Genomic DNA, 70,939 nt, shown 5'->3' with positions numbered 1-70,939 from the left:
CGCGCCACCATTCCGAGTCCCCCAGATTTCTCAGTTCATTTCAGAGGAACCTGTTTTCCCTGCACTGCCTCGACTTTCTCGCCGAGGATCGACAGCCACAACGGTGGCACGTGAAGCAGCCCTGTGGGAAAGCCTAGTGGAAAGCCTCGTGGGAAAGCCTCGAGGGAAAGCCACAGATCCCTTGATCCACGGGACGGGAAGAGTGACACTGCAGCTACAGCTCTGGAGGAAAGCACATGTGCATGCACCCATTCGAGACGAGGACTTACTCCCCTGGGGAGACTCCAGAAGTACCCCACGATCCATGTCAGCACTGGAGAGGAAACCTCATGTTCCAGGCACGACTCCACACAAGGTCTTAGGCCCCGGCTTCGAAGGGAAAGTTATCCTGAGTGGCCCCCGTGCAACTCGCATAGGGACTGGCCTTTCCTGAGGCAACCAGAGCGGGTCCATGAGGTCCCCGTCGGAAGTTGAGAGCACCTGCCGCAACTCGACAGAATCCAAGAGGTTTTGCCCTCCAGGAGAGATGAGGCCCATTTCCACTGAGGCTTTCCGAAGCTAATCACACCTAACCTATGGAATTTCCAAAAGGTCTTTCGCACCCTTGCTGCAGCTCAAGAAGTTGCCTGACATACCCGTCTCACATCTAGAGGAAACACGAGGGTCCCGGCCACATCCAGAGGAGCCCCGTTTCCGCTACGTAGCTCGAGATGAGGAATCCTTTCGCTGCGTGTTTGGGAAAGAATTCTGTGCATTCCTGTCGCATCTCAATTAGGAGGTGCTCTCCACAGGAAAGGCTAGAACTCCAGCGTCGTGCCACCATTCCCAGAAAACCCCAGATGTTTCATTAAATTCTAGAGGAACCTTTTTTCCCTGCACTGCCTCGACTTTCACGCCGAGGATCGACTCCCACCACGGTGGCACGTGTGACAGCCTTGTGGGAAAGCCTCGTGGGAATGCCTCATGTTAAATCCTGGAGGGAAAGCCACAGATCCCATGACTCACGCGATGGGAAGCGTGAAACTGCTGCTACAGCTCAGGAGGAAAGCGCACGTGCATGCCCCTTCTTGAGACGAGGACTGACTTCCCTGGGGAGACTCAAGAATTACCCCAATATCCATTTCAGCACTGGAGAGGAAGCCTCAGGTTCCGGCCCCGACTCCACACAACCTCTTAGGCCCCGGCATCAACGGCAGTGTAATCCCAGGAGGCCACCGAACAAGTCGTATGGGGACTGGCCAGTCCTGAGGTCACCAGAGCGGGTTCCTTAGGTCACCGTCGTAAGACGAGACCACCTGCCAAAACTCGAGAAAATCCAGGAAGTTCTCCCATCCAGGCTCGATGAGGCCCATTTTCGCTGAGGCGTCTCGAGGTTAATCACATCTAACCTCTGGAACTTCCAAAGGGTCCTTCACACCATTGCTGCATCTCAAGAAGTTCCCCGACATACCCCTCTCCACTCGAGAGGTAGCACGTGGGTCCCGCCCACATCCAGAAGAGCTCCGTTCCCGCCTCGTAGGTAGAGATGAGGGATCCTTTCACTGCTTGTTCGGGAGAGAATCCTGGGCGTTCCCGTCGCATCACAAGAGGAGGTGCTCTCCACAGGAAAGGCGAGAGCAACTCCAGTGTCGTGCCACCATTCCAAGAGCCCCCAGATGTCTCAGTCCATTCCGGAGGAACCTGTTTTCCCTGCACTGCCTTGACTTTCACGCCGAGGATCGACTCCCACCACTGTCTCACGTGGGACAGCCCTGCAGGAAAGCCTCGTGGGAAAGCCTCATGGGAAAGCATCGAAGGAAAGCCACAGATCCCTTGATCCACGCGACGGGAAGCATGGCACTACTTCTACTGCTCTGGAGGAAAGCGCACGTGCATGCCCCCATTCGAGACGAGGACTTACTCCACTGGGAGACTCCAGAAGTACCCCAAGATCCATGTCAGCACTGGAGAGGAATCCTCAGGTCCCGGTCTCGACTCCACACAAGGTCTTAGGCCCCGGCATCGAAGGGAGAAGAATCCCGAGAGGGCCCTGAGCAACTCGCAAGGGAACTAGCCTTTCCTGAGGCCACCAGAGAGGGTCCCTGAGGTCCCCGTCATAAGTCGAGAGCACCTGCCCCAACTCGAGAAAATCCAGAAAGTTTTGCCCTCCAGGCGAGATGAGACCCATTTCCGCTGAGCCTTCTCAATGCTAATCACACCTAACTTCTCGAAATTCCAAAAGGTCCTTCACACACTTGCTTCAAATCAAGAAGTTTCCCGACATACAGGTCTCCATTCTAGAGGAAGAACGAGGGTCCCGCCCACATCCAGAGGAGCCCCGTTTCCGCCTCGTAGCTCAAGATGAGGGATCCTTTCCCTGCTTGGTCGGGAAAGCATTCCCAGCGTTCACGTCGCATCTGAAGAGGAGGCGCTCTCCACAGGAAAGGCGAGAGTAACTCCAGGGTCGTGTCCACATTCCAAGAGTCCCGCAGATGTCTCAGTCCATTCCAGAGGAAACTGTTTTGCTCCACTGCTTCGACTTTCATGCCGAGGATGGACTCCCACCACGGTGGCACGTGGGACAGCCCTGTGGGAAAGCCTCCTGGGAAAGCCTCGGGGGAAACCCTCGAGGGAAAGCCACAGATCCCATGATCGACCCGACCGGAAGCGTGACATTTCTGCTCCAGCGCGGGAGGAAAGCCCATTTGCATGTCCCCTCTAGAGACGAGGACTGACTCCCCTGGGGAGACTCCAGAAGTACCCAAAGTTCCATTTCCGCACTGGAGAGGAATCCTTAGGATCCGGCCCTGACTCCACACAAGGTCTTAGGCCCTGCATCGACGGGAGAGGAATCCCGAGAGGCTCCCGAGCCACTGGAATGGGGACTGGCCAGTCCTGAGGCCACCAGAGCCGGTCCCTTAGGTCACCGTCGTAAGACGAGAGCACCTGCCGCAACTCGAGTAAATCCAGGAGGTTTTTCCCTCCAGGCGAGATGAGGCCCATTTCCGCTGAGGCTTCTCCAGGCTAATCACTTCTAGCCTCTGGAACTTCCAAAAGGTCCTTCACACCCTTGCTGCAACTCAAGAAGTTGCCTGACATGCGCGTCTCCACTCTAGAGGAAGCACGAGTCTCCCATCCACATCCAGAGGAGCCCCGTTTCTGCCTCGTAGCTCGAGATGAGGGACATTTCGCTGCTTTGTCCGGAAAGAATTCCCGGCGTTCCCCTCTCACCACAAGAGGAGGCGCTCTCCACAGGAAAGGCGAGAGGAACTCCAGCGTCGTGCCACCATTCCAAGAGTCCCCGAGATGTCTCAGTCCATTCCAGAGGAACCTGTTTGCCCTGCACTGCCTCGGCTTTCACGCAGAGGATCGACTCCCACGCAGAGGATCGACTCCCACCACGCTGGCACGTGTGACAGCCCAGTGGGAAAGCCTCGTGGAAAAGCCTCGTGGGAAAGCCTCTAGGGAAAGCCACAGATATCTTGATCCAGGAGATGGGAAGCGTGACACTGCTGCTGCCGCTATGGAGGAAAGCGCACGTGCATGCCCCCATTTGAGACGAGGACTTACTCCCCTGGGGAGACTCCAGAAGTACCCCAAGATCCATGTCAGCACTGGAGAGGAATCTTCAGGTTCCAGCACCGCCTCCACACAAGGTCTTAGGCCCCGGCATCAAAGGGAGAGAAATCCCGAGGGGCCCCTGAGCAACTTGCATTGGGACTGGCCTTTCCTGAGGCCACAAGAGCGGGTCCCTGAGGTCCCCGTCGTAAGTCGAGAGTACGTGCCACAACTCGAGAAAATCCAGGAGGTTTTGCCCTCCAGGCGAGATTAGGCCCATTTCCGCTGAAGCTTCTCAAGGCTAATCACATCTAAGCCCTGGAACTTCCAAAAGGTCCTTCACACCCTTGCTGCAACTCAAGACGTTCCCCGACTTCTCTGTCTCCACTCTAGAGGAAGCATGAGGGTCCCGCCCACATCAAGAGGAGCCCTGTTTCTTCCTCGTAGCTCAAGATGAGGGACACTTTCCCTGCTTGGTCGGGAAAGAATTCTGGGCATTCCTGTCGCAATTCAAGAGGAGGCGCTCTCCACAGCAAAGGTGAGCGGATCTCCAGCATCGTGCCACCATTCCAAGAGTCCCCCAAATATCTCAGTCATTTCAGAGGAACCTGTTTTCCCTGCACTGCCTCGACTTTCACGCCGAGGATCGACTCAAACCAAGGTGGCACGTGGGACCCCTGTGGGGAAGCCTCGTGAGAAAGCCTCCTAGGAAAGCCTGGAGTGAAAGTCACAGATCCCTTGATCCAGGCGATGGAAAGCGTGACACTGCTGCTAGAGCTCTGGAGGAAAGCGCAGGTGCATGTCCCCATTCGAGATGAGGACTTACTCCCCTGAGGAGACTCCAGAAGTACCCCAAGATCCATGTCAGCATAGGAGAGGAATCCTCAGGTTCCGGCCCCGCCTCCACACAGGCCTTAGGCCCCGGCATCGAAGGGAGAGGAATCCCCAAAGGCACCCGAGGAACTCGAATGGGGACTGGCCTTTCCTGAGGCCACCAGAGCGGGTCCCTGAGGTCCCCGACATAAGTCGAGAGCACCTGCCGCAACTCGAGAAAATCCAGGAGGTTTTGCCCTCCAGGCGATATGGGGCCCATTTCCGCTGAGGCGTCTCAAGGCTAATCACACCTAACATCTGGGACTTTCAAAAGGTCCTTCACACCCTTGCTTCAACTCAAGAAGTTCCCCGACATACCTGTCTCCACTCGAGAGGAAGCACGAGGGTCCCGCCCACATCCAGAGGAGCCCCGTTTCCGCCTCCTAGCTCGACATGAGGGATCCTTTGGCTGCTTGATCGGGAAGGAATTCTGGGCATTCCCGTCCCATCTCAAGAGGATGCGTTTTACACAGGAAAGGCGAAAGGAACACCATCGTCGTGTCACCAAACCAAGAGTCCCCCATTGTCTCAGTCCATTTCAGAGGAACCTGTTTTCCATGCACTGCCTCTACTTTCACGCCGAGGATCGACTCCCACCACGGTGGCACATGGGACAGCCCTGTGGGAAAGCCTCGTGGGAAAGCCTGGTGGGAAAGCCTCCAGGGAAAGCCACAGATCCCTTGATAAACGCGACCGGAAGCGTGACACTGCTGCTACCGATCGGGAGGAAAGCGCACGTGCATGACCCCATTCGAGACGAGGACTTACACCCCTGGGGAGCCTCCAGAAGTACCCCAAGATCCATGTCAGCACTGGAGAGGAATCCGCAGGTTCAGGCCCCGACTCCACACAAGGTCTTAGGCCCCGGCATGGACTGGAGAGGAATCCCGAGAGGCCCCCGAGGAACTCGCATGCTGACTGGCCTTTCCTGAGGCCACCAGAGCCGGTCCCGGAGGACCCCGTTATAAGTCTTGAGCACCTGCCGAAACTCGAGAAAATCCAGGAGGTTTTGGCCTCCATGCGAGATGAGGACCATTTCCAGTGAGGCTTCTCGAGGCTAATCACACCTAACCTCTGGAACTTCCAAAAGGTCCTTCACACCTTGCTTCAACTCAAGAATTTCCCCGACATCCCCGTCTCCACTCTAGAGAAAGCACGAGGGTCCCGCCCACCTCCAGAGGAGCCCGTTTCCGCCTCGTAGCTCGAGATGAGGGATCCTTTCCCTGCTTGATCGGGAAAGAATTCCCGGCGTTCCCGTCGCATCTCAAGAGGAGGCGCTCTCCACAGGAAAGGCGAGAGGAACATCAGCGTCGTGCCACCATTCCAAGAGTCCCCCATATGTCTCCGCCCATTCCAGAGGAACCTGTTTTCCCTGCACTGACTCGACTTTCACGGCAAGGATCGACTCCAACCACGGGGGCACATGGGACAGACCTGTGGGAAAGCCTCTTGGGAAAGCCTCGTGGGAAAACCTCGAGGTATAGCCACAGATCCCTTGTCCACGCGACGGGAAGCGTGACGCTGCTGCTGCCGCTCTGGAGGAAAGCGCACGTGCATGCCCCCATTCGAGACGAGGACTTACTCCGCTGAGGAGACTCCAGAAGTACCCCAAGATCCGTGTCAGCACTGGAGAGGAATCCTCAGGTTCCGGCCCCGACTCCACACAAGGTCTTAGGATCCGGCATCCAACGGTGAGGAGTCCCCAGAGGCCCGCGAGCAACTCGCATGGGGACTGGCCTTTCCTGAGGCCACAAGAGCGGGTCCCTGAGGTCCCCGACTTAATTCGACAGCACCTGCCGCAACTCGAGAAAATCCAGGAGGTTTTGCCCTGCAGACGAGATGAGGCCCATTTTCGCTGAGGAGTCTGGAGGCTAATCACACCTAACCTCTGGAACTTCCAAAAGGTCCTTCACACCCTTGCTGCAACTCAAGTAGTTCCCTGACATACCCCTCTCCACTCTAGAGGAAGCACGAGGGTCCCGCCCACATCCAGAGAAGCCCCATTTCCGCCTCGCCCCTTGAGATGAGGGATCCTTTCCCTGCTTGGTCGGGAAAGAATTCTGGGCATTCCCGTCGCATCTCAAGAGGAGGTACTCTCCACAGGAAAGGCGAGAGGAACTCCAGCGTCGTGCCGCCATTCCAAGAGTCCCCCAAATATCTCAGTCCATTCTAGAGGAACCTGTTTTCCCTGCACTGCCTCGACTTTCTCGCCGAGGATCGACTACCACCACGGTGGCACGTGGGAGAGCCCTGTGGGAAAGCCTCGTGGGAAAGCTTTGAGGGAAAGCCACAGATCCCTTGATCCACGCGACGGTAGCGTGACACTGCTGCTACCACTCTGGAGGAAAGCGCACGTGCATGCCCCCATTGGAGACGAGGACTTACTCCCCTGGGAAGACTCCAGAAGTACCCCAAGATCCATGTCAGCACTGGAGAGGAATCCTCAGGTTCCGGCCCGGATTCCACACAAGGTTTTAGGCCCTGGCATCAAAGGGAGAGGAATCCTGAGAGGACCCCGAGAAACTCGCATGGGGACCGGCCTTTCCTGAGGCCACCAGAGCGGGTCCCTGAGGTCCCCGTCGTAAGTCGAGAGCACCTGCCGCAACTCGAGAAAATCCACGAGGTTTTGCCCTCCAGGTGAGATGAGGCCCATTTCCGCTGAGGCGTTTCGAGGCTAATCACACCTAACATCTGGGACTTTCAAAAGGTCCTTCACACCCTTGCTGCAACTGAAGAAGTTCCCCGACTTACCTGTCTCCACTCGAGAGGAAGCACGAAGTTCCCGCCCATATCCAGAGGAGCCCCGTTCCGCCTCCTAGCTTGACATGAGGGATCCTTTCCCTGCTTGGTCGGGAAAGAATTCTGGGCATTCCCGTCCCATCTCAAGAGGATGGGTTCTCCACAGGAAACGCGAAAGGAACACCAGGGTCGTGCCACCAAACCAAGAGTCCCCCATTGTCTCAGTCCATTCCAGAGGACCTGTTTTCCCTGTGCTGCCTCTACTTTCACGCCGAGGATCGACTCCGACCACGGTGGCACGTTGGACAGCTCTGTACGAAATCCTCGTGAGAAAGCTTCGAGGGAAATCCTCGAGGGAAAGCCACAGATCCCATGATCGACGCGATGGCAAGCGTCACACTGCTGCTACAGCTCGGGAGGAAAGCGCACGTGCATGTCCCTTAGAGCGGAGGGCTGACTTCCCTGGGGAGACTCCAGAATTACCCCAATATCCATTTCAGCACTGGAGAGGAATTCTCAGGTTCCGGCCCCGACTCCACACAACAACTTAGGCCCTGGCATCGACGGGAGTGTTATCCCAGGAGGCCACCGAACAAGTCGTATGGGGACTGGCCAGTCCTGAGGTCACCAGAGCGGGTTCCTTAGGTCACCGTCGTAAGACGAGACCACCTGCCAAAACTCGAGAAAATCCAGGAAGTTCTCCCATCCAGGCTCGATGAGGCCCATTTCCGCTGAGGCGTCTCGAGGCTAATCACATCTAACCTCTGGAACTTCCAAACGGTCCTTCACACCCTTGTTGCAACTCAAGAAGTTCCCCGACATACCCCTCTCCACTCGAGAGAAAGCACGTGGGTCCCGCCCACATCCAGAAGAGCTCCGTTTCCGCCTCGTAGATGAAGATGAGGGATCCTTTCGCTGATTGTTCGGGAGAGAATCCTGGGCGTTCCCGTCGCATCGCAAGAGGAGGTGCTCTCCACAGGAAAGGTGAGAGCAACTCCAGTGTCGTGCCACCATTCCAAGAGTCCCCCAGATGTCTCAGTCCATTCCGGAGGAACCTGTTTTCCCTGCACTGCCTCGACTTTCACGCCGAGGATCGACTCCCACCACAGTCTCACGTGGGACAGCCCTGTGGGAAAGCCTCGTGGGAAAGCCTCGAGGGAAAGCCACAGATCCCTTGATCCACGCGACGGGAAGCGTGACACTGCTGCTACAGGTCGGAAGGAAAGCGCACGTGCATGCCCCCTCTCGAGACGAGGACTCACTCCCCTGGGGAGACTCCAGAAGTGACCCAAGATCCATTTCAACACTGGAGAGGAATCCTCATGTTCCGGGCCCAACTCCACACAAGGTCTTAGGCCCCGGCATCAAAGTGAGAGGAATCCCAAGATGCCCACGAGAAACCTGCATGGGGACTGGCCTTTCCTGAGGCCACCAGATCGTGTCCCTGAGGTCCCCGTGGTAAGTCGAGAGCACCAGCCGCAACTCGAAAAAATCCAGGAGGTTTTGCCCTCCAGGCGAGAAGAGTCCCATTTCCACTGATGCTTCTCGAGGCTAATCACACCTAACCTCTGGAACTTCCAAAAGGTCCTTCACTCCCTTGCTGCCACTCGAGAAGTTCCCCGACTTACCCGTCTCCACTCTAGAGGAAGCACGAGGGTCCTGGGCACATCCAGAGGAGCCTCGTTTCCGCCTAGTGGCTCGAGATGAGGCATCCTTTCGCTTCTTGGTCGGGGAAGAATTCTCGGCGTTCCCGTTGCATTTCAAGAGGAGGCAGTCGCAATAGGAAAGGCGAGAGGAACTCCAGCGTCGTGCCACCATTCCGAGAGCCCCCAGATGTCTCAGTCCATTCCAGAGGAACCTATTTTCCATGCACTGCCTCGACTTTCACGCCGAGGATCGACTCCCACTACGGTGGCAGGTGGGACAGCCCTGTGTTAAAGCCTCGTGGGAAAGCCACGTGGGAAAGCCTCGTGGGAAAGCCACGTGGGAAAACCTCGTGGGAAAGCCTCGAGGGAAAGCCACAGATCCCTTGATCCACGCGATAGGAAGCGTGACACTGCTGCTACTGCTCTGGAGGAAAGCGCACGTGCATGCCCCCATTCGAGACGAGGACTTACTCTCCTGGGGAGACTCCAGAAGTACCCCAAGATCCATGTCAGCCCTGGAGAGGAATCCTCAGGTTCTGGCCCCGACTCCACACAAGGTCTTAGGCCCCGGCATCGAACGGAGAGGAATGCCGAGAGGCCCCCGAGCAACTCGCATGGGGACTGGCCTTTCCTAAGGCCACCGGAGAGTGTCCCTGAGGTCCCCGTCGTAAGTCGAGAGCACCTGCCGCAACTCGAGAAAATCCAGGAGGTTTTTCCCTCCAGGCGAGATGAGGCCCATTTCCGTTGAGGCTTCTCGAAGCTAATCAAACCTAAAGTCTGTAACTTCCAAAAGGTCCTTCACACCCTTGCTGCAACTCAAGAAGTTGCCTGACATACCTGTCTCCACTCGAGAGGAAGCACGAGGGTCCGGCCCACATCCAGAAGAGCCCCGTTTCTGCTCGTAGCTCGTGATGAGGGATCCTTTCGCTGGTGGCCGGGAAAGAATTCCCGGCGTTCCCGTCGCATCTCAAGAGGAGGCGCTCTCCACAGGAAAGGCGAGAGGTATGCCAGCGTCGTTCCACCATTCCAAGAGTCCCCCAGATGTCTCAGTCCATTCCAGAGGAACCTGTTTTCCCTGCACTGCCTCGACTTTCACGCCGAGGATCGACTGCCACCATGGTGGCACGTGAGACAGCCCTGTGCGAAAGCCTAGTGGGACAGCCCTGTGGGAAAGCCTCGTGGGAAAGCCTCGTGGAAAATCCTGGAGGGAAAGCCGCAGATCCCATGACTCACGAGATGGGAAGCGTGACACTGCTGCTACAGATCAGGAGGAAAGCGCACCTGCATGCCCCCTCTCGAGACGAGGACTGACTCCCCTGGGGAGACTCCATAATTACCCCATGATCCATGTCAGCATTGGTGAGGAATCCTCAGGTTCCGGCCCCGAATCCACACAACTTCTTAGGCCCCGGTTCCGACGGGAGAGGAATCACGAGAGGCCCCCTAGCAACACGCATGATGACTGGCCTTTCCTGAGGCCGCCAGAGCGGGTCCCTGAAGTCCCCGTGGTAACTTGAGAGCACCTGCTGAAACTGGGGAATATCCAGAAGCCTCTCCATTCCAGGCGCCATGAGGCCCATTTCTGCTGAGGCATCTCGAGACTAACCACACCTAACCTCTGGAATTCGAAAGGGTCCTTCACACCTTTGCTGCAACTCAAGAAGTTCCCCGACATACGCGTTCCTCTTCCCATTCTGCCATAATGGTGGTGACATCTGCATATCTAAGTTTATTGCTATTTCTTCCGGCAATCTTGATTCCAGCTCAGGTATCTTCCATCCCAGCATTTTTCATGATGTAGTCTGCATATAAGCTAAATAAACAGGGTGACAATATACAGCCTTGACATACTCCTTTTCCTTTTTGGAACCAGTATGTTGTTCCATGTCCTGCTCTAACTGTTGCTTCCTGACCTTCATACAGATTTCTCAAGAGGCAGGTTAGGTGGTCTAGTATTCCCTTCTCTTTCAGAATTGTGGCTAAAACAACAGTATAAGGACCTTTCCGATGTCAGGCCAAGGAATTGTGTTTCCAGTCATTGAGCCACACCTGATCACTGGGCACAAATTCATGAATCTGTTCCTCAAGGGGGAATGATATTTTTTTTTTACACAAACTTAGTTACCTGATTTATTACCTTACCTAATTGTTCCAGCTGCTGTGAAATCCCACCTCCTTACTTGTGGCAAATCTGCTAACACCTGCCTCATTTGGGGTGGGGGGTTCTCCCATAGAAAATTTCATAAGGACAACAACTATGGGAACGTGCAGTTACCCGTAATATGAGTAAGTCTGCCAGAAGTAAGCCCATCCATGTACAGTCAGTCTCTATGATCCATTTTGAAAGAGTCTCTTCAAGAGTTTGGTTGTTTCTTTCCACCATTCCAGAACACTGGGGCCTATATGCTGTATGTAATTTCCACTGATATTTAGAGCTTCACATACCTGTTAATTAACGCGGCTACAAAGACAGGGCCATTGTCGGATTCTATACTGGTTGGAAACCCAAGTCTGGGAATTATTTCTCAAATCAGCGAGCTACTTCATTTTCTTTTTCAGATCAGGTAGGGAAGGCCTCTGCCCAACCAGAGAAGGTACCTACTATTCTAGTAAGTAATGATAACAGGTGACTGCCTTTGCTTCCCCGAAGGGACACTCGCTTTCCCTGCATCCTGAGAACTCCACGTCTCAGCCAGTTGGAAAAGCGCTTCTTGGAGGTCATTATTCAGGGGCAATTTCCCCTGGAGCCCGGGGCCATAGGGAGTGGCTCCACACTCCCAGGGAAAGGCAGAGCCACAGCCACACATCTGTCCCATCCCCTTTGCTCTGTAGGAGAGCTCTAGTGAGCCTAGGTCTGTCAGGAAAATTCTTGGCTCCTATGGGGACACATTCTATGTGTGAAACTGCATACAGGACCGAGGGGCCACAGGGCGCCTGTTTCTCTCGGGGCCGGAGGGGTGGGGGGCCTGAAGCAGTGCGGCCCAGCAACAGCTTCCACATCCATCCAATTGCTCTTTTCTTACCTCTGATAGAACTAGCTTTGTTCCAGCCTTTGGCAATTTGGAGGCAAGCGGGCCCCACTTCCTCCCCAAGGAGGCATGGGACCTACTCTGAGTGGAAAGGCCCCTCACGGAGCTGAACCCAGGAAGGCACCCAGTCATGTCTGACACATTCCTGCATCCTGCTTCTTCATGAGCAATACCGCTATAAGCTAGGAATGTCTTTCCAAGGCTCAGAAAGGACAGGGGAGATGCATGGTGCTGCCTCTGGAATTTCGGTCCTCTGAGCAGACCTGGAGGTCTCCCCTTGAAGAAGCAAACCAGTTTCTTCCAAATACAGGCTTGCAAACACACACTGGGTGGCTGCCTCTTCTTCCCTGAAGGACGATCACTTTCCCCACATCCTGTGAACTCTGCATCCCAGCCTGCTGGAAAAGCGCTTCTTGGAGGTCATTTTTCAGGGACAATTTTCCCTGGAGCCCGGGGCCGTAGGGAGGGCCCCATGCTCGCTGGGAAAGGCAGAGTCACATCCACAGTCTGTTCTATCCCTTTTGCCCTGTAGGAGAGCTCTAGTGAGCCTAGGTCTGTCAGGAAAATTCTTGGCTCCTATGGGGACACATCCTGTGTGTTAACCTGCATATGGGACCGAGGGGCCACAGGGCGCCTGCTCCTCTCGGGGGGTAACCTGAAGTGGTGCGGCCCAGCAACAGCCTGAACATCCATCTAATTGCTCTTTTCTTCCTTCTGATAGAGCTAGCTTTGCTTCTCGCTTTGGCATTTCGGAAGCCAGGGGGAGCCCCACCGCTGTTGTCCTGGGGTCTATTGGAGGTACCAGGTCTACTGGACCCCAGCATGGCACCCGACCCCCTCAGACACACTCCCGCAGCCTCCTTCCCCATGGGCAGGACTGTTCTGACCTAGGAATGTGTTCCCAAGGCTCAGAAAATGCAGGGAGACACACGGCCCTGACTCTGGAACTGAGGCCATTGGAGCAGGCCTGGAGGTCTGACGTCTGAGACGGCAAACGCTTGCTGCGAGATACAGGTGTGAAAACACACTCTCTGGGGCTGCCTTTCCTTCCTCCAAGGAAGATAGCTTTTCCAGTCTCCTCCGTGCTGAGTCATACAAGGCTGGAAAGGTCTGGCTTAGAGGGCATTTCTCAGCGGCAATGGCCCCTGAGGCCCTGCACCCAGGGAGGGATCCTACCCTCCCAGGGGAAGTCAAAGCAACCTCCAAACAGCTGTTCTATCATGTTTCCTCTGCAGGAGGGAGCTAGTGAGCCCAGGTCTGTCTGGAACGTTCTTGGATCCTGCGGGGAAATCATCCTGGGAGCCCACCTGGATACCAGTCGTAGGGGCTAACATCTGCATTTTTCTTCCTTGGAGCCCTAACGCAGTACAGCCTAGCAACTGCTTGAAAATCCATCCTGTTGCTGTTTTCTTCCCTCTGACAGAGCGAGCTTTGCTCCCCACTTTGGGATTTCAGAAGCAAGGTGGTGGCCTGCAACTCCTTGCCTGGGGTCCATTGGAGGTGCAAGGTGCCCTCGACCAGGTGACCCCAGCATGGCACCTGGCCCCCTCAGACACACTCCCGCAGCCTGCTTCCCCATGGGCAGGACTGCTCTCCCCTAGGAATGTGTTTGCGAGGCCAGGAAACTGCAGGGAGACACAAGGCCCTGATTCTGGAATGGAGTCTGTTGGAGCAGGCCTGCAGGTCTTATGTCTAACAAGCCAAACACTTGCTGCAAGATACAGGCCTGAAAACACACTCTTGGGCTGCCTTTCCTTCCTCCAAGGAAGAGAGTTTTCTCAGCCTCCTGTGGGCTGAGAGTCACACAGGGCTGAAAAGCACTTACTGGGAGATTAGTTTTCATTGGCCATGGCCCCTGAGGCCCTGTGCTCAGGGAGGGCTCCCTCCCTCCCAGGGAAAGTCAAAGGAAGCTCCAAACGGCTGTTCAATCATGTTTCGGAGAGAGTCATTGCCAAGGCAGGTTTATAAGAAGTTCGAGGGTCCCCAAGGAGAGAGGGGTCTAGAATTCTCAAGGAGGAAGAAAGGGCACACTTTTTTCCCTCTACATTCCTTCGGATTACATAACAATCATGCATCCTTCTTGAGGACGGTCTCTGGAAAAACCTTCTGGCTAATCCTGTTATCTTAAAATGTAAATGATGGGAGTAGGTCTAGTGAGTCTTTACAACCTCCAGACATTCTTTTGTTCGTTGTAATAACTTATTGGAGAGTATATAACTCCATTACTAACACTAGCAAGGGGGTACACTTTCTGCCCCTTGTGATGTCTCTGTCAGAAGCTTTCTCTATCTCCTTTCTACTTGAATAAGACTCGATTGCACAAAAGCTCTGAGCAATCAAGCCTCGTCTTGGGCCCTGGATTGAATTCTTCTCCTCCATAAGCCAAGAATCCCAGCATCTTTTCGTGGTTCAGCAACAATATTTCATTTCCTCTGCAGGAGAGAGCTAGTGAGCTTAGGTCTGTCTGGAACATTCTTGGATCCTGTGGGGAAAATATCCTGTGCACACATCTGGATACTGGGCCTAGAGGCCAAAATTCGCATTTCTTTCCCGCGGAGCCCTCACATGGTGTGACTTAGCAACTGCTTGAAAATCCATCCCATTGCTGTTTTCCTCCTTCTGACAGACAGAGCTAGCTTTGTTCCCTGCTTTGGGATATCTCAACCGAGGGGCCGGTCCATAGCTACTCGCCTGGGGCCCATTGGATGTGCAAGGTGCCCTCGACTAGGTGACCCTAGCATGGCACTCAGCCCGCTCAGACACACTCCCGAGGCTTCTTTCTCATGGGAAGCACTGCTCCAACCTAGGAATGTGTCTGCAATGCTTGGAAAGTGCAGTGAGACACACAGCCCTGACTCTGGAATTGAGGCCCTCAGAGCAAGCCTGCAGCTCTGATGTCTGAGAAGCAAAACACTTGCTGCAAAGAGAGGCCTGAAAACACACTCTCTGTGGATGACTTTCCTTCCTCTAAGGAAGACAGATGTCCCAGTCTCCTGCTTCCTGCATGTCACACAGCTGGAATGCGCTTGCTTGGATGTCATGATTCAGTGGCAATGACCCCTGAGGCCCTTTGCCCAGGGAGGGCTCCCACACTCATAGGCAAATCAAAGCAACTTCCAAGTGAGTCAGCTCTTCACATCAAGTGGCCAAAGTATTGGAGTTTCAGGTTCAGTATTAGTCCTTCCAATGGATATTCAGACCTGATTTCCTTTAGGATGGAGTGGTTGCGTCTCCTTGTAGTCTAAGCGACCTACAAGCATCTTCTCCAACACCACAGTTCAAAAGCATCACATTTTCAGCTGTCACTTTCTTTATAGTGCATCTTTCATATCCATCCATGACATATGGAAAAACCATAGCCTTGACCGGATGGATCTTTGTTGGCAAAGCAACGTCTCGGCTTTTTAATATGCTGTCTAGTTTGGTCATCACTTTTCTTCCAAGTCATAGATATGTTTTAAGTTCATGGAGGCAGCCATCACCTGCAGTGATTTCCAAGCCCCCCAAAATAGTCTGCTGCTGTTTCCAATGTTTTCCCATCTATTTGCCATGAAGTGATGAGACTGGATGCAATGATTGTAGTTTTCTGAATGCTGAGCTTTAAGCTAACTTTTTCACTCTCCTCTTTCACTTTCATCAGGAGACTCTTTAGCTCTTCTTCACTTTCTGCCATAAGGGTGGTGTCATCTGAATATCTGAGATTATTGATATTTCTCCCAGCAACCTTGATTCCAGCGTGTGCTTCCTCCAGCCCAGTGTTTCTCATGCTGTACTCTGCATATAAGTTAAATAAGCAGGGTGACAATATACAGCCTTGACATGTTCCTTTTCCTATGTAGAACCAGTCTGTTGTTCCATGTCCAGTTCGAACTGTTTCTTCCTGACCTGCATACAGGTTTCTCAAGAGACAGGTCAGGTGGTCTGGTATTCCCATCTCTTTCAGAATTTTTCCCAGTTTCTTGTGATCCACACAGTCAAAGGCTTTGGCATTGTCAATAAAGCAGAAATAGATGGTTTTTTTTTTTTTCCGGAACTCTCTTGCTTTTTCAATGATCCAGTGGATGTTGGCAATTTGATCTCTGGTTTCTCTGCATTTTTTAAATCCCTCTTGAACATCTGGAAGTTCACAGTTCATGTGAACTTGGAGAATTTTGAGCATTACTTTACTAGTGTGTGAGATGAGTGCAATTGTGCAGCAGCTTGAATAGTCTTTGTCATTGCCTTTCTTTGGGATTGGAATGAAAACTGACCTAATGACTAGATGTTTTCAATTGCATATGCTGAAAGAACTGGGTGTGCAGTTTTGAAGGAAAAAAAAATCATTTTAACCCATTTTCTCTGAAGTGCAAGGCATATCATGGCCATCCCTGAATCATAAAGTCACCTTTTCTTTATGTAGTCATAGTTTCATGCCTAAATTATAGGCCAACTCGTGCTCAACTTGACTCTGATGTCAGGGGCAGATCAACTGATAAAAAGCTTGGATTGTCCCTCTGGAGGAAAGTGAGATCTTGGTCCCACGAGAAGAATCTGAAGGGTTAAGGGAACTTGCAAGAGTGGGGAAAGCTTAGCCCATCCTACATGTACCAAAATCTTAAATAAGGCTTATTTACTTTACCGAAGTAAAAAAACAGATGATGAAAACAATTATAAATCAATGAAAGGTAGAGAAACTCATAGTCTGTGATCAAAAATTGCATTCTAAGAAAACTTAGTTCTCTTAACCTAGAGAGGAGACTAAATTCCATCTGGTAGCAGCTTACCAGAAGACAAGCAAACAAACAAACAAATTATCAGTAAGCTTAAAAAAAGTATTTTCCATATATCTTGAAGTAGCAGTATTTCTGCAAAGGCATCAGTGTGAAACCACAGAGGACATGGTTAAAACCTGATGAAATAGAAATTGACAATGTCATCTGGTCACTGCTGCGACTTGAAATGCTTTAATATGATAACTGGAATGATAACTGACAGCATTTGACCAGGACATATCAGATTTTCACGGATGTCATATCATTTCTAGGATATCTATATTAGGAACTGAAGGAATCTTTGAACCTAGGAAAGAAAACAACAGTCTCAAAGGCCCTTGCTGAGTCATCTAGCAGCAAGGAATGTCTTTGCAAGGATCGCAAAGTGAAGGGAAGATACACCGACCTGCCTCTGCAACTTCGGTCCTCTGAGCAGATCTGGAGGTCTCCCTTTGTATAAGCTAACCTGTTCCTTCCAAATAGAGGTTTGCAACACAAAACAAGTGGCCGCCTATTCTTCCCCGAAGGAGGCTCTCTTTCCCCACATCCTGCAAACTCCCTTTCCCAGCCTCCTGGAAAAGTGCTTCTTGCAGTTCCTTTCAGAAAATCCTATGGACAGAGAAGCCTGGTAGGCTGCAGTCCATGGGGTCGCTGAGGGTCGGACACGACTGAGCGACTGCACTTTCATTTTCACTTTCATGCATTGGAGAAGGCAATGGCAACCCACTTACTGTTCTTGCCTGGAGAATCCCAGGGACGGGGGAGCCTAGTGGGCTACCGTCTATGGCGTCGCACAGAGTCGAACACGACTGAACCAACTTAGCAGCAGCAGCAGCAGCAGCAGCAGCAGCAGCAGCAGCAGCAGCAGCAGTTCCTTTCTTAGGGGCAGTTATCCCTGAGATTGGGACCTGGAAAGGCAGAGCCACCTCCACACACACATCTTTTCTGTCCCCTTTCCTCTGGAGGAGAGCTCTAGTGAGCCTAGGTCTGTCAGGAAAATTCTTGGCTTTGACGGGATCACACCCGGTGTGTGAACCTGCATACCCGACCTGGGGGCCACAGGGCACCTGTTTTGCTCGAGTGGGTCCTGGAGGGGTGCAGCATAGCAAGAGCTTAAAGATCCATCCAATTTGTCTTTCTTTTACCTCGGAGAGAACGAGTTTGCTCCACCTCCACCCTTTGGCAGTGTGGAGGGAAGAGGGCACAACCCTCTCCCAAAGGGGACATAGGGCCTACCAGGAGAGAAAGGCCCCTTGAGGAGCTGAGCCCAGGTAGGCAGCCAGTGATGTCAAGCACACTCCCGCTGCTTGCTTCTTCATGGGCACTCCGACAATCTGCTAGGAATGTCTTGGCAAGGATCTCAAAGGGAAGGGGAGATACATGGCCCTGTCTCTGGAACTTCAGTCCTCTGAGCAGATCTGGAGGTCTTGAGTTGTATAAGCAAACGTGTTCCTTCCAAATAGAGGCTTGCGAACACACCCCCGGTGGTTGCCTCTTCTTCCCCGAAGAAGTCTTTCTTTCCCCACATGCTGCGAACTCCCTGTCCCAACCTCCAAGATTAGCGCTTCTTGCCATTCCTTTCTTAGAGGCAGTTATCCCTGAGCTTGGGGCCGTAGGGAGTAGCCCCACACTCACAGGGAAAGGCAAAGACTCCTCCATACATCTCCTCTATCCCCTTTGCTCTGGAGGAGAGCTTTAGTGAGCCTAGGTCTTTCAGGAAAATTGTTGGCTTGGACAGGATCTCACCCTGTTTGTGAACCTGCATACCCAACCGGGGGCCACAGAGCACCTGTTTCAGTAAAGTGGGCCCTGAAAGGGTGCAGCCTAGCAAGAGCTTGAAAATCCATTCAATTGCTGTTTTTGTACCTCTGACAGAGCGAGCTTTGCTCCACCCTTTGGCAGTGTGGAGAAAAGAGGCATGACACCCTCCCCAAGGGGACATGGGGCCTACTTCGAGAGGAAAGGCCCCTTGTGGAGTTGAGGCACACAGTCGTGTCAAACACACTCCCACTGCTTGCTTCTTCATGGGCACTCCCGCTATCAGCTAGGAATGTCTTTGCAATGATCACAAAGGGAAGGGGAGATACACGGCCCTGCCTCTGGACCTCCGGTGCTCTGAGCAAATCTGGTCTCCCGTTGTTGGTCAAGTTCAAGGTCAAGGTCAAGGTCAAGTTCAAGTTCAAGGTCAAGGTCAAACTCAAGGTCAAGTTCAAGTTCAAGGTCAAAGTCAAGTTCAAGTTCAAGTTCAAGGTCAAAGTCAAGGTCAAGTTCAAGTTCAAGGTCAAAGTCAAGGTCAAGTTCAAGTTCAAGGTCAAGGTCAAGTTCAAGGTCAAGGTCAAGTTCAAGGTCAAAGTCAAGTTCAAGTTCAAGTTCAAGGTCAAGGTCAAGTTCAAGGTCAAGTTCAAGGTCAAAGTCAAGGTCAAGTTCAAGTTCAAGGTCAAAGTCAAGATCAAGTTTAAGTTTAAGGGCAAGGAAAAGGTAAGGGCAAGGACAAGGTAAGGCCAAGGACAAGGCCTAGGGAAGGCCAAGCCGAAGGCCAAGGGCAAGGGCAAGGGCAACGCCAAGGGTAAGGCCAAGGCCCAGGCCAGGGCCAAGGCCAAGGCCGCCAAAGCGAAGCCCAAACCCCGTAACGACTGACAGAAGGCAGAAGGCACTAAGCCCGTGTGCAGAGGAAGCCACTGAAGGCGGCAAGGCCACAGAGCTCCCCGACTCCCGTTCCCACAGGAAGATGTGAGGATAAAGGGCCTCATCCCAGCACAGCACCCGCTCCCACCGGCCCCTGACTCCCGCAGCACGCCCCCTAAAACAACACTGTCTTCCCAGAAAAGAGAACGGAGAAGCCATGTGTGTGCCAAAGGAGCAAGATGAACGAACGATGCAACGCCCTCCAACTTTGGGCACACCTGACGCCTGGGAACCCCGGGCCCGGCCGATGGGTCCCCGCCATTCTCGGGCGGGAGCGGGGGTCGACACGTGGGCCGAGAGCCCTTGCCCGGGCCACCCGCAAATCCCCTGAGATGTGATCCGACCCCAGGGACCGAGGGCAAACGTACCGCTTGAGGTGCTGGAGGAGCTGGACGAAGCCATGGTGGGAGAGGCACACAGGAGCGCTGCAGACTGCTGGCCGAGTGGGCGGGGACCCAGCAGCCCAGGACTCTGGAGAGCGGGAGGCGTCTCCACCCCCATTGACGTCAATAGGGTTTGGGTACGTAGATGGAGGGGGCCGCCCCTGGCCTCTTTCCAAGCAGAGACCCTGGACGGAGTCCCGTGGAGTGAGTGGGCTTTTCCCGGGCACAGCTGTGCCCCGGACCGCCAAGATCCCCGTTGGGGTGGGTGGGCAGTTCGGGGGCTTTGGTTTGTGGCCCTCCCTCGCAGCGGATGGTGGGATCAACCCCGGGTGGATCAATCAGGGGCCCTCAGCAGTGCCAAGGGAGCTCACCGCCCAGGAAACGCCCCCTAGGTCCCTTTGAATTGGCCGCCCACGCCCCCTTTCCCAGCCTGCCTTGTTCTGGGGTTTCCCACCTTTTCACATACCACAGGTCCCTGGGCCTGGACTGTCCCCCGCTGGCTCCTCCGAGGCATTCCGGGACAACGGACGCTCTCTCCAGCGCCTCCACCTAGATCCCACGCTGTCCTCGCCTCCATATGCCACCTGCGCCTCCCCAACTCCTCCGTGGGCTCCTGGCGTCCTTTCCCTACAGCAGTCCCAGAGCACCAGCCCCGAGGGCTTTGAGTTGCCTGGAGCCCAAGGCTCCGGCCAGAGACCTGAGGGGCCAGCGTCTGGACCGGCAGCTAATGCCATTAGGGGCTTTTCTCATGTGGAGCCTGAGGCCAACATCCGTGGCAACCCCCAAGCGCGAATGCCCCGGAGATACACGCCCAAGGGGACAGTGTACCCCCTATGTGGGGAAGGAGGTTCCTGTTTTCCCAGCACTGCATGGTGGCACGTGGAATAGCCCTGTGGGAAAGCCCATGGAAAAGCCTCGAGGGAAAGACACAGATCCCTTGATCCACAAGACGGGAAGCGAGACACTGCTGCTACTGCTCAGGAGGAAAGCACACCTGCATGACCCCACTCGAGACGAGGACTGACGCCCCTTGGGAGACTCCAGAAGTATGCCAAGATCCATGTGAGCACGGGAGAGGAATCCTCAGGTTCTGGTCCGACTCCACACAAGGTCTTAGGCGCCGGCATCGACGGGCGAGGAATCCTGAGAGGCCACCGAGCAACTCGCATGGGGAATGACCTTTCCTGAGGCCAACAGAGCGGGTCCATGAGGTCCCCGTCGTAAGTCGAGAGCACAAGCCGCAACTCGAGAACACCAGGAGGTTCCCCCCTCCGGGCGAGATGTGGCCCATTTTGGCTGAGGCGTCTCGAGGCTAATCACATCTAACCTCTGGAACTTCCAAAGGGTCCTTGACACCCTTACTGCAACTCAAGAAGTTCCCCGACATACCCGTCTCCAGTCGAAAGAAAGCACGGGGTTCGGCCCACATCCAGAGGAGCCCCGTTTCCACCTTGTAGCTCGAGATGAGGGATCCTTTCCCTGCTTGGTCGGGAAAGAATGCCCGGCGTTCCCGTCGCATCTCAAGAGCAGGCGCTCTCCAAAGGAAAGGCGAGAGGAACTCCAGGGTCGTGCCACCATTCCCAGAGTCCCCCAGATGTCCCAGTCCATTCCAGAGGAACCTCCTTTCCCTGCACTGCCTCGACTTTCACGCCGAGGATCGACTCACACCAGGGTGGCACGTGAGACAGCCCTGTGGGAAAGCCTCGTGGGAAAGCCTCATTGGAAAGCCTCGAGGGAAAGCCACAGATCCCAAGATCGACACGACGGGAAGCGTGACACTGCTACTACAGCTCGGGAGGAAAGCGCACGTGCATGCCCCCTCTCGAGACGAGGACTGACTCTCCTGGGCAGACTCCAGAAGTACCGCAAGATCCATGTCAGCACTGGAGAGGAATCCTCAGGTTCCGCCTCCGACTCCACACAAGGTCTTTGGCCCCGGCATCGAAGGGAGAGGAATCCCGAGCGGCCCCCGAGCAACTCGAATGGGGACTGGCCAGTCCTGAGGCCACCAGAGCGGGTGCCTTAAGTCACCGTCGTAAGACAAGAGCACCTGCCGCAACTCGAGAAAATCCAGGAGATATTCCCTCCAGGCGAAATGAGCCCCATTTTCGCCGATGCTTCTCGACACTAATCACAATTAACCTCTGGAACTTCCAAAAGGTCCTTCACACCCTTGCTGCAACTCAAGAAGTTCCCCGACTACCCCTGTCCACTCTAGAGGAAGCACAATGGTCCCGCCCACATCAAGAGGAGCCCCGTTTCCGCATTGTAGTTCCAGATGAGGGATCCTTTCCCTGCTTGGTCGGGAAAGAATTCTGGGCGTTCCTGTCGCATTTCAAGAGGAGGCGCTCTCCACAGGAAAGGCGAGAGGAACTCCAGGGTCGTGCCACCATTCTCAGAGTCCCCCAGATGTCCCAGTCCATTCCAGAGGAAGGTGTTTTCCCTCCACTGCCTCGACTTTCACGCCGCAGATCGACTCACACCACGGTGGCACATGGGACAGCCCTGTGGGAAAGCCTCATGGGAAAGCCTTGTGGGAAAACCTCGAGGGAAAGCCACAGATACCATGATGCAGTTGATAGGAAGCGTGACACTGCTGCTACATCTCTGGAGGAAAGGGCAAGTGCATGCCCCCATTCGAAACGAGGACTTACTTCCCTGGGGAGACTCCAGAAGTACCCCAAGATCCATGTCAGCACTGGAGAGGAATCCTCAGGTTCCGGCCCCGACTCCACACAAGGTCTTAGGCCCGGCATCGACGGGAGAGGAATCCCGAGAGGCCCCCGAGGACCTCGCATGGGGACTGGCCTTTACTGAGGCCACCAGAGCGGGTCCCTGAGGTCCCCGTCGTAAGTCGAGAGCACCTGCCGCAACTCGAGAAAATCCAGGAGGTTTTGCCCTCCAGGCGAGATGAGCCCATTTCCGATGAGGCTTCTCGAGGCTAATCACATCTAACCACTGGAACTTCCAAAGGGTCCTTCACACCCTTGCTGCAACTCAAGAAGTTCCCCGACATACCCGTCTCCACTCGAGAGGAAGCACGAGGGTCCCGCACACATCCAGGGGAGCCCCGTTTCCGCCTCCTAGCTCGAGATGAGGGATCCTTTCCCTGTTTCGTAGGGAAAGAATTCCCGGGGTTCCCGTCGCATCTCAAGAGGAGGCGCTCTCCACAGGAAAGGCGAGAGGAACTCCAGGGTCGTGCCACCATTCCAAGAGTCCCCCAGATGTGTCAGTCCATTCCAGAGGAACCTGTTTTCCCTGCACTGCCTTGACGTTCAAGCCGAGGATCGACTCCCACCACGTGTGCACGTGGGACAGACCTGTGGGAAAGCCTCGTGGGAAAGCCTCGTGGGAAAGTCTCGAGGGAAAACCACAGATCCTTTGATCCACGCGGCGGACTGCATGACACTGCTGCTACCGCTCTGGAGGAAAGCGCAAGTGCATGCCCGCATTCGAGACGAGGACTGACTCCCCTGGGGAGACTCCAGAAGTACCCCAAGATCCATGTCAGCACTGGAGAGGAATCCTCAGGTTCCGGCCCCGACTCCACACAAGGTCTTAGGCCCTGGCATCGACGGGAGAGGAATCCCGAGACGCCCCCGAGGAACTCGCATGGGGACTGGCCTTTCCTGAGGCCACCAGAGCGGGTCCCTGAGGTCCCCGTCGTAAGTCGAGAGCACCTGCCGCATCTCGAGAAAATCCAGGAGGTTTTGCCCTCCAGGCGAGATGAGGCCCATTTCCGCTGAGGCTTCTCGAGGCTAATCACATCTAACCACTGGAACTTCCAAAGGGTCCTTCACACCCTTGCTGCAACTCAAGAAGTTCCCCGACATACCCGTCTCCACTCGAGAGGAAGCACGAGGGTTCCGCACACATCCAGGGGAGCCCCGTTTCCGCCTCCTAGCTCGAGATGAGGGATCCTTTCCCTGTTTCGTAGGGAAAGAATTCCCGGCGTTCCCGTCGCATCTTAAGAGGAGGCGCTCTCCACAGGAAAGGCGAGAGGAACTCCAGGGTCGTGCCACCATTCCAAGAGTCCCCCAGATGTGTCAGTCCATTCCAGAGGAACCTGTTTTCCCTGCACTGCCTTGACGTTCAAGCCGAGGATCGACTCCCACCACGAGTGCACGTGGGACAGCCCTGTGGGAAAGCCTCGTGGGAAAGCCTCGTGGGAAAGACTCGAGAGAAAACCATAGATCCTTTGCTCCACGCGGGGGACTGCGTGACACTGCTGCTACCGCTCTGGAGGAAAGCGCAAGTGCATGCCCGCATTCGAGACGAGGACTGATTCCCTGGGGAGACTCCAGAAGTATCCCAAGATCCATGTCAGCACTGGAGAGGAATCCTCAGGTTCGGGCCCTGACTCCACACAAGGGCTTAGGCCCCGGCATCGATGGGAGAGGAATCCCGAGAGGCCCCCGAGGACCTCGCATGGGGACTGGCCTTTACTGAGGCCACCAGAGCGGGTCCCTGAGGTCCCCGGCGTAAGTCGAGAGCACCTGCCGCAACTCGAGAAAATCCAGGAGGTTTTGCCCTCCAGGCGAGATGAGCCCATTTCCGATGAGGCTTCTCGAGGCTAATCACATCTAACCACTGGAACTTCCAAAGGGTCCTTCACACCCTTGCTGCAACTCAAGAAGTTCCCCGACATACCCGTCTCCACTCGAGAGGAAGCACGAGGGTCCCGCACACATCCAGGGGAGCCCCGTTTCCGCCTCCTAGCTCGAGATGAGGGATCCTTTCCCTGTTTCGTAGGGAAAGAATTCCCGGCGTTCCCGTCGCATCTCAAGAGGAGGCGCTCTCCACAGGAAAGGCGAGAGGAACTCCAGGGTCGTGCCACCATTCCAAGAGTCCCCCAGATGTGTCAGTCCATTCCAGAGGAACCTGTTTTCCCTGCACTGCCTTGACGTTCAAGCCGAGGATCGACTCCCACCACGTGTGCACGTGGGACAGCCCTGTGGGAAAGCCTCGTGGGAAAGCCTCGTGGGAAAGACTCGAGGGAAAACCATAGATCCTTTGATCCACGCGGCGGACTGGGTGACACTGCTGCTACCGCTCTGGAGGAAAGCGCAAGTGCATGCGCGCATTCGAGACGAGGACTGACTCCCCTGGGGAGACTCCAGAAGTACCCCAAGATCCATGTCAGCACTGGAGAGGAATCCTCAGGTTCCGGCCCCGACTCCACACAAGGTCTTAGGCCCCGGCATCGACGGGAGAGGAATCCCGAGAGGCCCCCGAGGATCTCGCATGGGGACTGGCCTTTCCTGAGGCCACCAGAGCGGGTCCCCGAGGTCCCCGTCGTAAGTCGAGGGCACATGCCGCAACTCGAGAAAATCCAGGAGGTTTTGCCCTCCAGGCGAGATGAGGCTCATTTCCGCTGAGGCTTCTCCAGGCTAATCACATCTAACCACTGGAACTTCCAAAGGGTCCTTCACACCCTTGCTGCAACTCAAGAAGTTCCCCGACATACCCGTCTCCACTCGAGAGGAAGCACGAGGGTCGCGCACACATCCAGGGAAGCCCCTTTTCCGCCTCCTAGCTCGAGATGAGGGATCCTTTCCCTGTTTCGTAGGGAAAGAATTCCCGGCGTTCCCGTCGCATTTCAAGAGGAGGCGCTCTCCACAGGAAAGGCGAGAGGAACTCCAGGGTCGTGCCACCATTCCAAGAGTCCCCCAGATGTATCAGTCCAATCCAGAGGAACCTGTTTTCCCGGCACTGCCTTGACGTTCAAGCCGAGGATCGACTCCCACCACGTGTGCACGTGGGACAGCCCTGTGGGAAAGCCTCGTGGGAAAGCCTCGTGGGAAAGTCTCGAGGGAAAACCACAGATCCTTTGATCCACGCGGCGGACTGCATGACACTGCTGCTACCGCTCTGGAGGAAAGCGCAAGTGCATGCCCGCATTCGAGACGAGGACTGACTCCCCTGGGGAGACTCCAGAAGTACCCCAAGATCCATGTCAGCACTGGAGAGGAATCCTCAGGTTCCGGCCCCGACTCCACACAAGGTCTTAGGCCCCGGCATCAACGGGAGAGGAATCCCGAGAGGCCCCCGAGGAACTCGCATGGGGACTGGCCTTTCCTGAGGCCACCAGAGCGGGTCCCTGAGGTCCCGTCGTAAGTCGAGAGCACCTGCCACAACTTGAAAAAATCCAGGAGGTTTTGCCCTCCAGGCGAGATGAGGCCCATTTCCGCTGAGGCTTCTCGGGGGTAATCACATCTAACCACTGAAACTTCCAAAGGGTCCTTCACACCCTTGCTGCAACTCAAGAAGTTCCCCGACATACCCGTCTCCACTCGAGAGGAAGCACGAGGGTCCCGCACCCATCCAGGGGAGCCCCGTTTCCGCCTCCTAGCTCGAGATGAGGGATCCTTTCCCTGTTTCGTAGGGAAAGAATTCCCGGCGTTCCCGTCGCATCTCAAGAGGAGGTGCTCTCCACAGGAAAGTTGAGAGGAATTACAGGGTCGTGCCACCATTCCAAGAGTCCCCCAGATGTGTCAGTCCATTCCAGAGGAAGCTGTTTTCCATGCACTGCCTTGACGTTCAAGCCGAGCATCGACTCCCACCACGTGTGCACGTGGGACAGCCCTGTGGGAAAGCCTCGTGGGAAAGCCTCGTGGGAAAGACTCGAGGGAAAACCATAGATCCTTTGATCCACGCGGCGGACTGCGTGACACTGCTGCTACCGCTCTGGAGGAAAGCGCAAGTGCATGCGCGCATTCGAGACGAGGACTGACTCCCCTGTGGAGACTCCAGAAATACCCCAAGATCCATGTCAGCACTGGAGAGGAATCCTCAGGTTCCGGCCCCGACTCCACACAAGGTCTTAGGCCCCGGCATCGACGGGAGAGGAATCCCGAGAGGCCCCCGAGGATCTCGCATGGGGACTGGCCTTTCCTGAGGCCACCAGAGCGGGTCCCCGAGGTCCCCGTCGTAAGTCGAGAGCACCTGCCGCAACTCGAGAAAATCCAGGAGGTTTTGCCCTCCAGGCGAGATGAGGCCCATTTCCGCTGAGGCTTCTCGAGGCTAATCACATCTAAACACTGGAACTTCCAAAGGGTCCTTCACACCCTTGCTGCAACTCAAGAAGTTCCCCGACATACCCGTCTCCACTCGAGAGGAAGCACGAGAGTCCCGCACACATCCAGGGAAGCCCCGTTTCCGCCTCCTAGCTCGAGATGAGGGATCCTTTCCCTGTTTCTTAGGAAAGAATTCCCGGCGTTCCCGTCGCATCTCAAGAGGAGGCGCTCTGCACAGGAAAGGCGAGAGGAACTCCAGGGTCGTGCCACCATTCCAAGAGTCCCCCAGATGTGTCAGTCCATTCCAGAGGAACCTGTTTTCCCTGCACTGCCTTGACGTTCAAGCCGAGGATCGACTCCCACCACGTGTGCACGTGGGACAGCCCTGTGGGAAAGCCTCGTGGGAAAGCCTCGTGGGAAAGCCTCGAGGGAAAACCATAGATCCTTTGATCCACGCGGCGGACTGCGTGACACTGCTACTACCGCTCTGGAGGAAAGCGCAAGTGCATGAGCTCATTCGAGTCGAGGACTGACTCCCCTGGGGAGACTCCAGAAGTACCCCAAGATCCATGTCAGCACTGGAGAGGAATCCTCAGGTTCCGGCCCCGACTCCACACAAGGTCTTAGGCCCCAGCATCGACGGGAGGGGAATCCCGAGAGGCCCCCGAGGAACTCGTATGGGGACTGGCCTTTCCTGAGGCCACCAGAGCGGGTCCCCGAGGTCCCCGTCGTAAGTCGAGAGCACCTGCCGCAACTCGAGAAAATCCAGGAGGTTTTGCCCTCCAGGCGTGATGAGGCCCATTTCCGCTGAGGCTGCTCGAGGCTAATCACATCTAAGCACTGGAACTTCCAAAGGGTCCTTCACACCCTTGCTGCAAGTCCAGAAGTTCCCCGACATACCCGTCTCCACTCGAGAGGAAACACGAGGGTCCCGCACACATCCAGGGGAGCCCCGTTTCCGCCTCCTAGCTCGAGATGAGGGATCCTTTCCCTGTTTCGTAGGGAAAGAATTCCCGGCGTTCCCGTTGCATCTCAAGAGGAGGCGCTCTCCACAGGAAAGGCGAGAGGAACTCCAGGGTCGTGCCACCATTCCAAGAGTCCCCCAGATGTGTCAGTCCATTCCAGAGGAACCTGTTTTCCCTGCACTGCCTTGACGTTCAAGCCGAGGATCGACTCCCACCACGTGTGCACGTGGGACAGCCCTGTGGGAAAGCCTCGCGGGAAAGCCTCGTGGGAAAGTCTGGAGGGAAAACCATAGATCCTTTGATCCACGAGGCGGACTGCGTGACACTGCTGCTACCGCACTGGAGGAAAGCGCAAGTGCATGCCCGCATTCGAGACGAGGACTGACTCCCCTGGGGAGACTCCAGAAGTACCCCAAGATCCATGTCAGCACTGGAGAGGAATCCTCAGGTTCCGGCCCCGACTCCACACAAGGTCTTAGGCCCCGGCATCGACGGGAGAGGAATCCCGAGAGGCCCCCGAGGAACTCGCATGGGGACTGGCCTTTCCTGAGGCCACCAGAGCGGGTCCCTGAGGTCCCGTCGTAAGTCGAGAGCACCTGCCACAACTTGAAAAAATCCAGGAGGTTTTGCCCTCCAGGCGAGATGAGGCCCATTTCCGCTGAGGCTTCTCGGGGGTAATCACATCTAACCACTGAAACTTCCAAAGGGTCCTTCACACCCTTGCTGCAACTCAAGAAGTTCCCCGACATACCCGTCTCCACTCGAGAGGAAGCACGAGGGTCCCGCACCCATCCAGGGGAGCCCCGTTTCCGCCTCCTAGCTCGAGATGAGGGATCCTTTCCCTGTTTCGTAGGGAAAGAATTCCCGGCGTTCCCGTCGCATCTCAAGAGGAGGTGCTCTCCACAGGAAAGTTGAGAGGAATTACAGGGTCGTGCCACCATTCCAAGAGTCCCCCAGATGTGTCAGTCCATTCCAGAGGAAGCTGTTTTCCATGCACTGCCTTGACGTTCAAGCCGAGCATCGACTCCCACCACGTGTGCACGTGGGACAGCCCTGTGGGAAAGCCTCGTGGGAAAGCCTCGTGGGAAAGACTCGAGGGAAAACCATAGATCCTTTGATCCACGCGGCGGACTGGGTGACACTGCTGCTACCGCTCTGGAGGAAAGCGCAAGTGCATGCGCGCATTCGAGACGAGGACTGACTCCCCTGGGGAGACTCCAGAAATACCCCAAGATCCATGTCAGCACTGGAGAGGAATCCTCAGGTTCCGGCCCCGACTCCACACAAGGTCTTAGGCCCCGGCATCGACGGGAGAGGAATCCCGAGAGGCCCCCGAGGATCTCGCATGGGGACTGGCCTTTCCTGAGGCCACCAGAGCGGGTCCCCGAGGTCCCCGTCGTAAGTCGAGAGCACCTGCCGCAACTCGAGAAAATCCAGGAGGTTTTGCCCTCCAGGCGAGATGAGGCCCATTTCCGCTGAGGCTTCTCGAGGCTAATCACATCTAAACACTGGAACTTCCAAAGGGTCCTTCACACCCTTGCTGCAACTCAAGAAGTTCCCCGACATACCCGTCTCCACTCGAGAGGAAGCACGAGAGTCCCGCACACATCCAGGGAAGCCCCGTTTCCGCCTCCTAGCTCGAGATGAGGGATTCTTTCCCTGTTTCTTAGGAAAGAATTCCCGGCGTTCCCGTCGCATCTCAAGAGGAGGCGCTCTGCACAGGAAAGGCGAGAGGAACTCCAGGGTCGTGCCACCATTCCAAGAGTCCCCCAGATGTGTCAGTCCATTCCAGAGGAACCTGTTTTCCCTGCACTGCCTTGACGTTCAAGCCGAGGATCGACTCCCACCACGTGTGCACGTGGGACATCCCTGTGGGAAAGCCTCGTGGGAAAGCCTCGTGGGAAAGCCTCGAGGGAAAACCATAGATCCTTTGATCCACGCGGCGGACTGCGTGACACTGCTACTACCGCTCTGGAGGAAAGCGCAAGTGCATGAGCTCATTCGAGTCGAGGACTGACTCCCCTGGGGAGACTCCAGAAGTACCCCAAGATCCATGTCAGCACTGGAGAGGAATCCTCAGGTTCCGGCCCCGACTCCACACAAGGTCTTAGGCCCCAGCATCGACGGGAGGGGAATCCCGAGAGGCCCCCGAGGAACTCGTATGGGGACTGGCCTTTCCTGAGGCCACCAGAGCGGGTCCCCGAGGTCCCCGTCGTAAGTCGAGAGCACCTGCCGCAACTCGAGAAAATCCAGGAGGTTTTGCCCTCCAGGCGTGATGAGGCCCATTTCCGCTGAGGCTGCTCGAGGCTAATCACATCTAAGCACTGGAACTTCCAAAGGGTCCTTCACACCCTTGCTGCAAGTCCAGAAGTTCCCCGACATACCCGTCTCCACTCGAGAGGAAACACGAGGGTCCCGCACACATCCAGGGGAGCCCCGTTTCCGCCTCCTAGCTCGAGATGAGGGATCCTTTCCCTGTTTCGTAGGGAAAGAATTCCCGGCGTTCCCGTTGCATCTCAAGAGGAGGCGCCCTCCACAGGAAAGGCGAGAGGAACTCCAGGGTCGTGCCACCATTCCAAGAGTCCCCCAGATGTGTCAGTCCATTCCAGAGGAACCTGTTTTCCCTGCACTGCCTTGACGTTCAAGCCGAGGATCGACTCCCACCACGTGTGCACGTGGGACAGCCCTGCGGGAAAGCCTCGCGGGAAAGCCTCGTGGGAAAGTCTGGAGGGAAAACCATAGATCCTTTGATCCACGAGGCGGACTGCGTGACACTGCTGCTACCGCACTGGAGGAAAGCGCAAGTGCATGCCCGCATTCGAGACGAGGACTGACTCCCCTGGGGAGACTCCAGAAGTACCCAAAGATCCATGTCAGCACTGGAGGGGAATCCTCAGGTTCCGACCCCTACTCCACACAAGGTCTAAGGCCCCGGCATCGACGGGAGAGGAATGCCGAGAGGCCCCCGAGAAACTCGCATGGGGACTGGCCTTTCCTGAGGCCACCAGAGCGGGTCCCTGAGGTCCCGTCGTAAGTCGAGAGCACCTGCCACAACTTGAAAAAATCCAGGAGGTTTTGCCCTCCAGGCGAGATGAGGCCCATTTCCGCTGAGGCTTCTCGGGGGTAATCACATCTAACCACTGAAACTTCCAAAGGGTCCTTCACACCCTTGCTGCAACTCAAGAAGTTCCCCGACATACCCGTCTCCACTCGAGAGGAAGCACGAGGGTCCCGCACCCATCCAGGGGAGCCCCGTTTCCGCCTCCTAGCTCGAGATGAGGGATCCTTTCCCTGTTTCGTAGGGAAAGAATTCCCGGCGTTCCCGTCGCATCTCAAGAGGAGGCGCTCTCCACAGGAAAGTTGAGAGGAATTACAGGGTCGTGCCACCATTCCAAGAGTCCCCCATATGTGTCAGTCCATTCCAGAGGAAGCTGTTTTCCATGCACTGCCTTGACGTTCAAGCCGAGCATCGACTCCCACCACGTGTGCACGTGGGACAGCCCTGTGGGAAAGCCTCGTGGGAAAGCCTCGTGGGAAAGACTCGAGGGAAAACCATAGATCCTTTGATCCACGCGGCGGACTGGGTGACACTGCTGCTACCGCTCTGGAGGAAAGCGCAAGTGCATGCGCGCATTCGAGACGAGGACTGACTCCCCTGGGGAGACTCCAGAAATACCCCAAGATCCATGTCAGCACTGGAGAGGAATCCTCAGGTTCCGGCCCCGACTCCACACAAGGTCTTAGGCCCCGGCATCGACGGGAGAGGAATCCCGAGAGGCCCCCGAGGATCTCGCATGGGGACTGGCCTTTCCTGAGGACACCAGAGCGGGTCCCCGAGGTCCCCGTCGTAAGTCGAGAGCACCTGCCGCAACTCGAGAAAATCCAGGAGGTTTTGCCCTCCAGGCGAGATGAGGCCCATTTCCGCTGAGGCTTCTCGAGGCTAATCACATCTAAACACTGGAACTTCCAAAGGGTCCTTCACACCCTTGCTGCAACTAAAGAAGTTCCCCGACATACCCGTCTCCACTCGAGAGGAAGCACGAGAGTCCCGCACACATCCAGGGAAGCCCCGTTTCCGCCTCCTAGCTCGAGATGAGGGATCCTTTCCCTGTTTCTTAGGAAAGAATTCCCGGCGTTCCCGTCGCATCTCAAGAGGAGGCGCTCTGCACAGGAAAGGCGAGAGGAACTCCAGGGTCGTGCCACCATTCCAAGAGTCCCCCAGATGTGTCAGTCCATTCCAGAGGAACCTCTTTTCCCTGCACTGCCTTGACGTTCAAGCCGAGGATCGACTCCCACCACGTGTGCACGTGGGACAGCCCTGTGGGAAAGCCTCGTGGGAAAGCCTCGTGGGAAAGCCTCGAGGGAAAACCATAGATCCTTTGATCCACGCGGCGGACTGCGTGACACTGCTACTACCGCTCTGGAGGAAAGCGCAAGTGCATGAGCTCATTCGAGTCGAGGACTGACTCCCCTGGGGAGACTCCAGAAGTACCCCAAGATCCATGTCAGCACTGGAGAGGAATCCTCAGGTTCCGGCCCCGACTCCACACAAGGTCTTAGGCCCCAGCATCGACGGGAGGGGAATCCCGAGAGGCCCCCGAGGAACTCGTATGGGGACTGGCCTTTCTTGAGGCCACCAGAGCGGGTCCCCGAGGTCCCCGTCGTAAGTCGAGAGCACCTGCCGCAACTCGAGAAAATCCAGGAGGTTTTGCCCTCCAGGCGTGATGAGGCCCATTTCCGCTGAGGCTGCTCGAGGCTAATCACATCTAAGCACTGGAACTTCCAAAGGGTCCTTCACACCCTTGCTGCAAGTCCAGAAGTTCCCCGACATACCCGTCTCCACTCGAGAGGAAACACGAGGGTCCCGCACACATCCAGGGGAGCCCCGTTTCCGCCTCCTAGCTCGAGATGAGGGATCCTTTCCCTGTTTCGTAGGGAAAGAATTCCCGGCGTTCCCGTCGCATCTCAAGAGGAGGCGCTCTCCACAGGAAAGGCGAGAGGAACTCCAGGGTCGTGCCACCATTCCAAGAGTCCCCCAGATGTGTCAGTCCATTCCAGAGGAACCTCTTTTCCCTGCACTGCCTTGACGTTCAAGCCGAGGATCGACTCCCACCACGTGTGCACGTGGGACAGCCCTGTGGGAAAGCCTCGCGGGAAAGCCTCGTGGGAAAGTCTGGAGGGAAAACCATAGATCCTTTGATCCACGAGGCGGACTGCGTGACACTGCTGCTACCGCACTGGAGGAAAGCGCAAGTGCATGCCCGCATTCGAGACGAGGACTGACTCCCCTGGGGAGACTCCAGAAGTACCCAAAGATCCATGTCAGCACTGGAGGGGAATCCTCAGGTTCCGACCCCTACTCCCCACAAGGTCTAAGGCCCCGGCATCGACGGGAGAGGAATGCCGAGAGGCCCCCGTGAAACTCGCATGGGGACTGGCCTTTCCTGAGGCCACCAGAGCGTGTCCTGAGGTCCCCGTCGTAAGTCCAGAGCACCTGCCGCAACTCGAGAAAATCCAGGAGGTTTTGCCCTCCAGGCGAGATGAGGCCCATTTCCGCTGAGGCTTCTCGAGGCTAATCACATCTAACCACTGGAACTTACAAAGGGTCCTTCACACCCTTGCTGCAACTCAAGAAGTTCCCCGACATACCCGTCTCCACTCGAGAGGAAGCACGAGGGTCCCGCACACATCCAGGGGAGCCCCGTTTCCGCCTCCTAGCTCGAGATGAGGGATCCTTTCCCTGTTTCTTAGGAAAGAATTCCCGGCGTTCCCGACGCATCTCAAGAGGAGGCGCTCTCCACAGGAAAGGCGAGAGGAACTCCAGGGTCGTTCCACAATTCCAAGAGTCCCCCAGATGTGTCAGTCCATTCCAGAGGAAACTTTTTTCCCTGCACTGCCTTGACGTTCAAGCCGAGGATCGACTCCCACCACGTGTGCACGTGGGACAGCACTGTGGGAAAGCCTCGTGGGAAAGCCTCGTGGGAAAGACTCGAGGGAAAACCATAGATCCTTTGATCCACGCGGCGGACTGCGTGACACTGCTGCTACCACTCTGGAGGAAAGCGCAAGTGCATGCCCGCATTCGAGACGAGGACTGACTCCCCTGGGGAGACTCCAGAAGTACCCCAAGATCCATGTCAGCACTGGAGAGGAAACCTCAGGTTCCGGCCCCGACTCCACACAAGGTCTTAGGCCCCGGTATCGACGGGAGAGGAATCTCCAGAGGCCCCCGAAGAACTCGCATGGGGACTGGGCTTTCCTGAGGCCACCAGAGAGGGTCCCTGAGGTCCCCGTCGTAAGTCGAAAGCACCTGCCGCAACTCGAGAAATCCAGGAGGTTTTGCCCTCCAGGCGAGATGAGGCCCATTTCCGCTGAGGCTTCTCGAGGCTAATCACATCTAACCACTGGAATTTCCAAAGGGTCCTTCACACCCTGCCTGCAACTCAAGAAGTTCCCCGACATACCCGTCTCCACTCGAGAGGAAGCACGGGGGTCCCGCACACATCCAGGGAAGCCCCGTTTCTGCCTCCTAGCTCCAGATGACGGATCCTTTCCCTGTTTCGTAGGGAAGGAATTCCCGGCGTTCCCGTCGCATCTCAAGAGGAGGCGCTCTCCACAGGAAAGGCGAGAGGAACTCCAGGGTCGTGCCACCATTCCAAGAGTCCCCCAGAAGTGTCAGTCCATTCCAGAGGAACCAGTTTTCCCTGCACTGCCTTGACGTTCAAGCCGAGGATCGACTCCCACCACGTGTGCACGTGGGACAGCCCTGTGGGAAAGCCTCGTGGGAAAGCCTCGTGGGAAAGACGCGAGAGAAAACCATAGATCCTTTGATCCACGCGGCGGACTGCGTGACGCTGCTACTACCGCTCTGGAGGAAAGTGCAAGTTCATGTGCGCATTCGAGACGAGGACTGACTCCCCTGGGGAGACTCCAGAAGTACCTCAAGATCCATGTCAGCACTGGAGAGGAATCCTCAGGTTCCAGCCCGCACTCCACACAAGGTCTTAGGCCCCGGCATCAACGGGAGAGGAATCCCGAGAGGCCCCCGAAGAACTCGCATGGGGACTGGGCTTTCCTGAGGCCACCAGAGCGGGTCCCTGAGGTCCACGTCGTAAGTCGAGAGCACCTGCCGCAACTCGAGAAAATCCAGGAGGTTTTGCCCTCCATGCGTGATGAGGCCCATTTCCGCTGAGGCTTCTCGAGGCTAATCACCTCTAACCACTGGAATTTCCAAAGGGTCCTTCACACCCTTGCTGCAAATCAAGAAGTTCTCCGACATGCCCGTCTCCACTCGAGAGGAAGCACGAGGGTCCCCCACACATTCAGGGGAGCCCCGTTTCCGCCTCCTAGCTCGAGATGAGGGATCCTTTCCCTGTTTCGTAGGGAAAGAATTCCCGGCGTTCCCGTCGCATCTCAAGAGGAGGCGCTCTCCACAGGAAAGGCGAGAGGAACTCCAGGGTCGTGCCACCATTCCAAGAGTCCCCCAGATGTGTCAGTCCATTCCAGAGGAACCTGTTTTCCCTGCACTGCCTTGACGTTCAAGCCGAGGATCGACTCCCACCACGTGTGCACGTGGGACAGCCCTGTGGGAAAGCCTCGTGGGAAAGCATCGTGGGAAAGTCTCGAGAGAAAACCAAAGATCCTTTGAACCACGTGGCGGACTGCGTGACACTGCTGCTACCGCTCTGGAGGAAAGCGCAAGTGCATGCCCGCATTCGAGACGAGGACTGACTCCCCTGGGGAGACTCCAGAAGTACCCCAAGTTCCATGTCAGCACTGGAGAGGAATCCTCAGGTTCCGGCCCCGACTCCACACAAGGCCTTAGGCCCCGGCATCGACGGGAGAGGAATCCCGAGAGGCCCCCAACAACTCGCATAGGGACTGGGCTTTCCTGAGGCCACCAGAGCGGGTCCCTGAGGTCCACGTCGTAAGTCGAGAGCACCTGCCGCAACTCGAGAAAATCCAGGAGGTTTTGCCGTCCAGGCGAGATGAGTCCCATTTCCGCTGAGGCTTCTCGAGGCTAATCACATCTAACCACTGGAACTTCCAAAGGGTCCTTCACACCCTTGCTGCAACTCAAGAAGTTCCCCGACATACCCGTCTCCACTCGAGAGGAAGCACGGGGGTCCCGCACACATCCAGGGAAGCCCCGTTTCTGCCTCCTAGCTCCAGATGGCGGATCCTTTCCCTGTTTTGTAGGGAAAGAATTCCCGGCGTTCCCGTCGCATCTCAAGAGGAGCCGCTCTCCACAGGAAAGGCGAGAGGAATTCCTGGGTCGTGCCACCATTCCAAGAGTCCCCCAGATGTGTCAGTCCATTCCAGAGGAACCTGTTTGCCCTGCACTGCCTTGACTTTCAAGCCGAGGATTGACTCGCACCACGTTTGCACGTTAGACAGCCCTGTGGGAAAGCCTCGTGGGAAAGCCTCGTGGGAAAGACTCGAGGGAAAACCATAGATCCTTTGATGCACGCTGCGGACTGCGTGACACTGCTGCTACCGCTCTGGAGGAAAGCGCAGTTGCATGCCCGCATTCGAGACGAGGACTGACTCCCCTGGGGAGACTCCAGAAGTACCCCAAGATACATGTCAGCACTGGAGAGGAATCCTCACGTTGGGGCCCCGAGTCCACACAAGGTCGTAGGCCCCGGCATCGACGGGAGAGGAATCCCGAGAGGCCCCCTAGGAACTCGCATGGGGACTGGCCTTTCCTGAGGCCACCAGAGCGGGTCCCTGAGGTCCCCGTCGTAAGTCGAGAGCACCTGCCGCAACTCGAGAAAATCCAGGAGTTTTTGCCCTCCAGGCGAGATGAGGCCCATTTCCGCTGAGGCTTCTCGAGGCTAATCACATCTAACCACTCTAACTTCCAAAGGGTCCTTCAGACCCTTGCTGCAACTCAAGAAGTTCCCCGACATACCCGTCTCCACTCGAGAGGAAGCACGAGGGTCCCGAACACATCCAGGGAAGCCCCGTTTCCGCCTACTAGCTCGAGATGAGGGATCCTTTCCCTGCTTCGTAGGGAAAGAATTCCCGGCGTTCCCGTCGCATCTCAAGAGGAAGCGTTCTTCACAGGAAAGGCGAGAGGAACCCCAGGGTCGTGCAACCATTCCAAGAGTCCCCCAGATGGGTCAGTCCATTCCAGAGGAACCTGTTTTCCCTGCACTGCCTTGACGTTCAAGCTGAGGATCGACTCCCACCACGTGTGCACGTGGGACAGCCCTGTGGGAAAGCCTCGTGGGAAAGCCTCGTGGGAAAGACTCGAGGGAAAACCATAGATCCTTTGATCCACGCGGCGGACTGCATGACACTGCTGCTACCACTCTGGAGGAAAGCGCAAGTGCATGTCCGCATTCGAGACGAGGACTGACTCCCCTGGGGAGACTCCAGAAGTACCCCAAGATCCATGTCAGCACTGGAGAGGAATCCTCAGGTTCCGGCCCCGACTCCACACAAGGTCTTAGGCCCCGGCATCGACGGGAGAGGAATCCCGAGAGGCCCCCGAACAACTCGCATAGGGACTGGGTTTTCCTGAGGCCACCAGAGCGGGTCCCTGAGGTCCACGTCGTAAGTCGAGAGCACCTGTCGCAACTCGAGAAAATCCAGGAGGTTTTGCCGTCCAGGCGAGATGAGTCCCATTTCCGCTGAGGCTTCTCGAGGCTAATCACATCTAACCACTGGAATTTCCAAAGGGTCCTTCACACCCTTGCTGCAACTCAAGAAGTTCCCCGACATACCCGTCTCCACTCGAGAGGAAGCACGGGGGTCCCGCACACATCCAGGGAAGCCCCGTCTCTGCCTCCTAGCTCCAGATGACGGATCCTTTCCCTGTTTTGTAGGGAAAGAATTCCCGGCGTTCCCGTCGCATATCAAGAGGAGGCGCTCTCCACAGGAAAGGCGAGAGGAACTCCTGGGTCGTGCCACCATTCCAAGAGTCCCCCAGATGTGTCAGTCCATTCCAGAGGAACCTGTTTGCCCTGCATTGCCTTGACGTTCAAGCCGAGGATTGACTCGCACCACGTTTGCACGTTAGACAGCCCTGTGGGAAAGCCTCGTGGGAAAGCCTCGTGGGAAAGACTCGAGGGAAAACCATAGATCCTTTGATGCACGCTGCGGACTGCGTGACACTGCTGCTACCGCTCTGGAGGAAAGCGCAAGTGCATGCCCGCATTCGAGACGAGGACTGACTCCCCTGGGGAGACTCCAGAAGTACCCCAAGATCCATGTCAGCACTGGAGAGGAATCCTCACGTTCGCGCCCCGACTCCACACAAGGTCGTAGGCCCCGGCATCGACGGGAGAGGAATCCCGAGAGGCCCCCTAGGAACTCGCATGGGGACTGGCCTTTCCTGAGGACACCAGAGCGGGTCCCTGAGGTCCCCGTCGTAAGTCGAGAGCACCTGCCGCAACTCGAGAAAATCCAGGAGGTTTTGCCCTCCAGGCGAGATGAGGCCCATTTCCGCTGAGGCTTCTCGAGGCTAATCACGTCTAACCACTGGAACTTCCAAAGGGTCCTTCACACCCTTGCTGCAACTCCAGAAGTTCCCCGACATACCCGTATCCACTCGAGAGGAAGCACGTGGGGTCCCGCACACATCCAGGGAAGCCCCGTTTCCGCCTCCTATCTCGAGATGAGGGATCCTTTCCCTGTTTCGTAGGGAAAGAATTCCCGGCGTTCCCGTCGCAACTCAAGAGGTGGCGCTCTCCGCAGGAAAGGCGAGAGGAACTCCAGGGTCGTGGCACCATTCCAAGAGACCCCCAGATGTGTCAGTCCATTCCAGAGGAACCTGTTTTCCCTGCACTGCCTTGACGTTCAAGCCGAGGATCGACTCCCACCACGTGTGCAAGTGGAACAGCCCTGTTTGAAAGCCTCGTGGGAAAGCATCGTGGGAAAGACTCGAGGGAAAACCATAGATCCTTTGATCCACGCGGCGGACTGCGTGACACTGCTGCTACCGCTCTGGAGGAAAGCGCAAGTGCATGCCCGCATTCGAGACGAGGACTGACTCCCCTGGGGAGACTCCAGAAGTACCCCAAGATCCATGTCAGCACTGGAGAGGAATCCTCAGGTTCCGGCCCCGACTCCACACAAGGTCTTAGGCCCCGGCATCGACGGGAGAGGAATCCCGAGAGGCCCCCGAGGAACTCGCATGGGGACTGGCCTTTCCTGAGGCCACCAGAGCGGGTCCCTGAGGTCCCCGTCGTAAGTCGAGAGCACCTGCCGCAACTCGAGAAATCCAGGAGGTTTTGCCCTCCAGGCGAGATGAGGCCCATTTCCGCTGAGGCTTCTCGAGGCTAATCACGTCTAACCACTGGAACTTCCAAAGGGTCCTTCACACCCTTGCTGCAACTCAAGAAGTTCCCCAACATACCCGTCTCCACTCGAGAGGAAGCACGTGGTGTCCCACACACATCCAGGGGAGCCCCGTTTCCGCCTCCTAGCTCGAGATGAGGGATCATTTCCCTGTTTCGTAGGGAAAGAATTCCCGGCGTTCCCGTCGCATCTCAAGAGGTGGCGCTCTCCACAGGATAGGCGAGAGGAACTCCAGGGTCGTGGCACCATTCCAAGAGACCCCCAGATGTGTCAGTCCATTCCAGAGGAACCTGTTTTCCCTGCACTGCCTTGACGTTCAAGCCGAGGATCGACTCCCACCACGTGTGCACGTGGGACAGCCCTGTGGGAAAGCCTCGTGGGAAAGCCTCGTGGGAAAGACTCGAGGGAAAACCATAGATCCTTTGATCCACGCGGCGGACTGCGTGACACTGCTGCTACCGCTCTGGAGGAAAGCGCAAGTGCATGCCCGCATTCGAGACGAGGACTGACTCCCCTGGGGAGACTCCAGAAGTACCCCAAGATCCATGTCAGCACTGGAGAGGAATCCTCAGGTTCCGTCCCCGACTCCACACAAGGTCTTAGGCCCCGGCATCGACGCGAGAGGAATCCCCAGAGGCCCCCGAGGAACTAGCATGGGGACTGTCCTTTCCTGAGGCCACCAGAGCGGGTCCCTGAGGTCCCCGTCGTAAGTCGAGAGCACCTGCCGCAACTCGAGAAAATCCAGGAGGTTTTGCCCTCCAGGCGAGATGAGGCCCATTTCCGCTGAGGCTTCTCGAGGCTAATCACGTCTAACCACTGGAACTTCCAAAGGGTCCTTCACACCCTTGCTGCAACTCAAGAAGTTCCACGACATACCCGTCTCCACTCGAGAGGAAGCACGCGGGGTCCCGCACACATCCAGGGGAGCCCCGTTTCCGCATCCTAGCTCGAGATGAGGGATCCTTTCCCTGTTTCGTAGGGAAAGATTTCCCGGCGTTCCCGTCGCATCTCAAGAGGAGGCGCTCTCCACAGGAAAGGCGAGAGGAACTCCAGGGTCGTGCCACCATTCCAAGAGTCCCCCAGATGTGTCAGTCCATTCCAGAGGAACCTGTTTTCCCTGCACTGCCTTGACTTTCAAGCCGATGATCGACTCCCACCACGTGTGAACGTGGGACAGCCCTGTGGGAAAGCCTCGTGGGAAAGCCTCGTGGGAAAGACTCGAGGGAAAACCATAGATCCTTTGATCCACGCGGCGGACTGCGTGACACTGCTGCTACCGCTCTGGAGGAAAGCGCAAGTGCATGCCCGCATTCGAGACGAGGACTGACTCCCCTGGGGAGACTCCAGAAGTACCCCAAGATCCATGTCAGCACTGGAGAGGAATCCTCAGGTTCCGGCCCCGACTCCACACAAGGTCTTAGGCCCCGGCATCGACGGGAGAGGAATGCCGAGAGGCCCCCGAGGAACTCGCATGGGGACTGGCCTTTCCTGAGGACACCAGAGCGGGTCCCTGAGGTCCCCGTCGTAAGTCGAGAGCACCTGCCGCAACTCGAGAAAATCCAGGAGGTTTTGCCCTCCAGGCGCGATGAGGCCCATTTCCGCTGAGGCTTCTCGAGGCCAATCACATCTAACCACTGGAACTTCCAAAGGGTCCTTCACACCCTTGCTGCAACTCAAGAAGTTCCCCGACATACCCGTCTCCACTCGAGAGGAAGCACGTGGGGTCCCACACACATCCAGGGGAGCCCCGTTTCCGCCTCCTAGCTCGAGATGAGGGATCATTTCCCTGTTTCGTAGGGAAAGAATTCCCGGCGTTCCCGTCGCATCTCAAGAGGAGGCACTCTCCACAGGAAAGGCGAGAGGAACTCCAGGGTCGTGCCACCATTCCAAGAGTCCCCCAGATGTGTCAGTCCATTCCAGAGGAACCTGTTTTCCCTGCACTGCCTTGACGTTCAAGCCGAGGATCCACTCCCACCACGTGTGCACGTGGGACAGCCCTGTGGGAAAGCCTCGTGGGAAAGCCTCGTGGGAAAGACTTGAGGGAAAACCATAGATCCTTTGATCCACGCTGCGGACTGCGTGACACTGCTGCTACCGCTCTGGAGGAAAGCGCAAGTGCATGCCGCATTCGAGACGAGGACTGACTCCCCTGGGGAGACTCCAGAAGTACCCCAAGATCCATGTCAGCACTGGAGAGGAATCCTCAGGTTCGGGCCCCGACTCCACACAAGGTCTTAGGCCCCGGCATCGACGGGAGAGGAATCCCGAGAGGCCCCCGAGGAACTCGCATGGGGACTGGCCTTTCCTGAGGCCACCAGAGCGGGTCCCTGAGGTCCCCGTCGTAAGTCGAGAGCACCTGCCGCAACTCAAGAAAATCCAGGAGGTTTTGCCCTCCAGGCGAGATGAGGCCCATTTCCGCTGAGGCTTCTCGAGGCTAATCACGTCTAAATACTGGAACTTCCAACGGGTCCTTCACACCCTTGCTGCGACTCAAGAAGTTCCCCGACATACCCGTCTCCACTCGAGAGGAAGCACGTGGGGTCCCGCTCACATCCAGGGGAGCACCGTTTCCGCCTCCTAGCTCGAGATGAGGTATCCTTTCCCTGTTTCGTAGGGAAAGAATTCCCGGCGTTCCCGTCGCATCTCAAGAGGAGGCGCTCTCCACAGGAAAGGCGAGAGGAACTCCAGGGTCGTTCCACCATTCCAAGAGTCCCCCAGATGTGTCAGTCCATTCCAGAGGAACCTGTTTTCCCTGCACTCCCTTGACGTTCAAGCCGAGGATCGACTCTCACCACGTGTGCACGTGGGACAGCCCTGTGGGAAAGCCTCGTGGGAAAGCCTCGTGGGAAAGTCTCGAGAGAAAACCATAGATCCTTTGATCCACGCGGCGGACTGCGTGACACTGCTGCTACCGCTCTGGAGGAAAGTGCAAGTGCATGCACGCATTCGAGACGAGGACTGACTCCCCTGGGGAGACTCCAGAAGTACAACAAGATCCATGTCAGCACTGGAGAGGAATCCTCAGGTTCCGGCCCCGACTCCACACAAGGTCTTAGGCCCCGGCATCGACGGGAGAGGAATGCCGAGAGGCCCCCGAGGAACTCGCATGGGGACTGGCATTTCCTGAGGCCACCAGAGCGGGTCCCTGAGGTCCCCGTGGTAAGTCGAGAGCACCTGCCGCAACTCGAGAAAATACAGGAGGTTTTGCCCTCCAGGCGAGATGAGGCCCCTTTCCGCTGAGTCTTCTCGAGGCTAATCACGTCTAACCACTGGAACTTCCAAAGGGTCCTTCACACCCTTGCTGCAACTTAAGAAGTTCCCCGACATACCCGTCTCCACTAGAGAGGAAGCACGTGGGGTCCCGCACACATCCAGGGGAGCCCGGTTTCCGCCTCCTAGCTCGAGATGAGGGATCCTTTCCCTGTTTCGTAGGGAAAGAATTCCCGGCGTTCCCGTCGCATCTCAAGAGGTGGCGCTCTCCACAGGAAAGGCGAGAGGAACTCCAGGGTCGTGGCACCATTCCAAGAGACCCCCAGATGTGTCAGTCCATTCCAGAGGAACCTGTTTTCCCTGCACTGCCTTGACGTTCAAGCCGAGGATCGACTCCCACCACGTGTGCACGTGGGACAGCCCTGTGGGAAAGCCTCGTGGGAAAGCCTCGTGGGAAAGACTCGAGGGAAAACCATTGATCCTTTGATCCACGTGGCGGACTGCGTGACACTGCTGCTACCGCTCTGGAGGAAAGCGCAAGTGCATGCCCGCATTCGAGACGAGGACTGACTCCCCTGGGGAGACTCCAGAAGTACCCCAAGATCCATGTCAGCACTAGAGAGGAATCCTCAGGTTTCGGCCCCGACTCCACACAAGGTCTTAGGCCCCGGCATCGACGGGAGAGGAATCCCGAGAGGCCCCCGAGGAACTCGCATGGGGACTGGCCTTTCCTGAGGCCACCAGAGCGGGTCCCTGAGGTCCCCGTCGTAAGTCGAGAGCACCTGCCACAACTCGAGAAAATCCAGGAGGTTTTGCCCTCCAGGCGAGATGAGGCCCATTTCCGCTGAGGCTTCTCGAGGCTAATCACGTCTAACCACTGGAACTTCCAAAGGGTCCTTCACACCCTTGCTGCAACTCAAGAAGTTCCCCGACATACCCGTCTGCACTCGAGAGGAAGCACGTGGGATCCCACACACATCCAGGGGAGCCCCGTTTCCGCCTCCGAGCTCGAGATGAAGGATCCTTTCCCTGTATCGTAGGGAAAGAATTCCCGGCGTTCCCGTCGCATCTCAAGAGGAGGCGCTCTCCACAGGAAAGGCGAGAGGAACTCCAGGGTCGTGCCACCATTCCAAGAGTCCCCCAGATGTGTCAGTCCATTCCAGAGGAACCTGTTTTCCCTGCACTGCCTTGACGTTCAAGCCGAGGATCCACTCCCACCACGTGTGCACGTGGGACAGCCCTGTGGGAAAGCCTCGTGGGAAAGCCTCGTGGGAAAGACTCGAGGGAAAACCATAGATCCTTTGATCCACGCGGCGGACGGCGTGACACTGCTGCTACCGCTCTGGAGGAAAGCGCAAGTGCATGCCCGCATTCGAGACGAGGACTGACTCCCCTGGGGAGACTCCAGAAGTACCCCAAGATCCATGTCAGCACTGGAGAGGAATCCTCAGGTTCCGGCCCCGACTCCACACAAGGTCTTAGGCCCCGGCATCGACGGGAGAGGAATGCCGAGAGGCCCCCGAGGAACTCGCATGGGGACTGGCCTTTCCTGAGGCCACCAGAGCGGGTCCCTGAGGTCCCCATCGTAAGTCGAGAGCACCTGCCGCAACTCGAGAAAATCCAGGAGGATTTGCCCTCCAGGCGCGATGAGGCCCATTTCCGCTGAGGCTTCTCGAGGCTAATCACATCTAACCACTGGAACTTCCAAAGGGTCCTTCACACCCTTGCTGCAACTCAAGCAGTTCCGTGACATACCCGTCTCCACTCGAGAGGAAGCACGTGGGGTCCCGCACACATCCAGGGGAGCCCCGTTTCCGCCTCCTAGCTCGAGATGAGGGATCCTTTCCCTGTTTCGTAGGGAAAGAATTCCCGGCGTTCCCGTCGCATCTCAAGAGGTGGCGCTCTCCACAGGAAAGGCGAGAGGAACTCTAGGGTCGTGGCACCATTCCAAGAGACCCCCAGATGTGTCAGTCCATTCCAGAGGAACCTGTTTTCCATTCACTGCCTTGACGTTCAAGCCGAGGATCGACTCCCACCACGTGTGCACGTGGGACAGCCCTGTGGGAAAGCCTCGTGGGAAAGCCTCGTGGGAAAGACTCGAGGGAAAACCATAGATCCTTTGATCCACGTGGCGGACTGCGTGACACTGCTGCTACCACTCTGGAGGAAAGCGCAAGTGCATGCCCGCATTCGAGACGAGGACTGACTCCCCTGGGGAGACTCCAGAAGTACCCCAAGATCCATGTCAGCACTGGAGAGGAATCCTCAGGTTCCGGCCCCGACTCCACACAAGGTCTTAGGCCCCGGCATCGACGGGAGAGGAATGCCTAGAGGCCCCCGAGGAACTTGCATGGGGACTGGCCTTTCCTGAGGCCACCAGAGCGGGTCCCTGAGGTCCCCGTCGTAAGTCGAGAGCACCTGCCGCAACTCAAGAAAATCCAGGAGGTTTTGCCCTCCAGGCGAGATGAGGCCCATTTCCGCTGAGGCTTCTCGAGGCTAATCACGTCTAACCACTGGAACTTCCAAAGGGTCCTTCACACCCTTGCTGCAACTCAAGAAGTTCCCAGACATACCCGTCTCCACTCGAGAGGAAGCACGTGGGGTCCCGCACACATCCAGGGGAGCCCCGTTTCCGCCTCCTAGCTCGAGATGAGGGATCCTTTCCCTGTTTCGTAGGGAAAGAATTCCCGGCGTTCCCGTCGCATCTCAAGAGGAGGCGCTCTCCACAGGAAAGGAGAGAGGAACTCCAGGGTCGTGCCACCATTCCAAGAGTCCCCCAAATGTGTCAGTCCATTCCAGAGGAACCTGTTTTCCCTGCACTGCCTTGACGTTCAAGCCGAGGATCCACTCCCACCACGTGTGCACGTGGGACAGCCCTGTGGGAAAGCCTCGTGGGAAAGCCTCGTGGGAAAGACTCGAGGGAAAACCATAGATCCTTTGATCCACGCGGCGGACTGCGTGACACTGCTGCTACCGCTCTGGAGGAAAGCGCAAGTGCATGCCCGCATTCGAGACGAGGACTGACTCCCCTGGGGAGACTCCAGAAGTACCCCAAGATCCATGTCAGCACTGGAGAGGAATCCTCAGGTTCCGGCCCCGACTCCACACAAGGTCTTAGGCCCCGGCATCGACGGGAGAGGAATGCCGAGAGGCCCCCGAGGAAGTCGCATGGGGACTGGCCTTTCCTGAGGCCACCAGAGCGGGTCCCTGAGGTCCCGGTCGTAAGTCGAGAGCACCTGCCGCAACTCGAGAAAATCCAGGAGGTTTTGCCCTCCAGGCGAGATGAGGCGCATTTCCGCTGAGGCTTCTCGAGGCTAATCACATCTAAACACTGGAACTTCCAAAGGGTCCTTCACACCCTTGCTGCAACTCAAGAAGTTCCCCGACATACCCGTCTCCACTCGAGAGGAAGCACGAGGGTCCCTCACACATCCAGGGGAGCCCCGTTTCCGCCTCCTAGCTCGAGATGAGGGATCCTTTCCCTGTTTCGTAGGGAAAGAATTCCCGGCGTTCCCGTCGCATCTCAAGAGGAGGCGCTCTCCACAGGAAAGGCGAGAAGACTCCAGCGTCGTGCCACCATCCAAAGGTCCCCCAGATATGTCAGTCCATTCCAGAGGAACCTGTTTTCCCTGCACTGCCTTGACGTTCAAGCCGAGGATCGACTCCCACCACGTGTGCACGTGGGACAGCCCTGTGGGAAGGCCTCGTGGGAAAGCCTCGTGGGAAAGACTCGAGGGAAAACCATAGATCCATTGATGCACGCGGCGGACTGCTTGACACTGCTGCTACCGCTATGGAGGAAAGCGCAAGTGCATGCCCGCATTCGAGACGAGGACTGACTCCCCTGGGGAGACTCCAGAAGTACCCCAAGATCCATGTCAGCACTGGAGAGGAATTCTCAGGTTCCGGCCCCGACTCCACACAAGGTCTTCGGCCCCGGCATCGACGGGAGAGGAATCCCGAGAGGCCCCCGAGGAAGTCGCATGGGGACTGGCCTTTCCTGAGGCCACCAGAGCGGGTCCCTGAGGTCCCCGTCGTAAGTCGAGAGCACCTGCCACAACTCGAGAAAATCCAGGAGGTTTTGCACTCCAGGCGAGATGAGGCCCATTTCCGCTGAGGCTTCTCGATGCCAATCACATCTAACCACTGGAACTTCCAAAGGGTCCTTCACACCCTTGCTGCAACTCAAGAAGTTCCCCGACATACCCGTCTCCACTCGAGAGGAAGCCCGGGGGGTCCCGCAAACATCCAGGGGAGCCCCATTTCCGCCTCCTAGCTCGAGATGAGGGATCCTTTCCCTGTTTCTTAGGGAAAGAATTCCCGGTGTTCCCGTCGCATCTCAAGAGGAGGCGCTCTCCACAGGAAAGGCCAGAGGAACTCCAGGGTCGTGCCACCATTCCAAGAGTCCCCCAGATGTGTCAGTCCATTCCAGAGGAACATGTTTTCCCTGCACTGCCTTGACGTTCAAGCCGAGGATCGACTCCCACCACGTGTGCACGTGGGACAGCCCTGTGGGAAAGCCTCGTGGGAAAGCGTCGTGGGAAAGACACGACGGAAAACAATAGATCCTTTGATCCACGCGGCGGACTGCGTGACACTGCTGCTACCGCTCTGGAGGAAAGCGCAAGTGAATGCCCGCATTCGAGACGAGGACTGACTGCCCTAGGGAGACTCCAGAAGTACCCCAAGATCCATGTCAGCACTGGAGAGGAATCCTCAGGTTCCGGCCCCGACTCCACACAAGGTCTTAGGCCCCGGCATCGACGGGAGAGGAATGCAGAGAGGCCCCCGAGGAACTCGCATGGGGACTGGCCTTTCCTGAGGCCACCAGAGCGGTTCCCTGAGGTCCCCATCGTAAGTCGAGAGCACCTGCCGCAACTCGAGAAAATCCAGGAGGTTTTGCCCTCCAGGCGAGATGAGGCCCATTTCCGCTGATGCTTCTCGAGGCTAATCACATCTAACCACTGGAACTTCCAAAGGGTCCTTCACACCCTTGCTGCAACTCAAGCAGTTCCGCGACATACCCGTCTCCACTCGAGAGGAAGCACGTGGGGTCCCGCACACATCCAGGGGAGCCCCGTTTACGCCTCCTAGCTCGAGATGTGGGATCCTTTCCCTTTTTCCTAGGGAAAGATTTCCCGGCGTTCCCGTCGCATCTCAAGAGGTGGCGCTCTCCACAGGAAAGGCGAGAGGAACTCCAGGGTCGTGGCACCATTCCAAGAGACCCCCAGATGTGTCAGTCCATTCCAGAGGAATCTGTTTCCCTGCACTGCCTTGACGTTCAAGCCGAGGATCGACTCCAACCACGTGTGCACTGGGGACAGCCCTGTGGGAAAGCCTCGTGGAAAAGCCTCGTGGGAAAGACTCGAGGGAAAACCATAGATCCTTTGATCCACGCTGCGGACTGCGTGACACTGCTGCTACCGCTGTGGAGGAAAGCGCAAGTGCATGCCCGCATTCGAGACGAGGACTGACTCCCCTGGGGAGACTCCAGAAGTACCCCAAGATCCATGTCAGCACTGGAGAGGAATCTTCAGGTTCCGGCCCCGACTCCACACAAGGTCTTAGGACCCGGCATCGACGGGAGAGGAATCCCGAGTGGCCCCCGAAGAACTCGCATGGGGACTGGGCTTTCCTGAGGCCACCAGAGCCGGTCCCTGAGGTCCACGTCATAAGTAGAGAGCACGTGCCGCAATTCGAGAAAATCCAGGAGGTTTTGACCTCCAGGCGAGATGAGGCCCATTTCCGCTGAGGCTTCTCGAGGCTAATCACATCTAACCACTGGAACTTCCAAAGGGTCCTTCACACCCTTGCTGCAACTCAAGAAGTTCCCCGACATAACCGTCTCCACTCGAGAGGAAGCACGAGGGTCCCTCACACATCCAGGGGAGCCCCGTTTCCGCCTCCTAGCTCGAGATGAGGGATCCTTTCCCTGTTTCATAGGGAAAGAATTCTCGGCGTTCCCGTCGCATCTCAAGAGGAGGCGCTCTGCACAGGAAAGGCGAGAGGAACTCCAGGGTCGTGCCACCATTCCAAGAGTCCCCCAGATGTGTCAGTCCATTCCAGAGGAACCTGTTTCCCTGCACTGCCTTGACGTTCAAGCCGAGGATCGACTCCCACCACGTGTGCACGTGGGACAGCCCTGTGGGAAAGCCTCGTGGGAAAGCCTCGTGGGAAAGACTCGAGGGAAAACCATAGATCCTTTGCTCCACGCGGAGGACTGCGGGACACTGCTGCTGCCGCTCTGGAGGAAAGCGCAAGTGCATGCTCGCATTCGAGACGAGGACTGACTCCCCTGGGGAGACTCCAGAAGTACCCCAAGATCCATGTCAGCACTGGAGAGGAATCCTCAGGTTCCGGCCCCGACTCCACACAAGGTCTTCGGCCCCGGCATCGACGGGAGAAGAATCCCGAGAGGCCCCCGAGGAACTCGCATGGGGACTGGCCTTTCCTGAGGCCACCAGAGCGGGTCCCTGAGGTCCTCGTCGTAAGTCGAGAGCACCTGCCACAACTCCAGAAAATCCAGGAGGTTTTGCCCTCCAGGCGAGATGAGGCCCATTTCCGCTGACGCTTCTCGAGGCTAATCACGTCTAAATACTGGAACTTCCAAAGGGTCCTTCACACCCTTGCTGCAACTCAAGAAGTTCCCCGACATACCCGTCTCCACTCGAGAGGAAGCACGTGGGGTCCCGCACACATCCAGGGGAGCCCCGTTTCCGCCTCCTAGCTCGAGATGAGGGATCCTTTCCCTGTTTCGTAGGGAAAGAATTCCCGGCTTTCCCGTCGCATCTCAAGATTAGGCGCTCTCCACAGGAAAGGCGAGAGGAACTCCAGGGTCGTGCCACCATTCCAAGAGTCCCCCAGATGTGTCAGTCCATTCCAGAGGAACCTGTTTTCCCTGCACTGCCTTGACGTTCAAGCTGAGGATCGACTCCCACCACGTGTGCACGTGGGACAGCCCTGTGGGAAAGCCTCGTGGGAAAGACTCGAGGGAAAACCATAGATCCTTTGATCCACGCGGCGGACTGCGTGACACTGCTGCTACCGCTCTGGAGGAAAGTGCAAGTGCATGCCCCCATTCGAGACGAGGACTGACTCCCCTGGGGAGACTCCAGAAGTACCCCAAGATCCATGTCAGCACTGGAGAGGAATCTGCAGGTTCCGGCCCCGACTCCACACAAGGTCTTAGGACCCGGCATCGACGGGAGAGGAATCCCGAGTGGCCCCCGAAGAACTCGCATGGGGACTGGGCTTTCCTGAGGCCACCAGAGCGGGTCCCTGAGGTCCACGTCATCAGTCGAGAGCACCTGCCGCAACTCGAGAAAATCCAGGAGGTTTTGACCTCCAGGCGAGATGAGGCCCATTTCCGCTGAGGCTTCTAGAGGCTAATCACATCTAACCACTGGAATTTCCAAAGGGTCCTTCACACCCTCGCTGCAACTCAAGAAGTTCCCCGACATACCCGTCTCCCCTCGAGAGGAAGCACAAGGGTCCCGCACACATCCAGGGGAGCCCCGTTTCCGCCTCCCAGCTCGAGATGAGGGATCCTTTCCCTGTTTCATAGGGAAAGAATTCCCGGCGTTCCCGTCGCATCTCAAGAGGAGGCGCTCTCCACAGGAAAGGCGAGAGGAACTCCAGGGTCGTGCCACCATTCCATGAGTACCCCAGATGTGTAAGTCCATTCCAGTGGAACCTGTTTTCCCTGCACTGCCTTGACGTTCAAGCCGAGGATCGACTCCCTCCACGTGTGCACGTGGGACAGCCCTGTGGGAAAGCCTCGTGGGAAAGCCTCGTGGGAAAGACTCGAGGGAAAACCATAGATCCTGTGATCCACGCGGAGGACTGCGGGACACTGCTGCTACCGCTCTGGAGAAAAGCGCAAGTGCATGCCCGCATTCGAGACGAGGACTGATTCCCCTGGGGAGACTCCAGAAGTACCCCAAGATCCATGTCAGCACTGGAGAGGAATCGTCAGGTTCCGGTCCCGACTCCACACAAGGTCTTGGCCCCGGCATCGACGGGAGAGGAATGCCGAGAGGCCCCCGAGGAACTCGCATGGGGACTGGCCTTTCCTGAGGCCACCAGAGCGGGTCCCTGAGGTCCTCGTCATAAATCGAGAGCACCTGGCGCAACTCGAGAAAATCCAGGAGGTTTTGCCCTCCAGGCGAGATGAGGCCCATTTCCGCTGAGGCTTCTCGAGGCTAATCACATCTAACCACTGGAACTTCCAAAGGGTCCTTCACACCCTTGCTGCAACTCAAGAAGTTCCCCTACATACCCGTCTCCACTCGAGAGGAAGCACGAGGGTCCCGCACACATCCAGGGGAGCCCCGTATCCGCCTCCTAGCTCGAGATGAGGGATCCTTTCCCTGTTTCGTAGGGAAAGAATTCCCGGCGTTCCCGTCGCCTCTCAAGAGAAGGCGCTCTCCACAGGAAAGGCGAGAGGAACTCCAGGGTCGTGCCACCATTCCAAGAGTCCCCCAGATGTGTCAGTCCATGCCAGAGGAACCTGTTTTCCCTGCACTGCCTTGACGTTCAAGCCGAGGATCGACTCCCACCACGTGTGCACGTGGGACAGCCCTGTGGGAAAGCCTCGTGGGAAAGCCTCGTGGGAAAGACTCGAGGGAAAACCATAGATCCTTTGATCCACGCGGAGGACTGCAGGACACTGCTGCTACCGCTCTGGAGGAAAGCGCAAGTGCATGCTCGCATTCGAGACGAGGACTGACTCCCCTGGGGAGACTCCAGAAGTACCCCAAGATCCATGTCAGCACTGGAGAGGAATCCTCAGGTTCCGGCCCCGACTCCACACAAGGTCTTCGGCCCCGGCATCGACGGGAGAAGAATCCCGAGAGGCCCCCGAGGAACTCGCATGGGGACTGGCCTTTCCTGAGGCCACCAGAGCGGGTCCCTGAGGTCCCCGTCGTAAGTCGAGAGCACCTGCCGCAACTCGAGAAAATCCAGGAGGTTTTGCCCTCCAGGCGAGATGAGGCCCATTTCCGCTGAGGCTTCTCGAGGCCAATCACGTCTAACCACTGGAACTTCCAAAGGGTCCTTCACACCCTTGCTGCAACTCAAGAAGTTCCCCGACATACCCGTCTCCACTCGAGAGGAAGCACGTGGGTCCCGCACACATCCAGGGGAGCCCCGTTTCCGCCTCCTAGCTCGAGATGAGGGATCCTTTCCCTGTTTCGTAGGGAAAGAATTCCCGGCGTTCCCGTCGCATCTCAAGAGGAGGCGCTCTCCACAGGAAAGGCGAGAGGAACTCCAGGGTCGTGCCACCATTCCAAGAGTCCCCCAGATGTCTCAGTCCATTCCAGAGGAACCTGTTTTCCCTGTACTGCCTTGACGTTCAAGCCGAGGATCGACTCCCACCACGTGTGCACGTGGGACAGCCCTGTGGGAAAGCCTCGTGGGAAAGACTCGAGGGAAAACCATAGATCCTTTGATCCACGCGGCGGACTGCGTGACACTGCTGCTACCGCTCTGGAGGAAAGCGCAAGTGCATGCCCGCATTCCAGACGAGGTCTGACTCCCCTGGGGAGACTCCAGAAGTACCCCAAGATCCATGTCAGCACTGGAGAGGAATCCTCAGGTTCCGGCCCCGACTCCACACAAGGTCTTAGGCCCCGGCATCGACGGGAGAGGAATCCCGAGAGGCCCCCGAGGAACTCGCATGGGGACTGGCCTTTCCTGAGGCCACCAGAGCGGGTCCCTGAGGTCCCCGTCGTAAGTCGAGAGCACCTGCCGCAACTCGAGAAAATCCAGGAGGTTTTGCCCTACAGGCGCGATGAGGCCCATTTCCGCTGAGGCTTCTCGAGGCCAATCACATCTAACCACTGGAACTTCCAAAGGGTCCTTCACACCATTGCTGCAACTCAAGAAGTTCCCCGACATACCCGTCTGCACTCGAGAGGAAGCACGTGGGGTCCCGCACACATCCAGGGGAGCCCTGTTTCCGCCTCCTAGCTCGAGATGAGGGATCTTTTCCCTGTTTCGTAGGGAAAGAATTCCCGGCGTTCCCGTCGCATCTCAAGAGGAGGCGCTCTCCACAGGAAAGGCGAGAGGAACTTAAGGGTCGTGACACCATTCCAAGAGTCCCCCAGATGTGTCAGTCCATTCCAGAGGAACCTGTTTTCCCTGCACTGCCTTGACGTTCAAGCCGAGGATCGACTCCCACCACGTGTGCACGTGGGACAGCCCTGTGGGAACGCCTCGTGGGAAAGCCTCGTGGGAAAGACTCGAGGGAAAACCATAGATCCTTTGATCCACGCGGCGGACTGCGTGACACTGCTGCTACCGCTCTGGAGGAAAGCGCAAGTGCATGCCCGCATTCGAGACGAGGACTGACTCCCCTGGGGAGACTCCAGAAGTACCCCAAGATCCATGTCAGCACTGGAGAGGAATCCTCAGGTTCCGGCCCCGACTCCACACAAGGTCTTAGGCCCCGGCATCGACGGGAGAGGAATCCCGAGACGCCCCCGAGGAACTCGCATGGGGACTGGCCTTTCCTGAGGCCACCAGAGCGGGTCCCTGAGGTCCCCGTCGTAAGTCGAGAGCACCTGCCGCAACTCGAGAAAATCCAGGAGGTTTTGCCCTCCAGGCGAGATGAGGCCCATTTCCGCTGAGGCTTCTCGAGGCTAATCACATCTGCCCACTGGAACTTCCAAAGGGTCCTTCACACCATTGCTGCAACTCAAGAAGTTCCCCGACATACCCGTCTCCATCGAGAGGAAGCACGTGATGTCCCGCCCACATCCAGGGGAGCCCCGTTTCCGCCTCCTAGCTCGAGATGAGGGATCCTTTCCCTGTTTCGTAGGGAAAGAATTCCCGGCGTTCCCGTCGCATCTCAAGAGGAGGCGCTCTCCACAGGAAAGGCGAGAGGAACTCCAGGGTCTTGGCACCATTCCAAGAGTCCCCCAGATGTGTCAGTCCATTCCAGAGGAACCTGTTTTCCCTGCACTGCCTTGACGTTCAAGCCGAGGATCGACTCCCACCACGTGTGCACGTGGGACAGCCCTGTGGGAAAGCCTCGTGGGAAAGCCTCGTGGGAAAGACTCGAGGGAAAACCATAGATCCTTTGATCCACGCGGCGGACTGCGTGACACTGCTGCTACCGCTCTGGAGGAAAGCGCAAGTGCATGCCCGCATTCGAGACGAGGACTGACTCCCCTGGGGAGACTCCAGAAGTACCCCAAGATCCATGTCAGCACTGGAGAGGAATCCTCAGGTTCCGGCCCCGACTCCACACAAGGTCTTAGGCTCCGGCATCGACGGGAGAGGAATCCCGAGAGGCCCCCGAGGAACTCGCATGGGGACTGGCCTTTCCTGAGGCCACCAGAGCGGGTCCCTGAGGTCCCCGTCGTAAGTCGAGAGCACCCGCCACAACTCCAGAAAATCCAGGAGGTTTTGCCCTCCAGGCGAGATGAGGCCCATTTCCGCTGACGCTTCTCGAGGCTAATCACGTCTAAATACTGGAACTTCCAAAGGGTCCTTCACACCCTTGCTGCAACTCAAGAAGTTCCCCGACATACCCGTCTCCACTCGAGAGGAAGCACGTGGGGTCCCGCACACATCCAGGGGAGCCCCGTTTCCGCCTCCTAGCTCGAGATGAGGGATCCTTTCCCTGTTTCGTAGGGAAAGAATTCCCGGCTTTCCCGTCGCATCTCAAGAGGAGGCGCTCTCCACAGGAAAGGCGAGAGGAACTCCAGGGTCGTGCCACCATTCCAAGAGTCCCCCAGATGTGTCAGTCCATTCCAGAGGAACCTGTTTTCCCTGCACTGCCTTGACGTTCAAGCTGAGGATCGACTCCCACCACGTGTGCACGTGGGACAGCCCTGTGGGAAAGCCTCGTGGGAAAGACTCGAGGGAAAACCATAGATCCTTTGATCCACGCGGCGGACTGCGTGACACTGCTGCTACCGCTCTGGAGGAAAGTGCAAGTGCATGCCCCCATTCGAGACGAGGACTGACTCCCCTGGGGAGACTCCAGAAGTACCCCAAGATCCATGTCAGCACTGGAGAGGAATCTGCAGGTTCCGGCCCCGACTCCACACAAGGTCTTAGGACCCGGCATCGACGGGAGAGGAATCCCGAGTGGCCCCCGAAGAACTCGCATGGGGACTGGGCTTTCCTGAGGCCACCAGAGCGGGTCCCTGAGGTCCACGTCATAAGTCGAGAGCACCTGCCGCAACTCGAGAAAATCCAGGAGGTTTTGACCTCCAGGCGAGATGAGGCCCATTTCCGCTGAGGCTTCTAGAGGCTAATCACATCTAACCACTGGAATTTCCAAAGGGTCCTTCACACCCTCGCTGCAACTCAAGAAGTTCCCCGACATACCCGTCTCCCCTCGAGAGGAAGCACAAGGGTCCCGCACACATCCAGGGGAGCCCCGTTTCCGCCTCCCAGCTCGAGATGAGGGATCCTTTCCCTGTTTCATAGGGAAAGAATTCCCGGCGTTCCCGTCCCATCTCAAGAGGAGGCGCTCTCCACAGGAAAGGCGAGAGGAACTCCAGGGTCGTGCCACCATTCCATGAGTACCCCAGATGTGTAAGTCCATTCCAGTGGAACCTGTTTTCCCTGCACTGCCTTGACGTTCAAGCCGAGGATCGACTCCCACCACGTGTGCACGTGGGACAGCCCTGTGGGAAAGCCTCGTGGGAAAGCCTCGTGGGAAAGACTCGAGGGAAAACCATAGATCCTGTGATCCACGCGGAGGACTGCGGGACACTGCTGCTACCGCTCTGGAGAAAAGCGCAAGTGCATGCCCGCATTCGAGACGAGGACTGACTCCCCTGGGGAGACTCCAGAAGTACCCCAAGATCCATGTCAGCACTGGAGAGGAATCGTCAGGTTCCGGTCCCGACTCCACACAAGGTCTTGGCCCGGGCATCGACGGGAGAGGAATGCCGAGAGGCCCCCGAGGAACTCGCATGGGGACTGGCCTTTCCTGAGGCCACCAGAGCGGGTCCCTGAGGTCCTCGTCATAAATCGAGAGCACCTGGCGCAACTCGAGAAAATCCAGGAGGTTTTGCCCTCCAGGCGAGATGAGGCCCATTTCCGCTGAGGCTTCTCGAGGCTAATCACATCTAACCACTGGAACTTCCAAAGGGTCCTTCACACCCTTGCTGCAACTCAAGAAGTTCCCCTACATACCCGTCTCCACTCGAGAGGAAGCACGAGGGTCCCGCACACATCCAGGGGAGCCCCATATCCGCCTCCTAGCTCGAGATGAGGGATCCTTTCCCTGTTTCGTAGGGAAAGAATTCCCGGCGTTCCCGTCGCCTCTCAAGAGAAGGCGCTCTCCACAGGAAAGGCGAGAGGAACTCCAGGGTCGTGCCACCATTCCAAGAGTCCCCCAGATGTGTCAGTCCATGCCAGAGGAACCTGTTTTCCCTGCACTGCCTTGACGTTCAAGCCGAGGATCGACTCCCACCACGTGTGCACGTGGGACAGCCCTGTGGGAAAGCCTCGTGGGAAAGCCTCGTGGGAAAGACTCGAGGGAAAACCATAGATCCTTTGATCCACGCGGCGGACTGCGGGACACTGCTGCTACCGCTCTGGAGGAAAGCGCAAGTGCATGTCCGCATTCGAGACGAGGACTGACTCCCCTGGGGAGACTCCAGAAGTACCCCAGGATCCATGTCAGCACTGGAGAGGAACCCTCAGGTTCCGGCCCCGACTCCACACAAGGTCTTAGGCCCCGGCATCGAAGGGAGAGGAATCCCGAGAGGCCCCCGAGGAACTCGCATGGGGACTGGCCTTTCCTGAGGCCACCAGAGCGGGTCCCCGAGGTCCCCGTCGTAAGACGAGAGCACCTGCAGCAACTCGAGAAAATCCAGGAGGTTTTGCCCTCCAGGCGAGATGAGGCCCATTTCCGCTGAGGCTTCTCGAGGCTAATCACATCTAACCACTGGAACTTCCAAAGGGTCCTTCAAACCCTTGCTGCAACTCAAGAAGTTCCCCGACATACCCGTCTCCCCTCGAGAGGAAGCACAAGGGTCCCGCACACATCCAGGGAAGCCCCGTTTCCGCCTCCCACCTCGAGATGTGGGATCCTTTCCCTGTTTCGTAGGGAAAGAATTCCCGGCGTTCCCGTCGCATCTCAAGAGGAGGCGCTCTCCACAGGAAAGGCGAGAGGAACTCCAGGGTCGTGCCACCATTCCAAGAGTCCCCCAGATGTGTCAGTTCATTCCAGAGGAACCTGTTTGCCCTGCACTGCCTTGACGTTCAAGCCGAGGATCGACTCCCACCACGTTTGCACGTTAGACAGCCCTGTGGGAAAGCCTCGTGGGAAAGCCTCGTGGGTAAGACTCGAGGGAAAACCATAGATCCTTTGATGCACGGGGCGGACTGCGTGACACTGCTGCTACAGGTCTGGAGGAAAGCGCAAGTGCATGCCCGCATTCGAAACGAGGACTGACTCCCCTGGGGAGACTCTAGAAGTACCCCATGATCCATGTCAGCACTGGAGAATAATCCTCACTTTCGGAACCCGAATCCACACAAGGTCTTAGGCCCCGGCATCGACGGGAGAGGAATCCCTAAGGGCCCCCTAGGAACTCGCATGGGGACTGGCCTTTCCTTAGGCCACCAGAGCGGGTCCCTGAGGTCCCCGTCGTAAGTCGAGAGCACCTGCCGCAACTCGAGAAAATCCAGGAGGTTTTGCCCTCCAGGCGAGATGAGGCCCATTTCCGCTGAGGCTTCTCGAGGCTAATCACATCTAACCACTGGAACTTCCAAAGGGTCCTTCACACCCTTGCTGCAACTCAAGAAGTTCCCCGACATAACCGTCTCCAGTCGAGAGGAAGCACGAGGGTCCCTCACACATCCAGGGGAGCCCCGTTTCCGCCTCCTAGCTCGAGATGAGGGATCCTTTCCCTGTTTCATAGGGAAAGAATTCCCGGCGTTCCCGTCGCATCTCAAGAGGAGGCGCTCTCCACAGGAAAGGCGAGAGGAACTCCAGGATCGTGCCACCATTCCAAGAGTCCACCAGATGTGTCAGTCCATTCCAGAGGAACCAGTTTTCCCTGCACTGCCTTGACGTTCAAGCCGAGGATCGACTCCCACCACGTGTGCACGTGGGACAGCCCTGTGAGAACGCCTCGTGGGAAAGCCTCGGGGGAAAGACTCGAGGGAAAACCATAGATCCTTTGATCCACGCGGCGGACTGCGTGACACTGCTGCTACCGCTCTGGAGGAAAGCGCAAGTGCATGCCCGCATTCGAGAAGAGGACTGACTCCCCTGGGGAGACTCCAGAAGTACCCCAAGATCCATGTCAGCACTGGAGCGGAATCCTCAGGTTCCGGCCCCGACTCCACACAAGGTCTTAGGCCCCGGCATCGACGGGAGAGGAATCCCGAGAGGCCCCCGAGGAACTCGCATGGGGACTGGCCTTTCCTGAGGCCACCAGAGCGGGTCCCTGAGGTCCCCGTCGTAAGTCGAGAGCACCTGCCGCAACTCGAGAAAATCCAGGAGGTTTTGCCCTCCAGGCGAGATGAGGCCCATTTCCGCTGAGGCTTCTCGAGGCCAATCACGTCTAAACACTGGAACTTCCAAAGGGTCCTTCACACCCTTGCTGCAACTCAAGAAGTTCCCCGACATACCCGTCTCCACTCGAGAGGAAGCACGTGGGTCCCGCACACATCCAGGGGAGCCCCGTTTCCGCCTCCTAGCTCGAGATGAGGGATCCTTTCCCTGTTTCGTAGGGAAAGAATTCCCGGCGTTCCCGTCGCATCTCAAGAGGAGGCGCTCTCCACAGGAAAGGCGAGAGGAACTCCAGGGTCGTGCCACCATTCCAAGAGTCCCCCAGATGTGTCAGTCCATTCCAGAGGAAACTGTTTTCCCTGCACTGCCTTGACGTTCAAGCCGAGGATCGACTCCCACCACGTGTGCACGTGGGACAGCCCTGTGGGAAAGCCTCGTGGGAAAGACTCGAGGGAAAACCATAGATCCTTTGATCCACGCGGCGGACTGCGTGACACTGCTGCTACCGCTCTGGAGGAAAGCGCAAGTGCATGCCCGCATTCCAGACGAGGTCTGACTCCCCTGGGGAGACTCCAGAAGTACCCCAAGATCCATGTCAGCACTGGAGAGGAATCCTCATGTTCCGGCCCCGACTGAACACAAGGTCTTAGGCCACGGCATCGAGGGGAGAGGAATCCCGAGAGTCCCCCGAGGAAATCGCATGGGGACTGGCCTTTCCTGAGGCCACCAGAGCGGGTCCCTGAGGTCCCCGTCGTAAGTCGAGAGCACCTGCCGCAACTCGAGAAAATCCAGGAGGTTATGCCCTCCAGGCGAGATGAGGCCCATTTCCGCTGAGGCTTCTTGAGGCCAATCACATCTAACCACTGGACCTTCCAAAGGGTCCTTCACACCCTTGCTGCAACTCAAGAAGTTCCCCGACATACCCGTCTGCACTCGAGAGGAAGCACGTGGTGTCCCGCACACATCCAGGGGAGCCCCGTTTCCGCCTCCTAGCACGAGATGAGGGATCCTTTCCCTGTTTCGTAGGGAAAGAATTCCCGGCGTTCCCGTCGCATCTCAAGGGGAGGCGCTCTCCACAGGAAAGGCGAGAGGAACTCCAGGGTTATGCCACCATTCCAAGAGTCCCCCAGATGTGTCAGTCCATTCCAGAGGAACCTGTTTTCCCTGCACTGCCTTGACGTTCAAGCCGAGGATCGACTCCCACCACGTGTGCACGTGGGACAGCCCTGTGCGAAAGCCTCGTGGGAAAGCCTCGTGGGAAAGACTCGAGGGAAAACCATAGATCCTTTGATGCACGCGGCGGACTGCGTGACACTGCTGCTACCGCTCTGGAGGAAAGCGCAAGTGCATGCCCGCATTCGAGACGAGGACTGACTCCCCTGGGGAGACTCCAGAAGTACCCCAAGATCCATGTCAGCACTGGAGAGGAATCCTCAGGTTCCGGCCCCGACTCCACACAAGGTCTTAGGCCCCGGCATCGACGGGAGAGGAATCCCGAGACGCCCCCGAGGAACTCGCATGGGGACTGGCCTTTCCTGAGGCCACCAGAGCGGGTCCCTGAGGTCCCCGTCGTAAGTCGAGAGCACCTGCCGCAACTCGAGAAAATCCAGGAGGTTTTGCCCTCCAGGCGAGATGAGGCCCATTTCCGCTGAGTCTTCTCGAGGCTAATCACTTCTAACCACTGGAACTTCCAAAGGGTCCTTCACACCCTTGCTGCAACTCAAGAAGTTCCCAGACATACACGTCTCCACTCGAGAGGAAGCACGTGGGTCCCGCACACATCCAGGGGAGCCCCGTTTCCGCCTCCTAGCTCGAGATGAGGGATCCTTTCCCTGTTTCGTAGGGAAAGAATTCCCGGCGTTCCCGTTGCATCTCAAGAGGAGGCGCTCTCCACAGGAAAGGCGAGAGGAACTCCAGGGTCGTGCCACCATTCCAAGAGTCCCCCAGATGTGTCAGTCCATTCCAGAGGAACCTGTTTTCCCTGCACTGCCTTGACGTTCAAGCCGAGGATCGACTCCCACCACGTGTGCACGTGGGACAGCCCTGTGGGAAAGCCTCGTGGGAAAGCCTCGTGGGAAAGACTCGAGGGAAATCCATAGATCCTTTGATCCACGCGGCGGACTGCGTGACACTGCTGCTACGCTCTGGAGGAAAGCGCAAGTGCATGCCCGCATTCGAGACGAGGACTGACTCCCCTGGGGAGACTCCAGAAGTACCCCAAGATCCATGTCAGCACTGGAGAGGAATCCTCAGGTTCCGGCCCCGACTCCACACAAGGTCTTAGGCCCCGGCATCGACGGGAGAGGAATCCCGAGAGGCACCCGAGGAACTCGCATGGGGACTGGCCTTTCCTGAGGCCACCAGAGCGGGTCCCTGAGGTCCCCGTCGTAAGTCGAGAGCACCTGCCGCAACTCGAGAAAATCCAGGAGGTTTTGCCCTCCAGGCGAGATGAGGCCCATTTCCGCTGAGGCTTCTCGAGGCCAATCACGTCTAACCACTGGAACTTCCAAAGGGTCCTTCACACCCTTGCTGCAACTCAAGAAGTTCCCAAACATACCCGTCTCCACTCGAGAGGAAGCATGTGGTGTCCCGCACACATCCAGGGGAGCCCCGTTTCCGCCTCCTAGCTCGAGATGAGGGATCCTTTCCCTGTTTCGTAGGGAAAGAATTCCCGGCGTTCCCGTCGCATCTCAAGAGGAGGCGCTCTCCACAGGAAAGGCGAGAGGAACTCCAGGGTCGTGACACCATTCCAAGAGTCCCCCAGATGTGTCAGTCCATTCCAGAGGAAACTGTTTTCCCTGCACTGCCTTGACGTTCAAGCCGAGGATCGACTCCCACCACGTGTGCACGTGGGACAGCCCTGTGGGAAAGCCTCGTGGGAAAGCCTCGTGGGAAAGACTCGAGGGAAAACCATAGATCCTTTGATCCACGCGGCGGACTGCGTGACACTGCTGCTACCGCTCTGGAGGAAAGCGCAAGTGCATGCCCGCATTCGAGACGAGTACTGACTCCCCTGGGGAGACTCCAGAAGTACCCCAAGATCCATGTCAGCACTGGAGAGGAATCCTCAGGTTCCGGCCCCGACTCCACACAAGGTCTTAGGCCCCGGCATCGACGGGAGAGGAATCCCGAGACGCCCCCGAGGAACTCGCATGGGGACTGGCCTTTCCTGAGGCCACCAGAGCGGGTCCCTGAGGTCCCCGTCGTAAGTCGAGAGCACCTGCCGCAACTCGAGAAAATCCAGGAGGTTTTGCCCTCCAGGCGAGATGAGGCCCATTTCCGCTGAGGCTTCTCGAGGCCAATCACATCTAACCACTTGAACTTCCAAAGGGTCCTTCACACCATTGGTGCAACTCAAGAAGTTCCCCGACATACCCGTCTCCACTCGAGAGGAAGCACTTGGGGTCCCGCACACATCCAGGGGAGCCCCGTTTCCGCCTCCTAGCTCGAGATGAGGGATCCTTTCCCTGTTTCGTAGGGAAAGAATTCCCGGCGTTCCCGTCGCATCTCAAGAGGAGGCGCTCTCCACAGGAAAGGCGAGAGGAACCCCAGGGTCGAGACACCATTCCTAGAGTCCCCCAGATGTGTCAGTCCATTCCAGAGGAACCTGTTTTCCCTGCACTGCCTTGACGTTCAAGCCGAGGATCGACCCCCACCACGTGTGCACGTGGGACAGCCCTGTGGGAAAGCCTCGTGGGAAAGCCTCGTGGGAAAGACTCGAGGGAAAACCATAGATCCTTTGCTCCACGCGGCGGACTGCGTGACACTGCTGCTACCGCTCTGGAGGAAAGCGCAAGTGCATGCCCGCATTCGAGATGAGGACTGACTCCCCTGGGGAGACTCCAGAAGTACCCCAAGATCCATGTCAGCACTGGAGAGGAATCCTCAGGTTCCGGCCCCGACTCCACACAAGGTCTTAGGCCCCGGCATCGACGGGAGAGGAATCCCGAGAGGCCCCCGAGGAACTCGCATGGGGACTGGCCTTTCCTGAGGCCACCAGAGCGGGTCCCTGAGGTCCCCATCGTAAGTCGAGAGCACCTGCCGCAACTCGAGAAAATCCAGGAGGTTTTGCCCTCCAGGCGAGATGAGGCCCATTTCCGCTGAGGCTTCTCGAGGCCAATCACATCTAACCACTGGAACTTCCAAAGGGTCCTTCACACCATTGCTGCAACTCAAGAAGTTCCCCGACATACCCGTCTCCACTCGAGAGGAAGCACTTGGTGTCCCGCACACATCCAGGGGAGCCCCGTTTCCGCCTCCTAGCTCGAGATGAGGGATCCTTTCCCTGTTTCGTAGGGAGAGAATTCCCGGCGTTCCCGTCGCATCTCAAGAGGAGGCGCTCTCCACAGGAAAGGCGAGAGGAATTCCAGGGTCGTGACACCATTCCAAGAGTCCCCCAGATGTGTCAGTCCATTCCAGAGGAACCTGTTTTCCCTGCACTTCCTTGACGTTCAAGCCGAGGATCGGCTCCCACCACGTGTGCACGTGGGACAGCCCTGTGGGAAAGCCTCGTGGGAAAGCCTCGTGGGAAAGACTCGAGGGAAAACCATAGATCCTTTGATCCACGCGGCGGACTGCGTGACACTGCTGCTACCGCTCTGGAGGAAAGCGCAAGTGCATGCCCGCATTCGAGACGAGGACTGACTCCCCTGGGGAGACTCCAGAAGTACCCCAAGATCCATGTCAGCACTGGAGAGGAATCCTCAGGTTCTGGCCCCGACTCCACACAAGGTCTTAGGCCCCGGTATCGTCGGGAGAGGAATCCCGAGACGCCCCCGAGGAACTCGCATGGGGACTGGCCTTTCCTGAGGCCACCAGAGCGGGTCCCTGAGGTCCCCGTCGTAAGTCGAGAGCACCTGCAGCAACTCGAGAAAATCCAGGAGGTTTTGCCCTCCAGGCGAGATGAGGCCCATTTCCGCTGAGGCTTCTCGAGGCCAATCACATCTAACCACTGGAACTTCCAAATGGTCCTTCACACCCTTGCTGCAACTCAAGAAGTTCCCCGACATACCCGTCTCCACTCGAGAGGAAGCACGTGGGGTCCCGCACACATCCAGGGGAGCCCCGTTTCCGCCTCCTAGCTCGAGATGAGGGATCCTTTCCCTGTTTCGTAGGGAAAGAATTCCCGGCGTTCCCGTCGCATCTCAAGAGGAGGCGCTCTCCACAGGAAAGGCGAGAGGAACTCCAGGGTCGTGCCACCATTCCAAGAGTCCCCCAGATGTGTCAGTCCATTCCAGAGGAACCTGTTTTCCCTGCACTGCCTTGACGTTCAAGCCGAGGATCGACTCCCACCACGTGTGCACGTGGGACAGCCCTGTGGGAAAGCCTCGTGGGAAAGCCTCGTGGGAAAGACTCGAGGGAAAACCATAGATCCTTTGATCCATGCGGCGGACTGCGTGACACTGCTGCTACCGCTCTGGAGGAAAGCGCAAGTGCATGCCCGCATTCGAGACGAGGACTGACTCCCCTGGGGAGACTCCAGAAGTACCCCAAGATCCATGTCAGCACTGGAGAGGAATCCTCATGTTCCGGCCCCGACTCAACACAAGGTCTTAGGCCACTGCATCGAGGGGAGAGGAATCCCGAGAGGCCCCCGAGGAAATCGCATGGGGACTGGCCTTTCCTGAGGCCACCAGAGCGGGTCCCTGAGGTCCCCGTCGTAAGTCGAGAGCACCTGCCGCAACTTGAGAAAATCCAGGAGGTTATGCCCTCCAGGGGAGATGAGGTCCATTTCCGCTGAGGCTTCTCGAGGCCAATCTCATCTAACCACTGGACCTTCCAAAGGGTCCTTCACACCCTTGCTGCAACTCAAGAAGTTCCCCGACATACCCGTCTCCACTCGAGAGGAAGCACGTGGTGTCCCGCACACATCCAGGGGAGCCCCGTTTCCGCCTCCTAGCTCGAGATGAGGGATCCTTTCCCTGTTTCGTAGGGAAAGAATTCCCGGCGTTCCCGTCGCATCTCAAGAGGAGGCGCTCTCCACAGGAAAGGCGAGAGGAACTCCAGGGTCGTGCCACCATTCCAAGAGTCCCCCAGATGTGTCAGTCCATTCCAGAGGAACCTGTTTTCCCTGCACTGCCTTGACGTTCAAGCCGAGGATCGACTCCCACCACGTGTGCACGTGGGACAGCCCTGTGGGAAAGCCTCGTGGGAAAGCCTCGTGGGAAAGACTCGAGGGAAAACCATAGATCCTTTGATGCACGCGGCGGACTGCGTGACACTGCTGCTACCGCTCTGGAGGAAAGCGCAAGTGCATGCCCGCATTCGAGACGAGGACTGACTCCCCTGGGGAGACTCCAGAAGTACCCCAAGATCCATGTCAGCACTGGAGAGGAATCCTCAGGTTCCGGCCCCGACTCCACACAAGGTTTTAGGCCCCGGCATCGACGGGAGAGGAATCCCGAGACGCCCCCGAGGAACTCGCATGGGGACTGGCCTTTCCTGAGGCCACCAGAGCGGGTCCCTGAGGTCCCCGTCGTAAGTCGAGAGCACCTGCCGCAACTCAAGAAAATCCAGGAGGTTTTGCCCTCCAGGCGAGATGAGGCCCATTTCCGCTGAGGCTTCTCGAGGCCAATCACGTCTAACCACTGGAACTTCCAAAGGATCCTTCGCACCCTTGCTGCAACTCAAGAAGTTCCCCGACATACCCGTCTCCACTCGAGAGGAAGCACGTGGGGTCCCGCACACATCCAGGGGAGCCCCGTTTCCGCCTCCTTGCTCGAGATGAGGGATCCTTTCCCTGTTTCGTACGGAAAGAATTCCCGGCGTTCCCGTCGCATCTCAAGAGGAGGCGCTCTCCACAGGAAAGGCGAGAGGAACTCCAGGGTCGTGCCACCATTCCAAGAGTCCCCCAGATGTGTCACTCCATTCCAGAGGAACCTGTTTTCCCTTCACTGCCTTGACGTTCAAGCCGAGGATCGACTCCCACCACGTGTGCACGTGGGACAGCCCTGTAGGAAAGCCTCGTGGGAAAGCCTCGTGGGAAAGACTCGAGGGAAAATCATAGATCCTTTGATCGACGCGGCGGACACGTGACACTGCTGCTACCGCTCTGGAGGAAAGCGCAATGCATGCCCGCATTCGAGACGAGGACTGACTCCCCTGGGGAGACTCCAGAAGTACCCCAAGATCCATGTCAGCACTGGAGAGGAATCCTCAGGTTCCGGCCCCGACTCCACACAAGGTCTTAGGCCCCGGCATCGACGGGAGAGGAATCCCGAGAGGCCCCCGAGGAACTCGCATGGGGACTGGCCTTTCCTGAGGCCACCAGAGCGGTTCCCTGAGGTCCCCGTCGTAAGTCGAGAGCACCTGCCGCAACTCGAGAAAATCCAGGAGGTTTTGCCCTCCAGGCGAGATGAGGCCCATTTCCGCTGAGGCTTCTCGAGGCCAATCACATCTAACCACTGGAACTTCCAAAGGGTCCTTCACACCCTTGCTGCAACTCAAGAAGTTCCCCGACATACCCGTCTCCACTCGAGAGGAAGCACGTGGGTCCCGCACACATCCAGGGGAGCCCCGTTTCCGCCTCCTAGCTCGAGATGAGGGATCCTTTCCCTGTTTCGTAGGGAAAGAATTCCCGGGGTTCCCGTCGCATCTCAAGAGGAGGCGCTCTCCACAGGAAAGGCGAGAGGAACTCCAGGGTCGAGCCACCATTCCAAGAGTCCCCCAGATGTGTCAGTCCATTCCAGAGGAACCTGTTTTCCCTGCACTGCCTTGACGTTCAAGCCGAGGATCGACACCCACCACGTGTGCACGTGGGACAGCCCTGTGGGAAAGCCTCGTGGGAAAGCCTCGTGGGAAAGACTCGAGGGAAAACCATAGATCCTTTGATCCACGCGGCGGACTGCGTGACACTGCTGCTACCGCTCTGGAGGAAAGCGCAAGTGCATGCCCGCATTCGAGACGAGGACTGACTCCCCTGGGGAGACTCCAGAAGTACCCCAAGATCCATGTCAGCACTGGAGCGGAATCCTCAGGTTCCGGCCCCGACTCCACACAAGGTCTTAGGCCCCGGCATCGACGGGAGAGGAATCCCGAGAGGCCCCCGAGGAACTCGCATGGGGACTGGCCTTTCCTGAGGCCACCAGAGCGGGTCCCTGAGGTCCCCATCGTAAGTCGAGAGCACCTGCCGCAACTCGAGAAAATCCAGGAGGTTTTGCCCTCCAGGCGAGATGAGGCCCATTTCCGCTGAGGCTTCTCGAGGCCAATCACATCTAACCACTGGAACTTCCAAAGGGTCCTTCACACCATTGCTGCAACTCAAGAAGTTCCCCGACATACCCGTCTCCACTCGAGAGGAAGCACTTGGTGTCCCGCACACATCCAGGGGAGCCCCGTTTCCGCCTCCTAGCTCGAGATGAGGGATCCTTTCCCTGTTTCGTAGGGAGAGAATTCCCGGCGTTCCCGTCGCATCTCAAGAGGAGGCGCTCTCCACAGGAAAGGCGAGAGGAATTCCAGGGTCGTGACACCATTCCAAGAGTCCCCCAGATGTGTCAGTCCATTCCAGAGGAACCTGTTTTCCCTGCACTTCCTTGACGTTCAAGCCGAGGATCGGCTCCCACCACGTGTGCACGTGGGACAGCCCTGTGGGAAAGCCTCGTGGGAAAGCCTCGTGGGAAAGACTCGAGGGAAAACCATAGATCCTTTGATCCACGCGGCGGACTGCGTGACATTGCTGCTACCGCTCTGGAGGAAAGCGCAAGTGCATGCCCGCATTCGAGACGAGGACTGACTCCCCTGGGGAGACTCCAGAAGTACCCCAAGATCCATGTCAGCACTGGAGAGGAATCCTCAGGTTCTGGCCCCGACTCCACACAAGGTCTTAGGCCCCGGTATCGTCGGGAGAGGAATCCCGAGACGCCCCCGAGGAACTCGCATGGGGACTGGCCTTTCCTGAGGCCACCAGAGCGGGTCCCTGAGGTCCCCGTCGTAAGTCGAGAGCACCTGCAGCAACTCGAGAAAATCCAGGAGGTTTTGCCCTCCAGGCGAGATGAGGCCCATTTCCGCTGAGGCTTCTCGAGGCCAATCACATCTAACCACTGGAACTTCCAAATGGTCCTTCACACCCTTGCTGCAACTCAAGAAGTTCCCCGACATACCCGTCTCCACTCGAGAGGAAGCACGTGGGGTCCCGCACACATCCAGGGGAGCCCCGTTTCCGCCTCCTAGCTCGAGATGAGGGATCCTTTCCCTGTTTCGTAGGGAAAGAATTCCCGGCGTTCCCGTCGCATCTCAAGAGGAGGCGCTCTCCACAGGAAAGGCGAGAGGAACTCCAGGGTCGTGCCACCATTCCAAGAGTCCCCCAGATGTGTCAGTCCATTCCAGAGGAACCTGTTTTCCCTGCACTGCCTTGACGTTCAAGCCGAGGATCGACTCCCACCACGTGTGCACGTGGGACAGCCCTGTGGGAAAGCCTCGTGGGAAAGCCTCGTGGGAAAGACTCGAGGGAAAACCATAGATCCTTTGATCCATGCGGCGGACTGCGTGACACTGCTGCTACCGCTCTGGAGGAAAGCGCAAGTGCATGCCCGCATTCGAGACGAGGACTGACTCCCCTGGGGAGACTCCAGAAGTACCCCAAGATCCATGTCAGCACTGGAGAGGAATCCTCATGTTCCGGCCCCGACTCAACACAAGGTCTTAGGCCACGGCATCGAGGGGAGAGGAATCCCGAGAGGCCCCCGAGGAAATCGCATGGGGACTGGCCTTTCCTGAGGCCACCAGAGCGGGTCCCTGAGGTCCCCGTCGTAAGTCGAGAGCACCTGCCGCAACTTGAGAAAATCCAGGAGGTTATGCCCTCCAGGGGAGATGAGGTCCATTTCCGCTGAGGCTTCTCGAGGCCAATCTCATCTAACCACTGGACCTTCCAAAGGGTCCTTCACACCCTTGCTGCAACTCAAGAAGTTCCCCGACATACCCGTCTCCACTCGAGAGGAAGCACGTGGTGTCCCGCACACATCCAGGGGAGCCCCGTTTCCGCCTCCTAGCTCGAGATGAGGGATCCTTTCCCTGTTTCGTAGGGAAAGAATTCCCGGCGTTCCCGTCGCATCTCAAGAGGAGGCGCTCTCCACAGGAAAGGCGAGAGGAACTCCAGGGTCGTGCCACCATTCCAAGAGTCCCCCAGATGTGTCAGTCCATTCCAGAGGAACCTGTTTTCCCTGCACTGCCTTGACGTTCAAGCCGAGGATCGACTCCCACCACGTGTGCACGTGGGACAGCCCTGTGGGAAAGCCTCGTGGGAAAGCCTCGTGGGAAAGACTCGAGGGAAAACCATAGATCCTTTGATGCACGCGGCGGACTGCGTGACACTGCTGCTACCGCTCTGGAGGAAAGCGCAAGTGCATGCCCGCATTCGAGACGAGGACTGACTCCCCTGGGGAGACTCCAGAAGTACCCCAAGATCCATGTCAGCACTGGAGAGGAATCCTCAGGTTCCGGCCCCGACTCCACACAAGGTCTTAGGCCCCGGCATCGACGGGAGAGGAATCCCGAGACGCCCCCGAGGAACTCGCATGGGGACTGGCCTTTCCTGAGGCCACCAGAGCGGGTCCCTGAGGTCCCCGTCGTAAGTCGAGAGCACCTGCCGCAACTCAAGAAAATCCAGGAGGTTTTGCCCTCCAGGCGAGATGAGGCCTATTTCCGCTGAGGCTTCTCGAGGCCAATCACGTCTAACCACTGGAACTTCCAAAGGATCCTTCGCACCCTTGCTGCAACTCAAGAAGTTCCCCGACATACCCGTCTCCACTCGAGAGGAAGCACGTGGGGTCCCGCACACATCCAGGGGAGCCCCGTTTCCGCCTCCTTGCTCGAGATGAGGGATCCTTTCCCTGTTTCGTACGGAAAGAATTCCCGGCGTTCCCGTCGCATCTCAAGAGGAGGCGCTCTCCACAGGAAAGGCGAGAGGAACTCCAGGGTCGTGCCACCATTCCAAGAGTCCCCCAGATGTGTCACTCCATTCCAGAGGAACCTGTTTTCCCTTCACTGCCTTGACGTTCAAGCCGAGGATCGACTCCCACCACGTGTGCACGTGGGACAGCCCTGTAGGAAAGCCTCGTGGGAAAGCCTCGTGGGAAAGACTCGAGGGAAAATCATAGATCCTTTGATCGACGCGGCGGACACGTGACACTGCTGCTACCGCTCTGGAGGAAAGCGCAATGCATGCCCGCATTCGAGACGAGGACTGACTCCCCTGGGGAGACTCCAGAAGTACCCCAAGATCCATGTCAGCACTGGAGAGGAATCCTCAGGTTCCGGCCCCGACTCCACACAAGGTCTTAGGCCCCGGCATCGACGGGAGAGGAATCCCGAGAGGCCCCCGAGGAACTCGCATGGAGACTGGCCTTTCCTGAGGCCACCAGAGCGGGTCCCTGAGGTCCCCGTCGTAAGTCGAGAGCACCTGCCGCAACTCGAGAAAATCCAGGAGGTTTTGCCCTCCAGGCGAGATGAGGCCCATTTCCGCTGAGGCTTCTCGAGGTCAATCACATCTAAACGCTGGAACTTCCAAAGGGTCCTTCACACCCTTGCTGCAACTCAAGGAGTTCCCCGACATACCCGTCTGCACTCGAGAGGAAGAACGTGGGTCCCGCACACATCCAGGGGAGCCCCGTTTCCGCCTCCTAGCTCGAGATGAGGGATCCTTTCCCTGTTTCGTAGGGAAAGAATTCCCGGAGTTCCCGTCGCATCTCAAGAGGAGGCGCTCTCCACAGGAAAGGCGAGAGGAACTCCAGGGTCATGCCACCATTCCAAGAGTCCCCCAGATGTGTCAGTCCATTCCAGAGGAACCTGTTTTCCCTGCACTGCCTTGACGTTCAAGCCGAGGATCGACTCCCACCACGTGTGCACGTGGGACAGCCCTGTGGGAAAGCCTCGTGGGAAAGCCTCGTGGGAAAGACTCGACGGAAAACCATAGATCCTTTGATCCACGCGGCGGACTGCGTGACACTGCTGCTACCGCTCTGGAGGAAAGCGCAAGTGCATGCCCTCATTCGAGACGAGGACTGACTCCCCTGGGGAGACTCCAGAAGTACCCCAAGGTCCATGTCAGCACTGGAGAGGAATCCTCAGGTTCCGGCCCCGACTCCACACAAGGTCTTAGGCCCCGGCATCGACGGGAGAGGAATCCCGAGAGGCCCCCGAGGAACTCGCATGGGGACTGGCCTTTCCTGAGGCCACCAGAGCGGGTCCCTGAGGTCCCCGTCGTAAGTCGAGAGCACCTGCCGCAACTCGAGAAAATCCAGGAGGTTTTGCCCTCCAGGCGAGATGAGGCCCATTTCCGCTGAGGCTTCTCGAGGCCAATCACATCTAACCACTGGAACTTCCAAAGGGTCCTTCACACCCTTGCTGCAACTCAAGAAGTTCCCCGACATACCCGTCTCCACTCGAGAGGAAGCACGTGGGGTCCCGCACACATCCAGGGGAGCCCCGTTTCCGCCTCCTAGCTCGAGATGAGGGATCCTTTCCCTGTTTCGTAGGGAAAGAATTCCCGGCGTTCCCGTCGCATCTCAAGAGGAGGTGCTCTCCACAGGAAAGGCGAGAGGAACTCCAGGGTCGTGCCACCATTCCAAGAGTCCCCCAGATGTGTCAGTCCATTCCAGAGGAACCTGTTTTCCCTGCACTGCCTTGACGTTCAAGCCGAGGATCGACTCCCACCACGTGTGCACGTGGGACAGCCCTGTGGGAAAGCCTCGTGGGAAAGACTCGTGGGAAAGACTCGAGGGAAAACCATAGATCCTTTGATCCACGCGGCGGACTGCGTGACACTGCTACTACCGCTCTGGAGGAAAGCGCAAGTGCATGCCCGCATTCGAGACGAGGACTGACTCCCCTGGGGAGACTCCAGAAGTACCCCAAGATCCATGTCAGCACTGGAGAGGAATCCTCAGGTTCCGGCCCCGACTCCACACAAGGTCTTAGGCCCCGGCATCGAAGGGAGAGGAATCCCGAGAGGCCCCCGAGGAACTCGCATGGGGACTGGCCTTTCCTGAGGCCACCAGAGCGGGTCCCTGAGGTCCCCGTCGTAAGTCGAGAGCACCTGCCGCAACTCGAGAAAATCCAGGAGGTTTTGCCCTCCAGGCGAGATGAGGCCCATTTCCGCTGAGGCTTCTCGAGGCCAACCACATCTAACCACTGGAACTTCCAAAGGGTCCTTCACACCATTGCTGCAACTCAAGAAGTTCCCCGACATACCCGTCTCCACTCGAGAGGAAGCACGTGGGTCCCGCACACATCCAGGGGAGCCCCGTTTACGCCTCCTAGCTCGAGATGAGGGATCCTTTCCCTGTTTCGTAGGGAAAGAATTCCCGGCGTTCCCGT

The sequence above is a fragment of the Ovis canadensis genome, chromosome 8 (genome assembly GCF_042477335.2).
Source record: "Ovis canadensis isolate MfBH-ARS-UI-01 breed Bighorn chromosome 8, ARS-UI_OviCan_v2, whole genome shotgun sequence".
In the NCBI taxonomy this organism is placed as follows: domain Eukaryota; kingdom Metazoa; phylum Chordata; class Mammalia; order Artiodactyla; family Bovidae; genus Ovis; species Ovis canadensis.
This window is presented reverse-complemented; position numbering follows the sequence as displayed.